Genomic DNA, 72089 nt, shown 5'->3' with positions numbered 1-72089 from the left:
AACTAGGACAGGCCAATGGCGACCCTTCGTCTCCCTGACAAATTAATAATTTTATTTTATTATTATATTGTGACGATAGAAAAATTATGTAAAAAATTACACACCGTTTCTGCTAAATTTATCTTACACTTTAAAAAGAAAAGTAAAAGTTGTGTTTTTCCGATCAACTTGTCACCAAATCGAAGCTCCTGTTTTCCCAGGGCCAGAGATTTATAAAGAAATAACTTAGCCACTGATACTAATTTCTTCTAAAATTCAATTAATAGCCATAAAATTCATTTTGATGGTTTAGATTTAGTACAGTTTTGAATGAAAAAAAGAAACGAGCCTTCAAAATCAGTGGACAAACTTAGCAACATTCTCATGATTTCTGAAATTTTATTTTTAACGAATAAAAAAATACTTGCCCACTTCCATTTTCATGTAGCGGATACAAGCTAAACAGTAAATATATAAGTTTGTTTCAAGTTTTAGGAAAGTTTCAAGAAGGGCTGATGAATTGAAACATGTCTTATTCTGTGTCTTTAAAATAAATAAAGCACTTGGATTGAACAGGAACATATGTACATTTGTTTCAGGAACTTCCAAAATCAACGAAAACATTGATAAATACAAATATAAAATATGGGATTGATGGGATGATATGGGATGAAAAATGATTGGGATGATAAATACAAATATATCCAAAAGTCGTCCCAAAACAATTTTTTCCAGTTTACAGTTCAGAATCAGCAAGCAGTGAGCCATGGAACCTCCGACTCACCATGCATGTTCCAGGTCTTTCCACTCCGCCACCACAGAAAAATCCTTCAAACAGGAAGAAATTTGGTCCAAGAACAGACTGCCGCAGCAACTGAGTGCACGTGTCCACGTCAACAATTGGGATGTTGATGCGTTTCTGAATTTCTACGAATTCGAATGTATCTGTAGGCCAGGAAAAATTTTAAGATGCATACCAGCACCAGCACTTACTGGGCAATAAGAGAATTCTGGCCAAAGGGAGAATTCTGGCCAAAGGAATGTTCGTAATAGCCACGCTAATTTCCACTCATCTGCATCATGTTACTTTACATTGTCTTCTATTAACAACCAATTTAAGCTGGTAAACTTTAGCTCATAATCCTAGAAATGATACCCAAGATACATGTTGTATAATTATCATTTATTATTCATTATAAGTCTGTAAATGAAGATGATAATGCGATCTGATAAAACCGGGAAAAACAACCACAATATAATACTCATAAAAGCCATAAGGCGACAAACGATCGTCACTTCAATTCGTGAAGTACAAAGCAACTGATCGTGGGAATTATGAGGCAATGAGCAGTGCAGCACCTTGGCTCGGTATGCCCCAGCCTCCCGAGATGCACTTGGTCCGGTCGACCTCCTCGAAGGTTTGTGCCAGGCAGATACTCTGCACGTTCGGGGCGTACACGGCCTCATCCTGCACAGCATTGCCAGGAATTTTAATGTCAGATTCATAAAATGATTCATCAAAAACCCGCTAACTGAGAGTCCGCTCGTCGTCTGCTAAACGGGTTTTGATCATTGTAGTGATTGAATAGAATATTGCTTGGTTTATTTGAATAATTTGTGTGATAGCCGAGTTGATTGCTTTAGTTATGAATTATTCAGCGAAAAAAAGCCAACAATTTACGTTTTGGGGTTTATATTAGCAAAGAACCCGAGTTTAACCACTCTGGAAACAGTGCTCCTTGTCTGAGGAGGAGCTTATAGGATCTATAACTCACTCTAAGTACAATAAGCGCCATGTCGTTCTCAAGACTGGAGGCGTTGAAGCCAGGGTGGATGACATACTCCTGCACCACGTGTATAGGATCTATAACTCACTCTAAGTACAATAAGCGCCATGTCGTTCTCAAGACTGGAGGCGTTGAAGCGAGGGTGGATGACATACTCCTGCACCACGTGGTCCTGACGCGGCAGTGGAGGAGTCAGCGAAGTCCTGTTCCACTCGCCCAGCACGGCCACCATGTCGCTTACTGGCAAGCTGCCAAGATACGAGGCATTACAACACGAACAGCTTAGATATTCCTGCAGCGAGTATTAATATGATTTTTCATACTAAGAAAATCGAAAGGTAATCTTAAATGTCTGAGAATAAATTAGTGCCTGATGTTTTATAATTATTTATTCAACTAAACCCAGTTTCTCTCCAGCTGGCTGCAGGAAAGTTCAAATCATGAAGCGAAACTTTATGTAAGTATTAATTGAATGAATTAAACTGTAACACACAAAACTATCGTCTTCTTATATAGTATTGATGTCGTTATTTTATGCGAACAGATACACTTAACGAGCCGCGGGATGCAAACCACTGATTACTGCAATTAATCAATGCGAGTGCGCAGTGCCGACTGGTCACCCTACCCTGCGGTGCTTGGGCTTCAATTTTTATTGAGGGTGATCCTCTGTTCCCGCCAGTGACTTCGTACAAAAATTTTAAGTGTACAAGACGCACAGAATACGACGGTAATGTCATGGTGAAAAGTAGGTACAAGAAAAGGAAGTGATGATCACCTGTTGACTCTAGTAGCAGTAGTGAGCACCACCTTGGGATGCACCAACGCACCACCACCAACCACCAGAGCACCGCCACCCGAGGTGTTAAGTAGCAACACAACCCACGGCAGCTCAGCCACCTGCGCCTGGTCGAACCGCAGCGGTGAATCTGTCGAGTGCTGTCGACAGAATGAGAATGGTCATCATAAAACCATTAATACTCGTGATATTTAACTTAAACATCATTGATAATGCCATTAAATATGCAAAATAATACCCATAAACACCCTTGATGATTATAGAGAATACGCCAAAAAAATTTTTAAATCTCATTGCGTCACTGATAAAAAAAAACAGGAACGGTCCGACTGACGTATTAATACACAGCTTTCAATTACACACTGAATGTAATAAAAAATGGTTTTCAACTTTGATATTGCATAAATACACTTTTCTGACAGTTTTGATCGTCGTTGACATTGATTCAACGAAACAACGTTTAGTTCAATGTTTATCTAGCGTCAAATGTCTGATAAATCTTTGAAATTTCTTTTCTCCCTTGATGAGCGCCACTGGACCACAAGCCAAGCATGCACACAGCCATATTAGAGTTAAGTAGAGTAACTGTTACACTGTAGACTGGAGTTAAGTAGAGTGACTAGTCCTCCACTTCCTCAGATCCCCCCAGGATACAAGCAGCACCCGCACGTAGCTGGGCTGGTACCCGTCTACAAGCAGCACCTAGCACCTGCACGTGGCTCAGCTGGTACCCGTCTACAAGCAGCACCTGCACGTGGCTGGGCTGGTACCCGTCTACAAGCAGCACCTGCACGTGGCTGGGCTGGTACCCGTCGCACCCGCCGTCGTCGTAGAAGAAGGACCCCGCCGTCAGCCCGGGGCCCGACGCCCCCACCACCGCGGCGGCTCCGCTGCTCGGCTCAGGCAGCGGCTCCTCCAGACGACCGAACCTGACGAGAACACGACTTTTTTTTTTTGTTCCAGGCTGGCCATATTTCAGAGGGAAGTCTCGGGGGCAAATGAGGCTAGAGAAACGGTAACTTTAGGGATTTTTTCAAAACCCTATGAGTAACGTAGGTACCTATACAACTTAATGCCGATCATTAAGATATTAATTAGCTTATAAAGATATTATTCTTGAAGTCTATGTTCTGAATTATCACGAATAATTCTTGCACGAGCCAAAGCTTCTAATTCCTCTTTGGATTCTACATTTATCCATCGGACATCCCAGTCGAGGCTAAGTATTTCCAGGCACTGACCTCTGGATGAGGATATCGTGAATCCACGTCATCGCGGTGCCCGTGTAGTCACTGAAAATATCAGGCATGCCCTCCGTGGCGCACTCAACGCCCCCCGACAGTGCCCCCACCAGAAGGTACTGTCCTGTCGCGAAGCTCGGGCATGTCAGCGGCCCTCCTTGGTCGCCCTGAAATGTCATCTTCAGTGAGTTGTAACAAATTTTATGAAAAACGGCTACACAAAAATATGCACAACCCTCCACCATACCCCTCAACCACACCCTTCCACCACACCCCTCCACCACACCCCTCCACCACACCCCTCCACCACACCCCTCCACCACACCCTTCCACCACACCCCTCCACCACACCCCTCCACCACACCCCTCCACCACACCCCTCCACCACACCCCTCCATCGCACCCCTCCACCACACCCCTCCACCACACTCCTCCACCATACCCCTCCGTCATGCCCCTCAACCATACCCCTCCACCACACCCCGCTATCATGCCCCTCCGTCATTCCCCTCATCATGTCCCCCCCTCCTATACTCACGATGCAGGTGCCGGGTTGCCCCGTGCCGCCGGCACAGAAGGCGCTGGGGTGGAGGTTGAAGTCCTCGCCGAGGTCTGTACGGCGCAGCGCCGCGACGCAGTCCGAGCGGTCCATGAACGGCACCCGGGCCCTCTTCTGGATGTTCGAGTACACCTGCTCGACTGCGCGTCATTTGCAGAAGATAAATTATGGGGAATAATTTATCTTGAGCCACTAAATTCAAGAGTAGGGAATACTTGATTTCTGAATATGAAATATATTAGACGAAACAGATCGAAATTACCTTTACTATGTCATTACCTTTTTTATTAAAGTCAAATTTAGTTGGAGAAATCTTGAAAAAGCCTAATTAAAGCCGCGAGGACAGGATATATCTTCACTAGGTATTTGATGACCGTCATAAATTGTCCAGTCATGGTGCCCAGCCACTCACTGGAGACCATGGTGCCCCAGCCACTCACTAGAGTCCATGGTGCCCCAGCCACTCACTGGAGTCCATGGTGCCCAGCCACTCACTCGAGTCCATGGTGCCCCAGCCACTCACTCGAGTCCATGGTGCCCCAGCCACTCACTAGAGTCCATGGTGCCCCAGCCACTCACTCGAGTCCATGGTGCCCCAGCCACTCACTCGAGTCCATGGTGCCCCAGCCACTCACTCGAGTCCATGGTGCCCCAGCCACTCACTCGAGTCCATGGTGCCCCAGCCACTCACTCGAGTCCATGGTGCCCCAGCCACTCACTCGAGTCCATGGTGCCCCAGCCACTCACTCGAGTCCATGGTGCCCCAGCCACTCACTCGAGTCCATGGTGCCCCAGCCACTCACTCGAGTCCATGGTGCCCCAGCCACTCACTCGAGTCCATGGTGCCCCAGCCACTCACTCGAGTCCATGGTGCCCCAGCCACTCACTCGAGTCCATGGTGCCCCAGCCACTCACTCGAGTCCATGGTGCCCCAGCCACTCACTCGAGTCCATGGTGCCCCAGCCACTCACTCGAGTCCATGGTGCCCCAGCCACTCACTCGAGTCCATGGTGCCCCAGCCACTCACTCGAGTCCATGGTGCCCCAGCCACTCACTCGAGTCCATGGTGCCCCAGCCACTCACTCGAGTCCATGGTGCCCCAGCCACTCACTCGAGTCCATGGTGCCCCAGCCACTCACTCGAGTCCATGGTGCCCCAGCCACTCACTCGAGTCCATGGTGCCCCAGCCACTCACTCGAGTCCATGGTGCCCCAGCCACTCACTCGAGTCCATGGTGCCCCAGCCACTCACTCGAGTCCATGGTGCCCCAGCCACTCACTCGAGTCCATGGTGCCCCAGCCACTCACTCGAGTCCATGGTGCCCCAGCCACTCACTCGAGTCCATGGTGCCCCAGCCACTCACTCGAGTCCATGGTGCCCCAGCCACTCACTCGAGTCCATGGTGCCCCAGCCACTCACTCGAGTCCATGGTGCCCCAGCCACTCACTCGAGTCCATGGTGCCCCAGCCACTCACTCGAGTCCATGGTGCCCCAGCCACTCACTCGAGTCCATGGTGCCCCAGCCACTCACTCGAGTCCATGGTGCCCCAGCCACTCACTCGAGTCCATGGTGCCCNTGCCACCGCCACCATAAGGCCAAGTAATGCCACCCCCACCATAAGGCCAAGTAATGCCACCGCCACCATAAGGCCAAGTAATGCCACCGCCACCATAAGGCCAAGTAATGCCACCCCCACCATAAGGCCAAGTAATGCCACCCCCACCATAAGGCCAAGTAATGCCACCCCCACCATAAGGCCAAGTAATGCCATCCCCACCATAAGGCCAAGTAATTCTACCCCCACCATAAGGCTAAGCCACTGACCGCCAGGATCAGGACGGCGATGTCGAAGGCCATGGGCTCCGGGGTGTGCTGGGGGTGGACGATGATGTCCCGCACGGCGATCTCTTGCGAGGGCAGCGGCTCGGTTTGCACGGAGCGATCCCACTCCCCCAGCACGGCGCTCACCCCTGCCACGCCTCCCAGGCTGGGCAAGGCATATTAATTTAGTGGGGTGAACATAAGACTGCGAATAACTTTTGTCTGGTTAATTTCTAGAGGAAACATTATTTGTGAATCAAACAAAATTTTCTTTGGTAACTCTCAGGCGTAATTGTTCACGCAAGCCATCGATGTCTCTTTTATTAAAGTCTCACTCTTGTCCAAATGGATGAGCCACGGTGAGCACGAGGCTGGGGTGGATGAGTGCCCCCGCCCCGCGTACCGACCCATCAGCGTTCACAAGAAGCACAGCCCAGGGCAGCTCCCCGAACTGGGCATGATAGACCTCCAGCCGCGACGAGTCGACACCCTGCAAGATATGGAGGACCTCTGAGCGAAAGCTGGCGAGCTGGTCTTCCTTAGGACGGCAGTCTCTACTGATCGAGAGATCTCTTGTACGTCATTCCGTCGAAGCAGGCGTGGCTTGTCACCTAATACGAGAAAGCTTAACCGCAAACAAAGTGACAAGTGAAATAATTCATTGAAAACATTTTTCAAACATTCTGTTTTAATCATAAATCTGGTAATGTCCTTCGCAAGTGACAGGAAAAGAAAGATAATCTTGCACATTTTTGCACCAGTAACCGCAGGTAGTCAGGCTTCCCGGACATTACTTATCTTTTATGGGACAATATTTTTATTTTTGTCATCTGACAAAATTATTACCAGGACATTAATTATCTTTTAAGCCCAACAATAAATTAGGAATTGGAGGACAGAAAATAAAAATGCACTATTAGTTGAAAGCTGCTACGTAGGTAGTAAAGGAGATCTGAAAGCACATGATAAACTCGAAAATATACCCAAAAATTCATCAGAGAAAATAATTACAAATAAATTATTCACTAATAAATAAATGAGCTCTACGTAGTTTTTCGTGGAAACAGGTTCTTAGCAATAGGTAATCCATATTTTACAACATGCCAATAGATGTGACGAAAACGTTAAAACCGATTTTATTGCTTCATTGCGCTACTAATTACAAGTTTTTTTGGTTAAAATCTCAATTAAAACGGCTATGAAAAACAGGATATACTTCAGTAAACCTCTGCAGCAGTGCTATCACATTACCCTGCAGATGAGCATTCTTACCGGTATTTTGCCAGTGTTGAAATAGCCGTAGCAAAGTCGCTCATCTTTGTAAGCAACCGCAGGGCTCTGCAACAAAAGACGTTGATGGGATGTTGGCAAGTCGGGGGGAATAGCGCAGCAAACGTGCGAGCTATTATCACAGTTTTGTTGCGGAGCGTTCGCTTCAGCATATGACAGGTACTCTTCACGTGTAATGCCCGTTAATTGCATCATAACATCACAGACAGATTGCTTTACGCAAACACAACTACTGTTACTAAGTATAGGGCTACTTGACTGGCCGAGTGTGATTGGCAGATCACTTAAGGAGCAGCAAACATCATTGTTGTTTGTGCAATTAAAATTATTATTTACAGATCGAGGATCATCGATTCTAAAACTAACGACTAGATCATCAGGACACAACTCGTGATGAAGACATTCGCACTCTGGCGTAATGTCAGGTAATGCAGCAGCCGATCTCTTGAAAGATTTGTTTTGGTGGACTTTGCATGGTTTGGGTGCGTCATCAACGGGGCAACATACGTCGCTTTCAAAAGGGCATTTCTCATAATTAACATCATAGTCATCTATGAAGGCGTTACTCATAGTGGGAATTCCTTGAGCACAAGTATATTCCGGCACACAAATGCAACAAACAAAAAATCTCAAAGCCGCTGCCCCGTCCGTTACATTTGTGGTCGGCCGCTGCAGGCGCGGTGAGTCTCCAAGAGCGACGGGGGGCGTGAGCGGCCTCCTTGACCGTTCTCGCTGTCGCTGCCGTCTTCTCTCGATGAGGCTGTTGATGCGCGACTCTTGTGTCGGCTTCTCGTATGGTGGCTCTTCTGGCTCCAGTGCAAGTGTTGCTTCGGAGATGTTCGTCCAGGCCCACCAAGGGAATACTTCCTTTCCACCATGTCTGAAGTTCCCCATCACACCCCATGTCCCCCACGTTACTAAAATGATAACCAAATGAGAAGAGATACGCATTTGCTGCTAGTTGAATTTTGTTTCTATAAAAAATTTAATCTGGAAGGAGAAGAAACGGTATAAGGATATTACGTGATTAGATCACAGGTGCAATTTAAATTATACATACACACGGAATTAATGAGCGAATATTTTGTCGGACCTGTCGGAGGAACTGCAATCAATTCGTCAAGGATGTGACGCGACTTTAGGACAAATTTATTCATCTACAACTTATATTTTTATGTAATTTATGTATCTTTTTATTGTTGGTTATATAATCTTCCAATCTTTGACTGTTATATAATCTTAGGTGGAACCACATGCTACATGTGTGCAGAGCGGAGCGAGCTCTTTTTAGACCTTGGAACTCGAGTTAGTTTCTCCACCAGAGTTCGCAGTTTATAAAAACTTGCCAGATAAATGCTGTGTCATTTCAGGAAATTACCTGGTCATGCGGAGTTTGGGCTACAGAGAATGTTGAATTAATTGCACTAGGATTTGGACGCAGCTTGAAGTGTACGAGACTATGCACAAAACTGCATTCAAAACGACGCTGATCGAATGGAGCACGAGAAAGAAAAAATCAGCGTAGAAATCCCTTACTAGAGCTGAATAAAAAGCTACAATCACTAAAACGAGTGACTGCATAACACGCTGAGTGAAATTCAGGATCGCTACTAGATAACGTACACTGTTAGAAAAAACGTTGAAAAAACGGTCCCACTGGCGTTCTAGTGGCCGGTCGCCCCGTGAAAATAAACTGTTTCGCCGCTTTTATCAGATGTTTTACGGATTTCTAGTGTTAAATTAGAATAAAAACGGCGACACGGTGTTTCTTTTCACGTGCCGACCGGCCACTGAAACGCCGGTAATACCGTTAACGGTAATTTTTCTAACAGTGTACGTACTTGTCCATACTCGACCAATAAATTAAATAACCGTTAAAGTTTAGACAAACATTTATTATATGTTTACCTAATTGACTAGACCACGCCCTGCACATAAATATTCTATGTACTTTGAACAACATGGTGACATTGAACTAAACTCGAGACATCAACTCTTCCAAGACAGTAAGCTTTTCTCCCCTTAACTCGATCGTACTGCCCTCGGTGACATTTAACGGTGCATCATGCAGCGGTAGGCATGAGGATGTTGTACGTGCAAACGGTAATATACCTAATGTCCGCGACTGCTTCACTCAGTTCAGCATAACATTATGCACTAATTTTATCCGTCTCCATCTTTTTGGCATACAATAGTACATAAAAAAATATAAATGTTCAGTCGACCACCATACGCATCTGCGTGCGTCATCGCTACGTTTCTTGACACGTTTAAGGCGGAATCAATTAGCAAAGGGATGATAAATGTATTGCTCGACTATCTTGTACCGCATTGCCTATACAAAGTTCAGCTCGGATTTCCAATCATTCCCTTCATTCCTAAATAGCGACAAATATTGCTTCGAGCCTCGATTTTCAATCACTGTTAAATTATTTTGCCAGCATTCTCTGAACTGAAGATAAGAAATTCCTTTATTTACAATTTTTATCCTTACGAATCATCTCTTTTGCAGTGGACTCTTTCTGCGGTTCGTGATGGGGCCGTTTTCATGGATAAATACACCTTATCGTATATTTCACTGTCAAGCAAGATATTATTGTTAGATAAATTAAAAAGAAAAAGCTTCAAAAAATCTCGTCATGTTTCAGTGAATTAATAAATTCTGCCAGTCACGCGTCTTTGACGGTGCAGATTCCATCTAGATGACCATTTTTGCTGCGGGGTTTTCAGGGTCAAAACTTATTTGTGATTCTTGAATCTGAACAATTTTTGAAGATTAAAATATACTGTATAATAGAAACAGTTGCATCTAAAGTATGATTGATGGATATTTTAGCGCGTGGCTTTTACTACGAATCTGATAATTCAATGTGTGACTTAAATTTTTAAAATATTTACTCAGTTATACTTAATTAATTGAGGAAAGAGATTAATATACAATATAATTATTTTCCGATATTTAGTAACGGCTTAAAAGCACGCAACTAATTGCTCCTTGAAGTTCCTCACCGAAATATCTCTAAAAACATTATTTCAGACGCTCACATGTCGAATGTTTGAATCTAACACTTGGAATATCTAAGTCTGGATCAGAAAAGTCAGGCGAGACGGTCTCAATTGGATGGGCTCATATTGAAGAGAGCCGCTCGCGCTCAGTTTTAGCTTTTTCTAAAGAGAGACATTCATTAAAGAAGCTACTCATTAAATTAGATACCAGCCGCTATTTCACTGAGTTTCCACAGAAATCGTTTACGAGATATATTTATGTCGTATTAACTTTTCCAATAATGTCAGTCACATAAAGCTTATTACTTTACTTAAGGGGAGCGTCTACCCTAAAATTTATCTCGGCTAATTACAGACGGATCACTCTGAAACTTGGTACACTCATGTGAAATGGAAAAAAACTCGCATTTTGTTCATGTGAATTTTTCGAAAAAAATGAAAGAAAATGAAATTCTTAGAAAACGGCCAAAAAGGGGGTACGTACCGTAGAAATCTATCTCCTCCTAGAATTTTCAAGCTACGACATCGAAACACATATCATTCAATGCGTAAGGACCATATCTACAAAACTGTGTAGGCGTTTTTTTTTTATTTTTATAACTTTCGTGGGCGGGATACCATTTATTTTAAATTTTTCGGAAATTTTTCGATTTTTCCGATTTTTTCCCCACTTTTTACTAAATAAAATCTAAACTATAACGAAATTGGAAAAACGCCTACATAACTTTGTAGATAAGTATTTAAAAGCAAAGAAAAGTCCACAAAAATTCATATCTTTATAGAAAACATTTCGGAGACAAGCTCCATCGTCAGTTCGTAGAATCTAGAATCACAAATCAGAAGTCACAAATTAATACATTGAAAGCACAGAACAAAATTAAAAACCTAAATTTAGAAGTAATGGACGGAGCAAAAAAAACTATCTATTAACAATTTCAAGGGGATAAGAGCTAGCAGCTGAATTCAAACTGGGCCTAAGTTTAAAGATGTACAGCGATTCTAAAATGCGCAAATCGGAATTCCCGGAGGTGGAAGCTAACACCCTAAAATCACTGTCAGAAACAGGGACATCACACTGCTCGGCGTGAGCGCGCACAGCCAAATGAGGTGGGCGCGATAGCAACTGCCCGGTTCTACAACTCCTGCCCTTATGCTCAGAGACCCTGGAATAAAGATTACGTGACGTCATCCCGACGTACGCAGATGCACATCGTGCACAACAATATTGATAAACCAGGGACGATCGCACATGAACAGGGAGCATATCTTTATATCTAAAGAAAGAACCGATTGTGAAATTGTTTACCAGCACAATATGAAGATTGACATTTGGGAAGTATCTATTGAACAAGACTTTTAATTCTCTTGACATAGCTTCGGACGCAGGGCCGAACTATGGAAAAGAAAAATAAATAACTTTCCAACTATCGCGCTCAGGAGCAACCTCACTGTATCGCTTCGACATGAATTTCTTGATATGGGTAAACACCAAACTTGCCTGAAATCCATTAAGCGAGAAAATATTATTGCGTAAAAATTCAAATTCAGCGTGCATAGCATCTGCATGCACACCTCCTCATACGACGCCAGGCGGGTAACTAAGATGCACCTCAATCAGACACTCTATTTAGAGTGCTCGCAGCGAATTTCCTCCCATTCTATTCGTTAAAGAACTCCCCCTTACATGATCTGTCGTGAACGCATAAATAAACGTACAGAGATTGTTTTGGTACCGTTGGATAGGTCAGAATGTCAGCTTTAAGATGAGACTAAAAACCGGAAAAACTAAAATGCAAAATTTTAGGGTAGACGCTCCCCTTAATTAGATCTCTTGATATTCACTTAATAATTCTCATGAATAGAACTTTTAATTATATATACTTCGTATTATCTGTTCGCCTTAGATTTTTTTCAAATTATTTTCATCATAACACATTAAATGGGGAGTCCAACAATTTTTTTGATGGAAAGTCATAATGCAATTATTGTAATTCGAAACCACCTGAGATGAAATTAAACGATAAACAGCAGACTTGCACGCTATTAACAGGAGATAAAAATTTGGCAGCCGCAGTAAACTGTACGCCAGCATTATGCGGCAAATCATCGCATGTTTGGAATAAGAAACAAGTCAAATTTTACGATGTGTTACGATGTTCTCATTTCAAAATTTGCCACCATCGATGCCTTTATTTGGGCGCCGAGCTCTCTTCTTGTGTGAGACATCATGCCAATTAATTTTAATGCTATGAGTACATTAAGTTTTCCTGAGTGAAATGAAGAACCAAGTTCATAACCAGCGCTTTTCAATTCAATATTTGAGTCCTCGCAGTGAGCAGTTCAGGATTCCGCTCACCGCAAAAGGAGCCGTTTAAGAAATAAACGGCCTTGATATGAAGCGCAGTAGTTAAGTTACCGCAAAAGTCGCTTATTTTTACGCAGATATTTTTGTTCAGCGGTTAGACGAGGCGACTATTAGTTCAAATGAGTCGAGTCCGTTGCAAGCATTTGTCAGGTCGATAAAACCAGCGATAAATTAAAAGCCGGGCTTGAATTTGTACTCGAGCAGTTCATTTATTAAGGACATCTATATTTCACGATAAAGAATTTCATGCAATATATTTTTTTACTGCAATAATAAATTCATTCCAAAAAACCGCGTTGTTCAGAAAATTCTAAAAACTGATTTCACCATTGCAACAAAGAAATGAGCCTTACTCAATTAAAAATTTTCAACAATGAACACAGTTTTTGATCATAACTTGATAATTTCTCAAATTCAAAGCCATAAAATAACTCCTGCATCATTGCAATGAAAAAAGTTCATAAAAGTTTCTAAGCAAGCTCGTTGTCCTCCGCCAGGGAGATGAGTGATGGGGTTTATATTCTAATTATCACGTTCAATAAAGACGTCATAATTACGTCTCGAGTTCGTTCACAGTCCAGGGTAACAATTTTTTTGTATTTTTTTTAGTTTTACGAGTAAGACTGGAGTTTTGATTTGGAATATCATAGATGAGGCTAACATGCAAGGGGCAGTTTATTGTATTGTTTCAAAAACAAACTCGGAACCTGTAAACAAATCTTGGTAAGCAAAGCAAACAGAACAATGAACTCCTAAATTTCAAATTATTGATTGAGACGAAACCGAGCGAACAACAAACCTCAGCAAACGGAACCATCACGACCATCACGACCATCTATCAAACGGAACCATCACCATCACAACCATCACGACCATCTATAACCTAAGTCAGATGAGCAGCGGTTGCAAAGCACATGTGAACTGGCCTTGCATTGGACATGTAAACACGGAAGCTTTACATAAAACGACAAAACCAAACTTCTTATCTACTACAAAAACCCGACATTAAATACCTTGTTATGAATAACTATCTTTGTAAAAAAATCACGAGTATAGTAAGCCAATAATGCCGTTGATGAATTTTTTCAAAGAAAGATATCAAGAAAGCCGCCTCCTCGCCTGCCACCTCCAGTCAGAACGACCAGGCAATCAAGAGAAACCCACAGGGAGACCATCACTCGCGCGGCACTGCAAGCCTGCACCAGCATCGTGGTGCGGTGCCCAGCATCGTCGTGCGGTGCCCAGCATCGTCGTGCGGTGCCCAGCATCGTCGTGCGGTGCCCAGCATCGTCGTGCGGTGCCAGCATCGTCGTGCATTGCCCAGCATCGTCGTGCGGTGCCCAGCATCGTCGTGCGGTGCCCAGCATCGTCGTGCGGTGCCCAGCATCGTCGTGCGGTGCCCAGCATCGTGGTGCGGTGCCCAGCATCGTCGTGCGGTGCCCAACATCGTGGTGCGGTGCCCAGCATCGTGGTGCGGTGCCCAGCATCGTGGTGCGGTGCCCAGCATCGTCGTGCGGTGCCCAACATCGTCGTGCGGTGCCCAGCATCGTGCTGCGGTGCCCAGCATCGTCGTGCGGTGCCCAACATCGTCGTGCGGTGCCCAGCATAGTCGTGCGATGCCCAGCATCGTGGTGCGGTGCCCAGCATCGTCGTGCGGTGCCCAGCATCGTCGTGCGGTGCCCAACATCGTCGTGCGGTGCCCAGCATCGTCGTGCGGTGCCCAGCATCGTCGTGCAGTGCCCCGACGCTTCAAGACTGCCGATAGCTGAGGCTCTCATCATCACAAGCGAGTCTCCAGCTATCAACTTACACACCTCCGGATTTATCACAACAATGAAATCTTTTTCAGAATAGTTTCGTATTTTGACTATCGAGATGGATCGACGATATTAATCGATCCATGATGTTTGGATTAACTTATGTTTAACCAAAATCGTAATTTTAAGTTTTGAATAACGTTCATATTACTTGAGAATGAAAAATTATTGTGCAAAAAGTTGTATATAAATGAAATAAAATGTCCCTTCAGAACCCTATCTTCGGCCTATTGAATCAAATAAAAGTCTGCTTCGAAAAGTTGTACAAAGAAATGATAATTACTAATAAAATTTCTCTGGTTTTCAGCGAAATTATGCATTAAACATCTCTTACATAACAAATACACTAATAATATAGTTAAATACATATATAGACTGCATGCACAACCATGAATCATGAATTTTATATCCAATAAAGGTGAGGCGAAAAATATTCACCAGACTCTGAGAGTAGTTGAAATTTACTACTAAGGGACAAGCGAACCGTTACTCCATGGATATGAACAGTAGCTGTCTTCATGCTCAGCCAATATGGCGGACGTTGGCAGGTATGAACAGGAGCTGTCTTTAATTACTCGTGGAATTAGGATTTTAAAAATATAAGAATGCTCATCACTAACGCAACGCAAGAATTAACTTAGGTGTAACATTGACTTCGTAAAACAGCTAACGGGTGCTTCCGCATGCGTACAATGTACATGTACGTCTTTACCTCGTATGAGTTCAGAGGGCGGCAAAATGTAATCACGTCCTACTCACATAAAGAAGAAAACGCGCTACAACACTATTTAATGATTGCGATGATATTGACCGTATGCCTGTAGGTCATAACTAAATGATATTGTCTACATATATTAATCCAAATTACTTTATTCCTTCCCGAGCGACTGCTGCATTAACACAGATAAGTGTCAACATCTCTACATGAGGTATGAGACCGTAAGCTAGCTCCTCGAAGGTAATCACAATTCTTCAATGTCTCAAGCACTTATATAAATCATAATAACCATAAATCCGCAATATAACATGACTATACAGACGCAATTACGGCAAGGAATTTGCAAGATACAATCCACTATATGTTTTGATAAATGACGATCTTGGAAAATGCAGAACGACCGCATCCACAGTCATTATAAATTGTCCCGAGCTGGAGTACATTTTGCTAGATCTCTTCCGAGTCCGAGTGCTCGGACTTCTACTAACCTCGGTCCTTGACTTCCTGGATACCTTGCATAAAAACTTGAATTATTTCAACCTTAAAAAATACTGTTTATGCCCGTGGCAACAGCTCATTCAGAAATAAGCTACCAATCCCTCAAGCATTTGGTAACATAAATTAGTATAATTGAAGAAAAGGTAAAATTTTGAAACAACTGTAGCCCATATACCCTACCCAACCAACCAGCTGTATTTATCCAACAATATAGTGACCGAATTTGGCCAAGAGAAAGGTGTTATCTCGTCAAGGTGAGGCTCGTCGTCTAACTGTATATACGGCTGATTATCGTTAAAGAATTTTTTCTTTTTGACTTGTGAGAATTGACTTGTATAAGTACAGGAAATACTAGGTATTTCATTATGACTTGGTAATTTTTTACATCAGAAATCCATTCCCCGTTTACACATAACGAATAACTATAGTAGAACTTGAAGCATTCAATTGTAATAGTTGCAGTTGCAGGCATTGCGTTCAAGGTATTAAAGAAGTTCGTCAACTTAAACATCCTTTAATTATTTCCGAAAAGAGCGAACCATCTAAAAAACCTTCCAAAAAGTATTTTAATTATTCAAAATTGTCCTAACAGAATGATTTGAGCGGTTATGTTTGCGGTTAGTGAGTTTTGATGCTGGGTAAGCTGCTGTAGAAAACAGGTTCGCTCGCTGTAGAAATCGAAAGTGGGAGCGAAAGTGTCGAAAGAAATCTGTGGAACTTACGCTGCCCGGGGCAAAATTATTCTATTCTCAATGCGTGGCAGGTAACTAACATTACTTCAAGAATCACTTCTTCTCCTATTTAATTGAGAATAAAAAACGAGGTCGGGTGCCACAGCAGTATTTAGTCCGATTGATAGTATCTCAACGCCCAATGATGGCAATGTTCTTTTGTTCAAACATCTCGACAATCTAGAACGCAAAGCTAACGAAGAATCAGCAAATGAACAATTCACTCTAATGACGTCCCGCGATTTTATACGCCATCTTGTGTAAATTTTATGGCAGTTACATCAAAGTACGCATATTTTTTCCTTCAAGATTATATCAAAATTACATAGCAAATGTAACTTAAATGCGGTTTATGCATAGACGTCAGAAAATGTACATTAGCTGACATCTATGCAAGAAAACACCGCACAATAACAAATCTCCTTGTTCAAAATTTAATACAAAAGCTCTAAGAACATAAAATTCAGGCATGTGCACTCATTTATATTTAACCAAAGGTGATTCACTGTAATTCAAAATTTTAAAGCAATGCTGAGCTTGATAGCGTGGTAAAACTGCCATAATTTTAAAATGATATAAGGTCATTAGTAATGTCCGGAAAGGCTGTGCGTGAGTTGGCCTTCGCTCGGACCTACAACTCCCATCCATTATAATACTGAACTGAACGTCTGCAAGCCGCAACACTTCCAGTGCTTACGGCGATCCAACGCCATGCTTCAATGCTTGTCAAGGTTGATGTGTGCGGACTCCGGCTTATTCAATCCAATTCGTAGTTCTTCACCGTACGTACGTACGTACATAAATAGGTGCAGGCATCTCACTACATTTCTTGGACTCTGACAATTTTTATGGCATTGTAATGCCATCTAAGCGCTTTATACTCAGAAAGACCATAAGAATCTAACGCAAGCATAAAACAATTATTCGAAAAGTTTGCTTTAACAATTCAATATTAACCGCTTTGGCCAAGACTGATTTCAATTAAATTCAACAAGGGACGCCATTAGCAGGCATTACGAACTAAGAGTTTCTATTCCTCAACAGTATATACCACATGAAAGGTGCAACATGGATCATACAACTCAGTCTCATACCTAATATTACAATTAATCACACTTAAAACGAGTCGACTATAAAATATTATGCTACATTTTTAAATTTATGCTATTAGAGGATTCTGGTGTTTTTTATCAGTTGTAATTCTAATTTAATCGTTTACACCTGTTCAATCGGTTAATAGCTATATAAAGCTGCAATATGTAAACGCGATAATAGCAACCGGGAAGATGTAGCACCTTGGGTTGAGTTCAGGGAATATATGAAAAATGTATGAACTATGAAGTTACTCTGGAAATTGTGGCGTGCTTTTGGTTGGAATGATTAGATATTTGAAGATGTTCCGTCAAAATCAACCCAACGAAAAGAGGGGCGCTAATAGGTTCTGTTTAAAACAGCTTTGTAAAATGAGTTAACTTAGGAATACCCCTGATGGCATGGTTAACTTAGTTGTGTTTCTATACTTGTGTATTTAAATGTATGCTTGTACATAGGAGCAAGAAGTCCGTCCACCAATGAACTTTACTCCTCTGGTTTTGAACTCTACTTGAATGAATCTACGATCTCGACCAATTCTCAGAACCTACAAACTGAAACGATCTGAAGTTGCCGTCAACATGCTGAAATGATACGTGAACTCATAAAAGTCACTACATTAATCATAGATCAATCGTATTATTGTAACGACAAAACAGCAAAAAATTTTTATCACGTTTCCAGTAAATCCTTTAGAGTTTAAAAGAAAGGGCGAATGACATAGGCAACTAATACTAATACGAAACATACTATCTCATTTAAGAAGCTGAATTACCCACTTACTCATTGGTACGAGAGAGCGACAAACCATCAACGATAAATGCATTACTAGGAGCCATTACTTGCTATCAGATAATGCTACCAACGGTCACGTGAACCACTAGTACATATTAACACTCTGCACAGAGTAGCATTGGCTGAATGAGAGCAGCGGGGCACTCAGGTGTGCGCTCTAGAGCCCTGAATGCGTACACAGGAAATAAAAATGCCGAGGAATACAACTCAACTGAGGAATAAATGCGCATTTCAACTGAGGAATAGAAATGCGTTCCGTCAGATTAGCCCTCAGCCACGCAGTTCCGTCAGATTAGCCCTCAGCCACGCAGTTCCGTCAGATTAGCCTTCAGCCACGCACATCGCATGACTTGTTGTTATAAAAACACCAAATCTTTTGTCTTGCTTTCATTAGCATATATAGAAAGAAAATCATAATAATTAGAATATAGGCATACTTTGGTAGAGATAAGATTAAAACAATAGTTTTTGCTTTCGATAAATTCAATTTTTTAATCTTCACCACGTAAATAAGGGCATAAAATATTTATCAATATAGTAGTGGAACGAGCTAAAAATTAGTTTATTCATTCATGTCATGTGATAGCCATGAAAAGTTTTGTTGCTATATTTTTGAATTTGGAATCTAGCGCATAAACGAAAATCTTTAACACAATATCTCTCCTCCTTAATTAATTTAATGGGAATTTGTTTCGTTGATTGCCCCAATATCTTAAACTTATGTTGCATAAAAAAACTGCTAAGTCATGAATTTGTGTGGAAAGAGCTTAGTGTACGATTATTTTTTGACAAGTAGATCTTATTTATTAAATTTTGAAATACATGGATGTCTGAAAATTTAAGCGACGCTGAACGGGAAAATTGTAAAAATCCCTCACTTTGGTAAATGAAAGCTGGCAATCCGAATAGTGACGGTAAAAACGAGTCCGCTCAGTAGTTTAGTGCTCCTTATTAATGGCAATACATTAATCGATTCATAAATGAGAAATGAACTATTAATAATTATCTTCAGAACATTAAAATCAGGTCCTTGTTCCATTCAGAAGATAAAAAAACAATAATTTTAGGCATCCATGAAAAATTTTATTGAACAAAAAAAAGTTCCTGAATAGTTATAAATAATTGTTATGTGAATCTATTTAATGCATTGTTCGTATTCCAGCGTTTGAGATTAAATGTACTGTGATAAAGTGAAACCAACATGCGAATATAATCAGGAAAATACCTTTGAACAAGTTTATCAAAACCTTACCCGTACTTATAAGGTTCGCTGTCGCCAAATGATTCAAGATTAGAATTTTCAGCACGTTGGCAACCAGCAGCTGAATAGGCAAGTCATCGCTCTCAGGATTCTTCGATTTAATACAACCTGCCCAGCAAGCCGAAAACCCTGCAGGGCTTCCGGGTAAACAAGTTCATACCGGCCTGGGGGCCATCCCGAGACTGCAGGACGATCCGATCGACGGTGAACAAACCAGTGATTCAGCATAACATAACAAATTCGTGTAAAATCCCCGGATCCGTCGGCGGTTTCGTGATAACAATAAAATAAATGCAATACCCACTTCGCCGATGATATTTATTAAGTCATCAGTGTGCAGAATTCGTTCATTTAACAACACTGACACCGTTCACTCGTGTCCTCGGAGAGGATTTCTGGTGGCAGAAAAACTAGTCAAACTGGTCCCTGAAAAGGCTCTTCGCTGAGTTGTCTAGCGGTACCCTAACAAATGTACGCAATGTAATGAAAACTCAAGACATTCATGTAGTCTCTTTAAATCGGTGACCAAATAAGGATCAACATATCTCTCTATATCGAGCGTCACCTGCCGCAGCTTCACTAAATCACGGATTTTCAAGAAATAATAATGTGAAAATTTTTTGTTTATCTTATCTGTTTAGCGGGTTCCTAACGAAATCCGTCGTTCAGCGTTACAGATTTTTCAAACGAATAATTCTGAAATCTTTTAACATGAAACATAGATATTGAGAAAAATAATTTAATTGATTTATAAACACTTATATTAAGGAAAACTTAAACTGCAAAAAAAATACGTACTATCCCTCGATAAATTTCACATCGCGGATTTCACCTAACGTGGTCGGATCTAGAACGAAACACCAGCGATTGGATTTGGTGAGCGATTACTGTAGTCTGTAGTGTATAGTCTCAATGCATATCTTGATTTCGAGCATTTTGGTTGTTTCATTTCTCCTATTACCATCTCGGTTGACTGCAAGAAAATTAATTGGACTGAAGTGTAGGTACTTCAGTGAAGAGGAAATATATTATGATATAATATTCTATGGAGTGAATCCACAATTAAAAATGAATGCATTTCTTAGAATGAGTTAGGTATAACACTCAGCCTGGAAACTTGCGCGAAATCAATTCATCCTGCAAACTTTATCAATTCAAAATATCAACTAGTTACAGAGGAGAGTCTAGATTTGGGCTTTTCGATCCAATATATTTCACCCTGATGTCTTCATGCGGCATGCCTACTTCTACAGAATTCCTGCCTGCAGGGTTCGAACGTTGAAGATACCTAGAATTCTCAAATGCTGTTCTCACAAAAAATCTTTCCATTTTCAAAATATTCAAAAAGTATCATACGATTTACCCGATTCTGATGAGTTAACGCTTCAGAGAACCTTCTAAGGTCAAGTTCGTCTAATCGAGCGTGATGGAGTTTCAGCAGTCAGTCGCCCGGGCGTCTGTGATGCCAACTGCCTAGCGTGGACCAGCATCCTAACTACGTGACTATCGTAACTGAAAAGCGTATGAATGCCATTTCCTGCTCAATATGACAAACTTTGAATGCCACATCAAATGATGGATTTTTCTCCAAACTTTAAACGCATTATTAAAAGTTTGTGAGATTTTACTTTCGATAGTTCATTAAACTTTCTTCGTATTCATGTTTCAGCTTTCCATATATTAGGACGCGTTAGCATTATTATGAAGAGCTAAAGTTTACGAAAACTTGTTTTCCTTCTTTCCTGTAACTTCCATGACGCTCAACGAGGCTACTTTCAAAAATGTTTCTTATTCACTGTCAGTCCTTCACATAATAAACTAATTGTAACATGAATTATCACAAATGTATAGTTTTTTCAAGCGTTCGCACAACCACTGCATCCTAAACACATCGCATTTAGAGCTAACACGAAAATATTCCATCTCCTTGCCAGCGACATGCTGGAAAGAGTTGGAGTAAAGTAACAAAGCCGTAAATCAAGCTATGAGAAGTATATTTATCAATTCATTTGCATTTGACTCCGTCTTCGTCCGTCACGGATTATTTTAAGACCACGATTATCGATCACCCAACCACCACACACGCTGGCTGCTGCAACAGCACTGACGGTAAGCACGTACCGTCACCTCAAGCGGTGCCTGACTGCTGCATTCAGGCAACTTTTGATCTTGGCCAGTGCGGGGCATCACCAGGCCCATGTACACCGACCCAACACTCTCTGCAAACACGGTTTCCGAATTTTCGCTAGCCAAATAAGAGCCAGCGCCAAACAAAATTATCAAACCCTATTTGTGAACGTTGACGACATTTTATGAGAGAATTCCGGCCGTTGTTGCAGAAGTATAAACTTTTGTTTTTTCAACCTAGATTTTCAATTGAGCTCTTCACGTCATGAAAGTCGACCACATAAATTGCTATTAAATAGAGTATAACCATTCATCGGTTTAGAAAATTTTGATGATGCACGTGGCATGCTTGAAACTTCACCGCGCTCAGGCAACGTTGGCGGTAGTTCCTCCTGCATGTTTGCGAGTGCGTATTAATGAACTAACAGAACAGACGTGAACATGTGTGAACGTTCTCAAACGACTGTAGGCAACGGGCCTTAATTTACACCATCCTCCATGAATCTTGAAATAACTGCCTATATAGCAGTTTTTATTGACAAAACTACTAAAATATTGGCTACGTTCTAGACTATTGGTTTATAATGCAGTGTAAATGTGGCTCGCAATTTTTTTACCGCCTGAAATTTCAATGATCAATATTTTATGCCTATGTAAGATAATATTTGGAAATAGTAGCAATTAGCCACTATTTCCACACGCCATCCATATAGTGCCAGCAGCCCACCATTTAATGCAAACATTAAATATAGATTATTCGCTAAATTTGTGTCAAATAATACGCAGCTGATATTAATAAGTAATAACATAAAATGCAAGGGCCTCTGCATTGTATTGGTTGAACGCAACGTGTACCTAGTGTTGCACCGCGACCATAGAAGGCCTCCAAGGGATAATTAATAGAAAAAGTTTGGGAACCACTGTCGGAGACTTCAAACCTACTTATAGATGTCAATTTCATTCGACCATTCTCAAACATAGGGCAATTCGCAGACAAACACTGCTACAACAGGCAAAGCAAATGCGGTATGACGATGACCGGACGTTTCTTCAAAGTCCCGACGTGAACCGGAGGCAAGGCCGTAATGAGGTGGCTGGCAGACCAGTCATGACTACGAACGACTAACCTGATGACTCCGTCGAACGTTTGCCGCAAGACTCAGGCGTCGTCCCGGAACTGCGTCACTCCAGTGGGTTTAACGCGCAATGTACGAGTGTAGTGCGGCTGCGTTTATGCTCTCACACTTTCACAACTGATCTTAAAAACGTTGGAGACAGGGTAGAATTATGTCCCTTGTCCACCGCAAAATCTGCCTTTCTCTAATTGTTATTACAGAACAAAAGATTACTGTCATGACTCAGTGCCTTTGACAAGTTATTCTCAAGAACGTTCTCCTGCAATCGTTTACGATCATATGTGTGATAAAATATTGCACAAATACACTAAGTGTTCCTTTCCGTCCTAAATACTTATAAGTTAATATATTCGGGAGAAGTGGCATGATAGATGATGTCTACTGATGAGAGCCTTCGGCGTCTGGGCGTCTCATGACGATGCTGGTGTAGGTCTAAATCGTCGCTCGAGTGAGGGTCTCATTCTTCGGTCCTCCGGTCTGGAGGTGACATGTTGAGTGACGGCTCAAAATTGTGCTTGTCAAACCGATTGACCAGCACATAAATTAGTACTTGCAGCATTACTAGGATGTTATACTTCCTGTTACAAGATGATGAGTCATGAGGTACATGATCGGGAGTCATGAGGTACATGATCCTACGGAATAACTCGTTGCGGATTAAATCAAAGAGAAGCAATTCGTGCGCATTATATTTATTATGTCCATTATGCTTGAAATATCACACAGCTATAAATATGAAAGTATTATGGTGTCCCTTGAATCGATGCTACGAGATCTTTAAGTAGCGAAGGACAGTTTCCACTGCGAAGTCTGAACCAGCTTCGTTGTTTGTCTGCTCACTATTAATATCAACGAGTAGAGACCGGCTGCTTCCTCCCTTCTTCCGATCGTATCATTAATTTGAAATCAAATCGGTGAAAAATATTACGGTGGATAGTTCATAGTATTAATTCAGTTGAACTTGAAGGAAATTTTTCATATATTTCACTTTTGAATTCTTCCTCCAATTTAGCGATATTTAGCTATTTGATAGAAAACCACATTCACCAAGCTATAAATGAGCTGCCACAAAAATTCGGAGGAACAAAAGCTAAGCAAAAATAACAAATTCGTGGGATTACAGCCATTTGACAGATATGTCAACTTTAACGTACTATGCTCACAAATAAATTAGAAGTTTCCATATTTTCTTCACTATGAGATTCGTTCAAGTTTTCATTTCTTCTTGTAAGAAGCTAATGATTTTCCTTGGAATATTATTCACAAGTTTAGTTAGTCATTGGATTTCCAGGGACTTGAAGACAATCATTGGATTTCCAGGTCTATTGTCTAACTCCGTCAAATAATCGCAGTACCTATTTTAACCACCTAAAGGGCGACAATTAATCAAAGTTTCTGTATCAAGGTCCAGCAGCGGGTAATATCCAAATGGATTACACTCTAGTGAGAGTGGATTCCACTCAAGTGATAGTGGATTCCATCCATGTGTGAGATAAATTAAATTCTTACGTTACTAGGAGACTAGATTATTCTCCAGCGAAGGGATTCGTTTCACATCCGATTCCTTTTCGCTCCTCTATCATTCTCGCTTCATAATATTTATCCTAGTGATCTTTCCATCCCGGCATTGGCTCAATTTTCTTAAAACATTACGCAGAATCTTGATTTTAATTAAATACTCGCCTTTTTTACTAGTAATGGGAATTATATGAACTGACTCAATCTAAAACACCACCCCACACCTCATATCACTATAATGTTCATCGCGAGCGCATAAAGCTCACCATTAGGAATTTTCATTTAGTCATAATCATACAGACCTAAAAAGGGAGCTGAAAATTAATTGAAATGAAAATAATTGTTCTTACTCTCTTGGGCGATTGACTGGACCGCCTTCGTCAGGCCAGACTAGGCTGTGTAAACAAGACAAATTTGAAGGGGAATTCCGAGCAGAGCCCCACATCCCGTGGAGCAGGTTCAAGGAAAATGAACACGGTCCAGTCGAGCGAGACTGGTAGGCTTCCATTGCAAGCTAAATTTTCAAGATACGTGGCTCGTTTTAAAATGTTCAATAAATAAGGTATTACAGTCATAAAAATGCAATCCCATTTCCCGAGTTTAAATTGAGAATAAAATTTAGGTACATGTCAGATAAAAGCAGAATTTTTGTATTTGTAGGTGTGAGTTCACGGAAACTTTTTCTGAATGGTGTGAAGATTTTAGAGCTCTCTTCAATCGTCCTTACAGGTTTAAGGTAGCAAGTCATCTACAAACTCTCAAAAAACAGATTGGGATTCGTGTCGAGAAATGTTTTAGTCAGTTGCTAAGAAAATATGTCAAGAATTTACCGATCAACTACACAAATATTCAAGTGAGATTAAATCGATTATGAGTCTTTTAATTAATTGTTCAATTTATTCAATCTATCTTAGTAACCCGATTGAACGCATATTAATGATGGCAATCGTGCATTCATGCCAAGAACTCTCAGGCTCAACGGAAGGGCTTACTGAGCCCCTAAACGGCACATTCCTCGGGTTTTCTTTTTCAAGATTTCTTGTTCCAACTGCTGCTGGTGCCAGCTGACCGGACTAAATTGTACTGAAAAAAAAAATAAATCCGTATTACAATTAAATACACACTCATATTTTTGCCATCCAAAAAAAGGTATTATATGCATTATTCGTTAATGAGTCGACCAGAAATGTTGTGGGACCTTTTTTGAGATCTTTATTTGGCTTATTCTCATCTGGCTCAAAATAAATTTATATATGTTTATACATTTTTATTCACTTCATGTCAGATCTTTCAGGCCATACCTCTAATACTTCTAGCTGACACCTATCCTTGAGGCTCTCTTCAGTGGAATGAATTTGAAGTGTCTTTTTATAATCCTATATCTGCTCTTAATTCTATGCCTGCTTGGAATCATATCCCAGCTGCGCATATTATTTTTTGGTGAGCTCGTAATCGTAATTAATACCTACATAATAACTAAACAAGGCACTTTAATTGTTTTCACGCTCATAATTACTAGGTTAAACTTAATTGGGAAGGCAATATTCACGATGCTTCATACCTGCTTAGGGTACTGGACGCTGGCGTAGGGCGGCACGGCGGTGGCCGCGTGTAGCACCAGCGTCGCCTCCGACACAGCGCCTGAGTTCCCTGACTGCGACTGCAAGAAGAGGAAACAAATGGTGAACGCCTAGTGTCTGAGACGCTATTGGCTAAGTCAAGCATGTTTTATAGCCATGCATTCAACATTGATACAGACGACCCGGCTTCTTCTTAGCCTCGTATTGAATTGATTTACCTATAATCAGGGCACATTTCCAGAATCATGGAATATCTAAAATGTTACGCTTCCTAAGTTAATGAACCGTTTGCCATTAGGATTGTTTAAATAACTTTCTTAACTGAACCTTGACAATTCATCGTGACAACATAGTTTGATGCATCCTCAGCTGAATTTAATTTTCCAGCCTTTTCAAAATTTTGTGCAGTAACTTATTTAAACTTCTTCTATCATCGATATACACTCAAGTCTCTTACCCCGATTTTCTCACTAGTCTTTCGTTAATTATATCTTGTTTATTGCTTGTAAATTAATATAGCTATTTTCGTGAAACCAGATAACTTAACATTGAACATTGACAGTTCGCATTAGATAACTTTTTATTGGTGATTACATCGACTCGAATACTCGCTTGACGGCTTCGATGATCTCAACCTACCAAATTTATCTCTGTGCGCCTTTAAAACATTTATATTATATGCTGTAAAAGCCTCTATGAATTTTTTCCGAATATCAAGCTTGCATGCATATAGTAGGAAGAATACAATCAAAAGTACGTGATCTTCTGCTGATGCGATGTCGAGTAATTTAGCATAGCCATACTAGTCAGTTATACTAGCCCGCCTTGCCCGCGGTCGATATATATAATCCATGCAATCCTAGAATGCAGTGAACGCTATTACAAGAAAGAGACGTTCACACTCACGTTTTACATAGAACGCTGATCTCTCATTTGATTCCTGCTTATTAATACTTTAAATTTATACTCTATTTAGTGTGGGATGTATTTTCCTCGTGAAAATTTATTGTCATAATAAAGAACTGTAGTTTTACTACGTCACATCATGACGTACTGTCGCGCGACTCCAACGCTCGTTCGCAGTCTCTTTGTTGTATCCAGTATATATGAACGGATCTCTCCCTTCTTGTAGCTACAATGTAAGTTTACTTGCATTGTAGTCTCTTAAATGTTACTTTTGTTATATATTATATTGTTTTGTTGTGTTGTATTGATAAGTATTTTACATCGATTATTATTCTTGCAGGTAACAACATTTGTTGAATAAAGATTGGATTACTAAGTTTATTTCCTCCCTGATTCCGCAACATTTATCAAAGACTCCATTTATGTGCCTCTGAGAGATGATTTGAAAGCTAAACTACGGTAGTGTAGTTACAAACTCCTGCAAGACTTGCTGACTATATCGCAGGTAGAATTTTAAAATTATTTTCTGAGGGAGGGCAGATCGTACATCTCTGTGAAAGTCAGAAGAATATTTGTGCAGCTTCCCTTTTACTCTAAAAATAAGTCATTGTACAGTTTTAATAGTGCTCGAAATTTGGACTTGTCAAATCGAATTAGTCTTTTGGATACGGCATTATTTATAGTTATGGTGTAAAGGATAGAAATAAAAACGGACGGCTAAATATGACCTATTATACGTATAAATATGACCTAATATCATCCTGTGGCAATAGTGTTGTATTAGTGTGTGTAGACCATTTTTCTAAATTTTTGTATGCCAAGCCACTTAGAGATAAAAAATCATCTTCTGTTTGTAATGCCTTGAACAATTCTGTATTTCCATGTATGCCTAGGTCACCGTCGAGAATGTTGAGCGATAATGGTCCTGAATTTCGGTCTAGTGAATTTGAAAGTACCTTATCTGCCTACAATATTAGTCATGTGTACTCGACTAGATACAGAGCGCAAGGGAATGGGGCTGTTGAGCGATCGAACCGAACGATCATAGAATTTGTCAAAGGTGTAGTATTCTGTTGTGGAAAGCCGGAGCGGAGGTATGTGCTGCGTTAGGATGTGGACATGTAAATATATATGTACGTGAATAGATTGATGTGAACAAATTGTGTAAATACTTAGGTTATATATGTATGAATACTTTAATGTTTAGGTAACTATTATTTATCTGTTTTATTTGTTTCTTTTGTAGGAAAGTCTTAAATCTCAAATCTCAGAGTCAAGAGTTAGTCTCGAAAGCCATGCATCCAAGATGAAGTGTTGAAGTGTTAATGTGCCGAAGTTATTATATATTATTTATTGTGTTCATTGAAAGTGTAATAAACTGTTTTAATAAGTACTCGTTAATATCCAGAACCTATACGATCCTGTAGGCTAGTTGGGTGTTCTGAGAGCCCCAACAATGGACAATCTGGAAACTGGAAGCATTCAAGTAATAGAATGATAGTGATATTCTTTTGGTCTACCAAGGTACGATTTTGAACGCTGTGCTCAACTGCACAACTTCAAGTTTATCAACCAACAAATTATCATCGCTATATCCGGTAAACAAACTCTTGAAATACGGGAAAAAATATTTCATTAGCCTAACTTTAAACGACTACCTCTAATTACACGAATTAGAATTTGTTAAAATTTCACCGAATGCATAAGGCAACTTCTCTGTGTTTTAACCAAACAAATACTAACTGGCAATTTATTATAGTAAATACTGGAAAATGTAACCCTATTGTATAGATCTACTGCGGTTGTAGATACGTACTACCGACCCTCAGTAAAAAAGTTTCCAGTAGATGAGTATCTAGATATACAGTATACATGCCTATACCGACTCGCGAGAAACTAATTGCCAGTGGATAAGTGCTGTCAACACTTGCCAGCCGATGCACTCTATTTGCTGCCAGGAAATAACTTGCCAGTAGATACATCCTACCGACACATGGGAAACAACTTGCCAGTAGATACGTACTATCGACTCTCGGGAAACAACTTGCCTGTCGACAAGTACTACCGACTCATGGGAACAATGTTCACCCCAACGTAAAGAACAAAATAACAAATAAACGTTCTGTGAGCATCACATTACTTGTTATTTCTAGATACTTCGAAGCGAGTGTCGGCCGCGTCAAAGTTCAGGGATAATTGCGGTCGCGAAGCCTGTTTGTGTCTAAATCTTTCCCGGCGAGACCCGCTGCACCAAAAATGGTAAATTGAAGGTCAATATAAGTCCGCTGCTTCTTCTGGTAATAAATTCCTCAGAGTTTTGTTGACCGAAAGAAGAGAGCCGACATCTGATGCTCTTAAACTTCACGCGAGTTGCGTTCAGCAGAAAATTTGTATGAAACATTTTCCAGATTGCGTCGAATTTTCAACTCCTAAATATGTACTTAAAACTCGTACCGCGGATAAATATAGTAGAAATATTTATAAATTTAATTTCAGATCCATTTTTTTAATTATGTGCCGGATGCAGATTCACCCTCGACGGCAGCAAACGGAGCAAACACTTAATTGCTTCGCCTCTCCACCCCCCATAAGAGCCCCCCTCCCAAAGGCTGTGCAAGACGGTGCGCTTTACTGCGTCATCTCCCAACCTCGCAGTCTGAACAGCTTGCAGCCCCCCTCACTCGCCCCCAATTTCAGAGCAAGTCAGAAAGTTTTAAAGCGTTCAACCACCCCTACCTCCCCTCCCTTATTCTGATCTGCTTGAAGCCCCCTACCCTCGCCCCAATATCATTCCAGAGTATTTTATGCCAGCCAGAGAGTACCCAGAGTATGCAAGCCAGAGTATTTTATGCCAGCCAGAGAGTACCCAGAGTATGCAAGCCAGAGTATTTTAAACTAGCTAAGTGTTTGACCACCCCCTTCCTTCCCCCCTCGTTCTGAGCTGCTTGCAGCCCACCCCTCCCCCTCCCATGCAGTTCAAGGAGGAAAGTTTTAGGGAATTCGCCCTTCCCGCGGAGGGAGCGCAAGGCGGAAAGTTATGTCGCGTGGGTCGATCCCTGTCTGCGAGGAGACTATATATAAGAATATTCATCACGCCACACTCAAGGTCTGGCAATTCTTTGGTTGCGAATAAATCTTGTTTCTTATCATTAGCTCCATATGATTACTATGCTTCAGGAAATAAATGCTTTAACTGAATATTCTTTATGATAAATAATTTCGATAGGCATCACGACTGACTGTCAATGTCCATAAATCTCCTCATTACATCTATCAATTTAAAATGATAATGATGAAATCTCGATAACTCGTAACGTATTTGCTACATAACGTATTTAAATTGAATGCTCTGCATTCAATTAAATTCAATTCAGTTGAATCATGATGATTCAAAATAATGAAGATTATGTTGAATATGAAGATTTACTATACAATTAGAGTAGATTCTATTAATAATAACCAATCATACAAGTAGCATCAGCACTTGGCTTGTCAAGTTTTATCAGTAGGCTTCAGTTATCAGCAGTTAATACACGAAATGTTTTGTTTGCAAGAGCAACATAGGAAGAAAGCTTCTTCTGTTTTGCAGTTGCAAGCAAAACAAAAAATTTCCGCTTCATTCCAACTAGCAGTTTTCAGAAATTCATAAAACTTCTCAGTAGAGCTAAAAGTGCCAGTTCATTTTTCTACTCTTAATAAATTATGTGCAACAATTTCAATAGTATATAAATTTGATAAATTGACTATTATATGATTGCCATGAATGAATTTACATGCATTCATGTTGTTTGCATCCCTGCGTATGTTGCGTATGTAAACAGGGGCCTTGATGGCAATGCTTCCTCGTGGATCACCGAGATACGCGAGTTCTGCGGCTGGACGCACTTATAAACTTCTGAACTTATTGAAATATTCTTAATATTTTAACCAATAAGTATAAGACAACCCATTAGTATAGGAAAGCACATAAGTATAGGACAACCCATAAGTATTGGACAACACACAAGTACGCATAAGACAACCCATACGTAGACAACCAATAAGTATAGGACAACCCATAGGTATAGGACAACCCATAGGTATAGGGCAACCCATAAGTAAAGGACAACCCATAAGTATAGGGCAACCCATAAGTAAAGGACAACCCATATGTATAGGACAACACATAGGTATAGGACACTTATTGTGATCGTTGAGCCCAAAAAAATAAAAAAGTAGTTGTTAAAGACCCATGAAAAATACGATCCAAGCAATGAATATAAACATAGTTAGAAACAATTCAAGACTCACGTTATCAACGATGGTTAGTACCCAGGTGCCCCGGGGGTCCTCCCCCCACGTGTGGACAGACATGAAGGGCCACGACAGGAAGCCTGCGCTGGACGTGTCCTTGTCGCGGGGTGTCAGGAGCGTCGTCCTCGTGCCTGGTGGCGGCAAGATGTGACCAGCATTAGACCAGCATTAGACCAGCATTAGACCAGCATTAGACCAGCATTAAACCAGCAATAGATCAGCATTAGACCAGCATTAGACCAGCATTAGACCAGCATTAGACCAGCATTAGACCAGCATTAGACCAGCATTAGACCAGCATTAGACCAGCATTAGACCAGCATTAGACCTGTCTCTTATACACATCTAGATGTGTATAAGAGACAGCATTAGACCAGCATTAGACCAGCATTAGACCAGCATTAGACCAGCATTAAACCAGCAATAGAGTCGCCGGGGATGAATGCATGTGCAACGAAACATAGGTAGAGGGACGGTTCAAATTCGAACTGATGTTCTGGCAATCTTTCTCGTAGCAATTGGAAGGTATAAATTGAATAACTTGGAAAACTGGCGATATCTCACGAGAGAAGAATCTTAATCGACTCAGAGCAAATACATTATGCCAGGCGTAGGCTCACCTTGCGATATATGATAAGGCAAATGCTTATTCTTTACCGCATCTCATCTCGTCTTAGCTAAAAAAATGAGTGATTAAATTTTAGGCTAGAGAGTAAGCTGGTTAGTATTAAAAAATTCAATGAACTGGCATGTTAGAATAATAATAAATCAATTTAATTTGATGTGCCAGTAATTTAATAATAATTCAATTATTTGCGCAGTTTTTTGGAACATTAAAAAAATTCAGGAACATTAAGATAGAAACGTAGCTCCGGCCATCAACTGTATCAGCGATGTTGTCAGTCCGACATCAATAGAAGTAAAATTATTTGATATCAATAACTTGAAACATGACATAGCTGACTTTGGTTAGTCAGTTCTTCCCGGTTAAGCTTAATAAAACGTTTGGCGATGCTCGAGCTAGAGCCTGTTGTTAAAATTTCTTACAGGTCAGGCAGTCGCTATATAAAATGTAAGGTTAAACGGACGTCTTGACTTTCCTGATCATTCTGGTAGAATGAAGCAGCTTCACGTCTCCAGTGAGTAACCTAAAGTCACTACATATTTAAGATACGTATATCATTTGAGATACGTATATCATTTGAGATACGTATATCATTTGAGATACGTATATCATTTGAGATGCGTGTATCATTTGAGATATCTAGATGTGTATAAGAGACAGACCTAAAGTCACTACATATTTAAGATACTTTGAGATGCGTGTATCATTTGAGATACGTATATCATTTGAGATACGTATATCATTTGAGATACGTATATCATTTGAGATACGTATATCATTTGAAATACGTATATCATTAGAGATGCGTGTATCATTTGAAATACGTATATCATTTGAAATACGCATATCAGTTGAGATACGTGTATCATTTTGAAATACGAACATCATATAATTTTATTCCCTTTTATCATTATAGGGTTCCGAGACATGGTGGTTTTTGCCAAACCTCTTCTCGCCCTTAGGAAACGACCACAAAAACTGAAATTATCGGAAATGAATATGGGAGCCTAACGATCCATGTAATTGAATAAATTAATATTAAACATATTTAAGTTAATCTTCTTGCGTGGACGACGCATTTATCACAATATTTATAACATCATTCAGACGCTCAAACAATTTCCACGATCCAAATTAATTAATAAATTTAATGGAGAATTCATCGCTATTCTCCATGGTTGTAATAAGGCAAATGCGAAATATCACGTTTTTTATCTTGTATTGAAACTGATCGAACCATCGTAACTATACATTGTTAGCAAACCCTATACACCAATCAATACCATGCATCAATACCATGCATCAATACCATGCATCAATACCACGCATCAATACCATGCATCAATACCATGCATCAATACCATGCATCAATACCATGTATCAATACCATGCATCAATACCATGCATCAATACCATGCATCCATACCATGCATTGATACCATGCATCGATACCATACATCAATATCATGCATCAATACCATGCGCGGCATGAACAAATGAGACCAGTAAGAGAATCAATAAATTTGTTAAATACGAGAATTAAGGTTCATAATTGTTAACTAATAAATTCCCTTTAAAAGCAACCCGGCGAGGTCAATAATTGTCTTCACCAGTTCAGCGCCGATACGAAGAGCAGAGAACCTGTTTACCGCACGACTACTCAGACTAAAAACGTTCCGTGTGCGAGCTCATACAGAACGTACTTGACAGCAAGCCAAAAATCAGCATGATACTCGAACGAACTTGAACTGGAAACGTATTTTGAAGGAGTCAGTGTTACACACGACTCCAAAGAATTACTTGAACAAAGAAGCAAGGAATTACTTGATGTAACTGAATTTTATTATGATAAGTGACGTAAGTTGATGCAATACTTTAGAATGTGGAAGAACCGAGGTGCACACGAAAATTATTGATGATAACGATTCAAGGTCACGATGAAGGCAACTCTCTTCCTGTAATCTTCAGTATCAAATCAAATTAAAATAATCTAGGTACACACGACATTTTCTCCAGGTTTAAGAATATATTCATAATAAGTAACAAATATCCACATAAATTTGAAGTAAAGGCAGGAGCAACGAGTCTTATTGGAGGTTTTTAATCTGGAAGTTTAGTTGCTAAACGTATCTTTCAAGCTGAGATTGAAATATTAGACAGCGATAATTTGAAGTAATTAATGAGCTCAGATGAATCTTACTGTGGTTTCTTATGTACCAAAAAACAGTCAAATCTGATGAGATCATTTTAATGACATATTTTTGATTAAGGGTAATTTGTCTGCTGAGCTTTCGTATTTTCAATTAAGCATTTTATGTTCATTTAACAAAATAAAATTACGATCCAAAATTACCTACGAAAATTACCTATATTACTTCAAAATTACCTATATGTATCAAAAATGCAATGTGTAATAAGGAATAAGTTGAGTTAGTACCTCGGGGGCTCTGGAGCTGTATGTTGAGGGCGCCCCTGACGGGCGCGCTGATGGTCACCACGGCCTCCACGTGCTCCAGGAAGACGCCGCCGTCCATCGCGTCGTCCGTCACCTCGAACTCCAGACGCGCCTCAGTGGCCGCACTCAGTGGCAGCGGCCACGGACTTCGCCTACTCTTACAAAAATATATGGGTCAAATTTCCTAAATAGTGACATACTAGCAGCGTGTAGCACTGATACGATCTTTTCCAGAATAAAAATGAGCCAGATATGGGCAAAAGTGCATGGGCAGAGGTCTCAATACTTTTCCTAAGTGTAGGTTGAATTTGAGAAGAAATGACATATTGGAGATGCGGAATAATTTCCCAAAAATCTATTGCAGGAATTCGGTAATTGAGTACACGCAATGTTTCGTATTCTATGTATCATGTTAACGTAAAAATATTTTTCGAATTCAAAGTCTTCATTCGAAGGTGCCATGCACTATAAGAGCTCCACATATTTGTTCTATTGCATATCGTGTCAACAATAGTAGAGTATCATTCAATCTGTTACAATTTTCATATTATTTGTTTCATGGTCATATCTTTTCATATACATATTTTATTTTCGTCATTTTTTCATCTATGTAAAATTTCACTGTCAATCAAAGCTGTAAATAAAATTCGTAGTCGATTTTTTCTCCAAACATCCAAAAATAGAAACCGTCTCCTAAACAAGCAAACAAGCAATGATTAGATGAAGCAGAGGCAGGACCCTTGGAAGATTTTTCCTATCATGCACTTATGGGATGTTTGTTCTATGTGATGATTGTGAGATCAACCGACGGTCGCAGGAAAAATTTTCAGAAATTTTCAGCATTTCTACGGTTCTTGTTTGACTGTTTGTAACGTTAAATCCCTTCCTGCTTTACATTACCAGAAGCTATCATAAATGCCCATAACCTTGCATACTTGGCATTTGAAATCAATTTTCCTAATTTTCTTAAGTGATCCTCCTATAATACGATGAGATATTTGTAAGAAGAATCACTCACAGCTGCTGGGTGGCATTAACAGAGCGCACTACTTTCTCAGGCACAGTGGTCCAGTTGAGCGCGTATGTAACCATCTTCTCCGCGTCCAACAAGCCGAAGCCAAAGCGCAAGTTGAAGAAGAAACCCAGCGCGTTTTGCTGCCATCCTTCGTTGTCGCTCAGGGTGTCGTAGTTGCTGCTTAGCACCGTCAGGTGCTGCACGTCTCGCCACGTCAAATTTCCACTGCAAAAAATAATGTGCCAAATTAATTACATTAAATTTATTTCCTGTGTCTGTTTCTATCTGAAATTCCTTTGAAGCAAGATTTCAAACTTTGAATAAGTTTGTTAACAGCCATCATTTATTAAGTATTAAAATGGATGGTTTGAGAGTAATTTCAGAATCAAGAGATTGTTTTTTTTCGCAGAAACCAACTACTGCAATAAAATTATGAGAATTTAAGTATTTTAACTTATTAATGAGTGCAATCCGGAGATTTGCATCAGTTCGGGGTTAGCATGAAGTCAGTCTGTTCGTCAGTGAAGAAGTTTATGACAAATCAACTTTTAATAACATAATTTTAAACTAACTAAGGATTTGTTAACGAAGATAGCGCTCAATCATCTCATTAAATTTTCTCATCATTTTATTTGATATTAAATTCTATTAAATTCTCCTGCTTGAAAATTACTAAAGGCAGCAAGCAAAGTGTCATGAGAATAGTAATATTCGTATCAAGAATTCTTTGCGGCAGAACAAGTCACCGACATTTAATTCTGTTCATGTTAGAGACATCCCACTGGTGTCACACCTAATTAATTCAATTGTCATAATTACATTTATTTAATAGTATAATATTGATTAAAATTATATTATAATTTTCCAATAGAGCGCAGATTAGCACAGAACTCTGAAAACGAATTCTTGTAGTGAATTCGTCTAAAAGGAAATGAGCAAATGCCTAGCAGTTGATATAAAATGCGTTCAGCTGATGCAATATATGTTTTAGCCGCCCAGCCGTACATGATAGACGTTGATTGGTTTTTCAAAGGCAGCGATTTTCACCGAATTGGTCAGTGAAGTTGGTAGTCAGTGCTGAGAATTGGACATGGCCCGCATCAATCGATAAAGGCCTGTTTTGACTGGAGTCGAAAACATTATTCCGCTCTAATGGAAAGATTCAAATCATCAAGCGAATCAAGAGCACGTTTTATGTTTCATTCATGATGACCTCGAACTGGGCGCATGCTCTCTTCGAATACCCGTATTATCGTATCTACGGCCATTAAATTATTATGTAAGTTAATAGTAAGTAAACTAATATTGTATTTACTTCGCCTCCAGAGCGAGGGCCACTATACCGGCCGCCAGAGGTGCCGCGGCCGAGGTGCCGGAGAACGTCGTGGTGCAAGTGTTGTTCAAATCCGTCGATATCTGCAACAATATCGTCCCATACAATCACGTTGACAAATTATTATCATAGAACTTCTGATTGTGTGCACAAGTTTCAGCAACGAAATAAATGTTACTATCATTAATTTCAAAAGCCAATCTCTAAACTTAAACGTTTAAAATCCGATTTCCTCAATTTGTGCCAGAAAATGCTTGAACTCTGAACAACTTGCTTCTAATTGTCACAAATGTTTGCGGATAAGAATAAAAGTGTATTTCAAATAACGGAACCAATTGAAGCATTGAATTATTGAGTAGAGAATCAATTTTTTCAATTATTTCAATTAGAATAGAAGAATAGAATAGAAGTGTCGGCACTGAAGAAATAGGCCCATGGCCTGTTGCCGATTGAATGCAATTGACAGAAATATGTGCCAGAAGCAAAATTTGACATGTGTCTATTTTAAAATGACTATTTTCCTGACATAAACTTGTACATGAAGTAGAACTCACGATCTTCTGGTCCATGTAGGCCCCTGATGAGTATACGGAGGTGAGGGTGGAGGCGCAGCGTTCGCCGTACCAGGGGAACTTGTTGCTCTGGGAGGCGCTCGTTACGGCGGCCGTGTAGACGCTGCTGGCGTAGCCGTCAGCGTTGCAGTTGTCGTCCGTCATGCCGCCGTTGCCGCTCGCCCAAATGAAGATGGTTCCTTTGCCCCCGCGCCCCTGCATTAAGGAACATAACTTGGAAAGTGTCCTGCGATATTGCGGGGGTTGGTTTATTAGTATGGACTTTATTTATGTACGGTATTTCAGCTATATGCTTGATGGCTTCGAGATAATAGAATATCGTCTATTGTCAAATTAAAAAATCTTGATGTAGACAGCGGTTGGCAAAGTAAATATTTGCTGATCTTTGTGACTGCGGGATAAAGGATTGTTGGAGCCGAATAATCTTTGTGCTCGTTCAAAATGACAATTTTTATTTAATGTGCATTACTTCTTGTACTCCTTTCATTAAGGCTGCGGTGGCCAGCCTGCCGGGCCCCTCGACGGTGAGGCCGTCGTCGGAGGGCCCCCATGAGCACGACACGACGTCCACGGCGTCACGGGCGAATGACAGCGACTCGCCCTCCACGCGATCACTGATGTGACCGTCCAGCATGCGGATGCCTGGGCACGCATGATGAGTCACTGCGTCATGCTGAGATTATCATTTTTTATGCAGCGGCTTCTACTATAGCTTTACTAATAGCGGTTTCAGGGTTTAGTAGGCCATAGGCTTGTCACCGATTTTAACATCGCAGAACATTCACAGCAGTTTGCGGTCTCGAACTCGCAACTCACTGCCACAATAATTCTGCTGTGCTTAACCGCCCGGCCTCCTCGCCGATTCTGACCAGAAACTGGCGCACAGAGCTGGGGTCGAACCCGCGCCTCTCTGCGCCAATCTTGGTACTCTGAACTGTAACCACTGGGCCACCCTGCCTAGGTAATGTACTAGGTGAACGAAACAAATTTATCTGTAATCGTCAGGACGAATCATTACCAAACGACTAGTGTGTTTGATCAGCTATTTGTATTATTTAGTTCACTTTACCTCCTATCCTCGCCCTGAATGCCACTCCCACGCCACACTTGGCGTTGTTGGCTGCCATGGCGACCTCGCCGGCACACTTGGTGCCGTGCGAGTTGACCACGTCGGCGGCGAACCGCGGGTACGGGTCTGCATCGTCGTCGTTGAAGTCGTAGCTGATGGTCGGGTCCTGAAACGCCGTTGATAAATTTGAGATATTCGCGAATACCGTGGAACTGATGAAGTTGTGAAGCATATATAATACATATTTATTCAGACAGGAAAATTGCGAATAATTTTGATTTAAAATTTTTAAAAAAAGGCCGAAAGAAGGTTAAAGTTTAACAATAGTTTAATTGTTAAATTTTTACAATTGAACATTATCCCTTTTCTGTTCAGCGGATTAAAACGGCAAGCAATGAAGGTTTATCTTTTGTCTGCATTACATGCAGAGCCTCCTTTCTAAACCAAGAGAATGAATAAATTATTTTACAGTATATTATCTTCATTATTGAAGATGAAGCATATAATGAAGCTTAGGCTTAGAAACACTGAAGTGTCCCACTCAGTAGCCCAGGACAGGTGAGTGCGGGCGTTTCACTCACGTCTATAGTTGTCCCGCAGTTCCTGGTGCTGGTGCAGGTACTCACGTAGTTGTCCCGCAGGTCCTGGTGCTGGTGCTGGTGCAGCTACTCACGTAGTTGTCCCGCAGGTCCTGGTGCTGGTGCAGGTACTCACGTAGTTGTCCCGCAGGTCCTGGTGCTGGTGGTCAAGGCCGTCATCCAGGATCATGACCCTCACCCCCTCTCCGGTAAAGCCCCGCTGCCAGGCCTCGACCACCCCCAGGTCCAGGCGCGGCAAGGACGCCTTCACCCTCGAGTCGTACTGACGTTTTTAGGGTTACGTTAACCGTTGATTTGTTACAAGCATTTGGAGGTTTTGATGGACATTTCCAACACAGACAATATAGCTTAAAAACACTCACTCTAATTCAACGAAGTGAGAAGCATTATCAATCAAAGTCGAAACGACTTGATTAAATATTCCCGCTCTGAAGCGTCTGTGTCACGAGCAAAATGAATTAGCATCTTCAGTTATTCTGATTAATTTATAGATGTGATGTCTGTTTGGAATAAGAAGCCATTAGACCAACGAGGATTTTCCAGACTAAGAACGAGATCGTTTTATAAACATCCAACTCGTGTCGCGCATATTGGGTTGTAAGTAAAACGCAGGGCGTTTAACAGTAGTGGAATAGAACCGAATGGCAGAAATACAAAGAGTTCGATTAATATGCAAAGCAGTTGTCAGAAAGTTAAAGCGTTTTATAGAAATTGGGAGCACCTGATAATATACGAAGGTTTTAATATAAATACGAAGCATTTAATATATGGGCGAACTTTTAATAGAAATACGAAACATTTAAAAGAAATGTGAAATATTTGATATAAATTGGACTAAACGTGCAAAGCGTTGAGAAAGATGCAACGCGCTTGATGGATAGAGTAACATGGGGCAGCGAGCCCACTGCGGGTCATGGGCCCATAGCGGGTTTCCCGCTAAGTATGGCAGATATTGGCCCGTGTTCTCTACCGCCGGTCGACAGTTTCACTGGGACGAAGTGTACGGATTTACGTTTTGCTAAGAGTTTGCGATGTTGAGTTATTTGTGAATAACTGTTTTAGCCCAGATAAAAGCTTTTTTTACTGCTAAATAAAACTGTTTTCAATTACTGTAGATGGAGCTTTTGAAATTATTTTGAATTATATTTTGAAAGTAATATTTATAAGAATAATTTAGAGATCAAGTTTAGACTATTAGCTTTTAAAATAAAATGTTGACACGATATAAATTGAAATTATGCTTGGTGGGGCAACGGGCCCACGCGTGTCACGGGGCAAAGCGCCCATGGTGAAGTGTTGTGTTATACATCATTAGATTTGTCTCAACGACCTTTTCAAAACTATGACCAGCTTTTTGAATTACAAATTACACTTCATATTGCCTGATTTTTGATTTGCCGCCTCAATGCAGCAGGTTTAGTTTCCAGTTATGCGTATTTATGACCCCTTATCGAGTTATTGACTCTTGCCTTCCAAAAGTTGATTTCAGTCAACACCAATGAGCCAAAAGTTGATGAGTTCTTACGGTGTTGGCTGAAATCACGATTAGGTACGAATTCTCTGCACATAATATCTGGATTATGGACGAAACTGGAACGAAGTTTTTTCTGATCAAGTAAATATATTTTTTCTAGTCAAGGATACATTTTTTCATGTCAAGGACGATTTTCTTATCGCAAGGATATATTTTTCAAGTCAATGATATATATTTTAATGTCAATGAAATATTTTTCTTCACGTCAGTGATAGATTTTTTAAGCAAGGAGTATATTTTTTTCAAGTTAAGGATATGATTTTTTGATTTGGTAATAAATGAATGAATGTCATATTTTTTATTGCAATTTTCTTATTTTTAACTGTAAAGTGTTGTTTTATCATTTGTGAACGAAAAATATGCAATTGTGGTAAAGGGACGAAGGGTGGGTGCCTTGCCCCAAGCCCATGGGCCCATTGCCCCAGGGGTGGGGCAATGGGCCCATTTTGACACTTTTTACAAAATAGTGTTTCAATTAAAATTGAATGACTCTATAGGCGTCTAATTCACATCATACATTCCTCATTAGTTGTACATTTAAACAAAGCAAAGAACCACCTCGTATCGATTAAAACTTCATCAAAAATTGAGTTTAAAAAACGGAGGGCGCGCTGCCCCATGTTGCCCTATACGAATCGTTCAGTAGCAATAGAATATGAGGCGTGTTTCAGAGTAATGAAGGGCCGTTTTCAAATTACGCCACAGCATCGCTGGGTGCATACTGTTTAGCGCGTGTGCACACGTGTAGCTAAATTTGTTGTGAAGCCACAGATGCCATTACGGAACCATACGTTTGAGCATCCCTCTGTTTACGTCATTTTTAAAATGTCTCTCCTTATGAGAACACTGCCAATTACGAAGTGAGTGCACAAGGCCACAAATTAATTGATATTCATTGCCGAATCAGTCATGTGTATGGGGAAAATATAATGAGTGATAGAATGGTGTATAAATGGGATTGAGCTCATAATAAATATAGCTCAGTACTCCCTGCAGTGAGTGACAGAGAGCGCATTTTCTCGTCGACGAAAACGTGAAGTCACGGACGGACAGACAGACAGACGGACAGACGGACGGACGGACATGGCGAGCCCAATAGTGCATTTTTTCTATAAATGAGAAAATGCGGTAAAAATGGAATGCTTCACCAGCGACTGATGTGAGATCGTAGCAATGCATGGCCTTCCAACTAGCTTTTCCCAAGACAATCGTTGAATTGTATCGCACAATGCCTTATCATGTTCACTACATCTCGCTTAGGTGTACCATAATAGTACACAATTTGTAATCCTAAAAATTATGCTACTACCGAATGGTTGTCCATTTGCTACTCAATAAATGTAAAAGAAGTACATATAAAATATATTGCTTAAGATAAATATGTTTCGGAAACGATTTCCTTCATTCGTTGCCGCCAAGTGAAGCCCACATGTGTGGCTTCATCTAAAATAAAAATCAAAGGTATAAATGAAAACAAATATTTCAATATTGTACTCACCAAATACCATTGGTTCTCAACAAGCTCGTCGTTGAAAACATCGGACAACTCTCCTCTCATGTTCTTTGATCGGCTCGTGGATGGGAAGCGAGCGATACGCTCCAGCAGCTGCTTCTTCTCTCTGCCATCTTCTTGATCTGCACGACTCGGGGCAGGATAATGTACCTTTTCAGGGTATTCTAGAAGCGTCCTCTCAAGCGACGCGATTTCATTCATAAAATGAACGTTGTTTCCATCCGCGACGCGCCTCTTCACCCGTCGTAGTGGACGATCGCTGTCGGGGTCCATGAAGTCCAAGTAACTCTTCTTCTCCCTTATCTTCGATTGCTGCTGCTCCGCCCAAACAACCTGGAATACGCCAGCAATTATAATATATTATTATCTCAAAAATTATCTGAAGGAATTGAATTTCGTCGGCCGATAGGTTCATATCCTAACTTCCATGTTTTATTATAAGAAATAATCAGGGATTAACGTGAACATTATTTCCATTTAAAATATCCCAAAATTATCCCTTCTACTATTATGAATAATCAGGGATGAACGTGTACATTATTTCCATTTAAAATATCCCAAAACACTCATAATGCTCGAAACGCAAATTAATTGCCCTGTAAAATGAAGTAGTAAAACACGTTTGACTTATCGAGCTAATTTTAAAACTAAAGTAGCTAATTAGCCATGTTGTAGCCACTAACTTTAAACTCGTTTAAAAAATAGATGTTACATTCAATATGTTAATATTAGATGAAAATAATCTATATAAGAATAAAATAATAAATAAATTATGCCTGAGGTGCAAGTGCTAAGCTAAGCTGGGTCACCTGGCTGTGGCTCTGCAGCTGCCACGTGAGCTCCTCGGCCTCTCGCTTGTGCAGGCGAGGGTGGCCGTTGCGGGCCACTCTGTAGAGGTCTTTGAAGCCCCGGACCTGCGAAACAATTACTTCTGAAAACTCATCAAATTATTTTCTTTTCGTAAATTCCGGTAGCAATTAATGCATTTGCATTAATTGCAGGAGTCTTTTTTTCCATTCTTTCATTATTATTGGTAGGCAATTAAAATTTTTTTAAATGCCTCCGGTTTGAACAGTCTTGATGAGAATATGAACGAAGCACATATTTCATCTTCGTGAAAAGAGCTGGTAACATAAATAGTGCCTACAACAGGAATAATCTATTTAACCTGTCATTAACTTATAATATATGCTTGCGTCAAATGGTAGCACTGCGTCAAATGGTAGCACTGCGTCAAATGGTAGCACTGCGTCAAATGGTAGCATTGCGTCAAACAATAGCATTGCGTCAAATTTACTACCATTTTATTATTAAAACACTTCTCTTTAACTTCACTTCTTGTTGTTTGTCTGTCTGTCTGCTACAAATCTTATAATCGATATTTAACACACTTTAACCTCTCCAATCGATCTGAAATTTTGCACACTTGCGTAAAGTTGGAGACAATGCATGAATCAATTGACAGAATAAATAATTTTAAAAATTTAATTTCTTTTTTTTTGTATTAAAATGCTTAAAAAAATATTTTTTTAATATCCGAAATTGCAATTAGAAATTCATTGTACATGTTTTACATTGGAGACACTGGATTTTTTAGAAGTTTTGTCTTTAAAAGTAATTTTTAACCGTATATTATTTCCTTCACTCCCTAACTGAGGCGCTTTACCAGCCCGTGCGTGTGGTAGCCAAGATCCTGGAGGACCTGCGCGGCGAGCTCCGGCCCGCCCTCGAGATGCACCACCCACTCGTTCAGATACCCGTACCTTCATTACAAATAAGATATTTGACAATTTATACTAGTAGAATATGATATATTATATATATTTGTGACTTCAAGAGTCACATTTATTGAGCAATTAAACGGAGTAAACTGTGAAGTAATTCATCGATAGTAAATGTTAGAATTAAATGTTGAACTGAATAAACCCGGTGGAAATGGCAACCAACTTCCTCAGCGATATCCTGAACAGGGTTTACGGACTGCAAGGTGTCTAAGCCCCTGGGGATGAACGTTTAATTTAACGTTTAATTTAACAACGAATGTTTAATTTAACAACGAACGATTAATTTAACAAAAAGTTAGCAAGATCTTTAGGACAGCAAAAAAATAAACCCCGGAATTACTGTATGTATACAGCATTAACAATATATTCAGGCTGTATTGTCTTGAAGTTCTCCGTATTCTTCCTCACAAATAATAATATGCTAAATTACAAAAAAGGAACATAAAATTCTTTAAAAAAGGCCTGAATCGCCCTTTTAATAGGCTTAATGACACCACAGTTTCAGAAGATTTTAGTTTATCAGAACAGGTTTAATTGATCCTAAAACTAATCACCAAATATATGGATCAAGATTTCTAATAAATTCAATTATTGATAGTAATAACTAATAATAAATAATAATAAAAAATTCGACTCAAATACGAAGCATTTAATCAAAAGTTATTCAGGCAAATACAGCCTTCGAATGTTAAAATAGTGAAAATTGAACCAGATAAATTATACGACAGTTTACTCCGTTTAATTGTTCAATAAATGGAGTCACATATATGTATAATATAATAAATATAATATATAATATATGTGACTCTTGGAGTCACAAATAAATATAATAAATTGGAGTCACAAATAAATATAATATAATAAATATAATACATAATGAATGTGATTCTCCGAGCCACAAATTGCCTTATAACTGTTCAGGTTTTGACATTGAAGGCAAATCTGCGCCCAATATCGTGGATTTGTTGTCATTGAAAAATCTTTTTAATTCCCTTACATCGAATTTTGCAAAATGACCTCCTAATTAGAATTAAGCTCGTTTTATTCATTGGTTGTATATAGCTTTACCTACATCAGTCTCGTATGTTCATTAGATGTGCTTTTTGTAATTAAATACGAAAAGAGATAATCAAGAATACAAGAAAGGACAAGCACGCATGGGGATAATGTATTAATGATTTGATTGTAGGGCTAATAATTCAAGTGTGTTGAGCGTTTCAAAAATGTTTTCAGTATAAAAACATTTATAATTTGCAGAGTTAATTTGAGACATTACTTGTGCAGTGGAAGATTAAAATCATTTCATTATTTATTGAATGGACATTTACCTGTTTATTGACTGGAAGGCCTATTCTACTTGTTTAAATAGTAGCTATTCCGAATGAGCAGAGAGGCTGATGAGCAAAGCCGATAGTACTCATATTAACTTGGTATTATGATCATTTTTACTGCCAGCTTACCTGCCGTCGACTGGAGCGGGGAAATTTTCGACGACCAGATCTTCCTCGTTAGTACCGTAACTATTTTCACCAGCCACATGTTTGGAATTGACAGGAGAATAAAATTGCTGCAAATCTTTCTTGTACAACCCAGACCGTTGACTGCCCGTAACAGCAGGTTGAACTGCCTGCTCAGTTTCTCGCGCCTCCTCCAACACGTCCTTCAGAAAGGCCAAGTTCTCCTTCACGACGTGTAATTCATCGTCTTTTATGTATGGCTGTTCAGCTTGAAAAATAGAACGTAACTGTTCTTCAATAAGCCGTGCATTTTCTTCACTTTCCTTCTGTGAACTTGATGCGGCTGTTTTCTCCTGAACTTCACCGCTGTTCTTGCTATTTTTGACGGATGTCGTGTATTCCTTTCCGTGCACTAAAGCTTGTCCGACTATTGCTGCTAAAATAATGATTGTGATATTATAATTTTTGCTTGACTGGAAGGCCATTGCGGAACTTATGTATTATATTTCTCTGTGAAAACACAATAATATAATAATTATGTGGATTCGTATCGTCAATGACGATGTCTAATCTTACAGGAATGCAGGGACAATTTTTTTAACTTGTCAACTAATTCTGCATTCAAAAATGTTCAAATTATGTCATATGACATTAGTATTTTCACATGATATGATGCATATAAGGGTTTCTAAGCACAACCTCTCATAAGATGTTATGTTCACTACATAAAAAACAATAGCAACGCACGTCAATGCACGCTTCTCGAGAGCCACCACGCGAAAGGCACTCCCAACACCACCACCTTCTGCGCCGTGCAGCTTCCGAGAGGCACTAGCTGTCACCTGTCACTGTCACCATCAAGATAAGCCTTATCTCTTGACCAAATCAGCTCGGGAGTTGACGCACACTCAAAGATATCTATAGTGTAAACTTAATAATCCGATTATCCATATAAGGCGATAATAGCAATATGAAATGTATAGTTTTAGCACGAGAAGCAGCGTATGCCACCAACGTTCCAGCTCAAGCAGCTGATACACTGACACGCAACAAGTGTTCGGTCAGCCAATGTTCAGAGTGGCTCAGGTGTTCCCTTAAACTCCACAAGTTAGAGCATGAAACAGGTGTCAAAATCGTGACGTCAGTTTAACTTGACGTTTACATCATCGTCATATCGAAAAAGGATATACAGTATATAAAAGAATACTGTTAATTTGAATTTCATTAACCACTATCTAGAATCAAGATATGTTAAGTAATGGAAAATATTTTTCAATTTCTTTTGCAAAAAATATAGATAAATTTTAATGTCGTTTTTACACCTATATTTAAATATTATTTTATTCTACTTAGGAGGATGCTGGGTATAGATGATATATGACAAATGATTGACGATTTATAGGTGTGAATGCGAAATCATGGTTAAACTTAATAATTCAAGCATTAAATGTCAAGTCAAATCATAAGACATGACGGACGGAAGACGGTGAGAAATTCTGAGCTCGTTAATTGTACACTGGTACACTGGTACACTGGCCGGACACTGGTACACTGGCCGGATACTGGTACAATGGCCGGACACTGGTACACTGGTCAGACACCGGTACACTGGNCAGACACTGGTTCACTGGTCAGACACTGGTTCACTGGTCAGACACTGGTACACTGGTCAGACAAAAATGCGACAAACGTGCGTGCGCATTAGCGTGGGTGCGCTCAGGGAGGGCACACTGCTTACGCCATCTCGATGCGGCACGCCACAGATAAAAATTTGCAGTTTTAGTGCGCAGTGGCGGGGATGTTTTTATATTTTACAAGCTCCCGTTTTCAATTATAACTGTAAAAAAATGGAAACTAACATAACCTAACCGAGCCTAATTGAAAACTTGATTAGACAAAATTCTATAAAAAAAACTTAAAATATCCTCACCACATTAGAATGAATATTGAAAACTGTGTATTTAACTTCATAATTATTGGTTACGAATTGAGGGAAAGAAGCGTGCCTAAGCGGCTGAATTCACCAATTTTACCGTTTAAATAGAAAACGGGAAGAAGTAAAAGGGCAAATAAAATCCTAGACATAGCGTAGTAAGCCTTGCATGTGGATATTTCGAGTCATAATTATTGTCCAAACCAAGATATCATAAGGAGTACCTAGCCCACGCTAACGCTCTCGCACACGTGTCGAATTGGAAAATGAACAATGTTGATAATTTGCTTAAAAGTAACAGATAAGGTACGATTTCGGTTGTGTAATTCACTAATTGCAATTATTTCTAGAATCTTTGACAAATCTATATATACATTAAGCTATTTAATATTTTTTTATACATTTTTTGAGACTGTAAACATACAGAAAATATTTGGATTAATTTATCTGTCAGAATCGATTACAATTTTGGCTCTTATGCAACCTTAATAAATGATCATGATGGAATAACCGAACGCAAAATTTCTTTACAGAGGTCACGATCAACTAATACAATGAAACGCTTGAAATATATTGATAGTTTTTCTTTAGATTACGCACTAAGAACGCGCACTTAAAACCGTAACCGCCACGCAAAAGTTGTTGGAAAGCAGACATTCAAGCTGTTACAGTGTTGCTCTCGGTCTGTGGGGTGTGAACCTGAAAGCAGTGAGGCCATTTCACTAGCGGTTCCGAAAAATAAAACGGATTGTGCGTTCGTTTCATCATTTTCCGCGAATGTGATCGGGTGACCTCGCAGTTGCCTTCTATGACTAACATCTTCCACTTGCACCGTCATTCGTGGATCGTGATCCTGTAAATTTAAAAGGGTATCGATTCAATGAGATTTTGTGGTATTATTGTAAATTTTCCAAAAATTTGACTAGAGGAAACTCGTCAGACTTGAGAAAATGGGACTAGACAGAATTCGTTTTGAAGGAGAAGTGGACGAGGAATTGCTGTGTCCTGTGTGTTCTGACGTCCTTGAAGACCCTCTTCAGGTAGGTATATACATTTGTTTGATTACGTTCGTTAATTGGTGTTTTGCACATTTACCACTGCCTACATTGTAGATTGAAATTCAAGAGGGATGATTATTGAAATTAAAGTGCTAAGGTCAACTTGTCAAGGAGTAATGATCACATCCACAACCACATGTAATACCTAGTCAAATCACTCAAATGGAGTAAGACAGGATTGCAGCCTTCATGGGGTAAGAAAGGACCAGCCCATGGCATGCATTCTAATTGCACTGAATTCAATTTCACAAGAAAATATGTTAGTAGGTGCAATCATTGCCTCGCAGTGTGGAATTCTGTATAGGTAATATATTCTCATGTCAATTTAAGAAAACGTATCGAAATACCAACCCTACCACCGCGTTACACCACCTTCCACTGCAATGAAAATTTATAAACTGAGCTCATTGGAAACTACGTAGCGTGCTTCCGAAATCGTGCGGGGTTTGAAATCCAATCCCGTGTTGCCAACGACTAATCAAGTTAACTAGTCGTTTATCTGTAGGCTTGCGGACACATTTTTGCAATGAATACGTTCTTAGATCAGCGTTAGCGGGAAAGAAGCAATTCAATCCAGTAGCACGTTAGCTCTCGTGTTATGAAGTTCGTCTCGTCTGAACTCTGAATTGCGTGTTTAGTGTGCATGATGAAAAACTCTGCCTAATGATTACTTAATGAAGTTTAGTTCATTGCGGTCAACTTAAGAGATAAATTTTCAACTAACTAATACTTTTTTATAAGTCTAATTTTAATTGTTGAGTGATAGGTGCAGGTTTACAACTTCCAAGTGATTAGGTACTTTATAGAAACTGAGCAAGTTAGCGTGCGTGTTTTAAGCCTTTAAGAAGTTCATTTTTGCCTCAAATAACGATGTTGGATAGAAGAAGTGGTCTTGGTGGATCGAAATAATATATGAACCTCTGAAATTAGAATTCCATCCTGAATTTGCCTGTCATTTCAGTGTTTGAGGCAACCCTCATCTGCAAATAATGAATTTCTGGCTAATTTTTAAAGAAAACTTATGTAAAGAAGGGTCACAAAATAGTTAAGGGGGAGGTATCCCTAAATTTTTTGGATTTTGGCTTTTCTGGTACCGTAAAATGGGGTTAGGGTAAACGCGGTATATTCCGTCACATTAAGGACGCATCAAGAAATGAAAAACTGTTAAAAAATAACCGTATGCGTTACTCAAGTTCTGTTTGCTTTATGTGACTCTCAAAGCACCGCACTACGCATCAGCAATGACAAAATGTCACAAAATGTTGCCATATTTATTTAAAAGCCTTTAGAATGCAAACCTACCAAATCCCTATGTTCCGTCACTGTGTGTGGCTATATTTGGCACGTGGTAAGGCGTATTCCATCCGCGCTTCAAATTCTACTGATATGTAATGCCGTCATCCACGTGTTCGAATTCCGTTTGCTGTGTGAGCTGTATTGGAATACAACACCGCTTTGAATTAGAACACTAATGAATATTGAACACTACTTAATTACGCTCTTAATTAACAACTATTAAGCTTTTAATTAAGCAAATTTTAATTTTTGTACACAGCTTGGAACAATCTGTGTGTCCAATTCAAGTTGTGGCGGAATTAGATTTCATGTGTCTAAATCCATTTCTAAACTCAATCATCTATTAATTTATTTACCACTTGAAATCAGCAAATACAAGTATACTTAAAGGATTCCTAATATATTCACAGACGTATTTAAAAGTTTCAAACCATAATATTCTTCTTATACAAACAGTTATTCACTATTTGGTAGAGCAAGGTCAACTGTCAAATTTGACACATTTTTCGATGATCTCACTGGGTAGCGTGCATTGTCTCTCTTTGGATCTCAATATTTTCCGCTAGATGGCCAAGACCTAGTGTTTTGGCAGTATTTTGATGCGCAAATGTATGACGTCACCATTTCAACCATCAACAAACGCATGGAACTAAAACAAAGCTTAATATAAAGGAAAAACTAGAGAGGTGACGGAATTACCCGCGATGTCGGAATATACCACGCTTACCCTACTTTGACCGGTGGGGTAACTTTGACCACTTTTCATTTTTTAACAAAAACCGCCAAAACTCAAAAATGATTCAACATAGAAAAATTTTGTCAATGGCCATCAAAGGCCTAATACTGAGGCTACGTAACACAATAGAAAGATTTAAAAAGTTTGCATATCTAATAGGTTAAAAAATTAAAAATGTAACCCATGAAAAAGAGCTATTATTCAAAGCCTGTCAGAGTACCCCCTCCAATTTTTTTATTTTTAGGTAAAATAACTCCAGGTTTTGATGCATTGTAGTAGAACTCTTCTAGTTACATATGCAAAAGACAAACTTGAGGAAAGTGTCATAGTTTGAAAATGGGGGGCGCCGCCCCCAAATGGGGTAACTTAGACCACCTAATGTCAGCCCTGACGGGGTAACATAGACCGGCTTGGAAGTTAATATAAAACTACCATATATAACATATTTTATGTTTGACAGCCTATTTATGTTTTTTCTTTATGTTTCAGACTCTACAGAGTCTTATATATGGTAATTTTAAATTAATTTCCAAGCCAGTCAATATTTACTAGAAGAGTTCTACTACAATGCACCAAAACCTGGAGTTATTTGGAGTTATTTTACCAAAAAATATAATTGATTTTACCACCTGGTCTAAGTTACCCCAAGAGCTGGGGTAACAAAGACCATCACTTTTTTTGAAATTACATAAAGACTATGAGAGACAGGAGCCAGCAATTTATGGTGAGTGAAGCTAGAGTATAGACCCGTATTTTGCATGTTCAATTCAAGTTTAATTTAGCTAGTAAAAATATGGCATCATTTATAAAAAAAGTGGTCTAAGTTACCCCATTTTACGGTTCTACTGTAAATTTGTTTGTGGGGGTGTCCCGAATAGCCCCGGGGGGGTGGCCCAAGTAGCCCCGCCGTGCGGAAATGGCCGCCATTTTTTTTTTGGAATGAGATAGGCAAAATCTGTCAATTTCCGTTTTCAAGCCGACACCTGGGTGCAACTTTTATGTAAGTAAAATTTTTTAATACAGTGAATATTTTTTTTTGCTACAGACCTTAGCAGAAGTAACTTTTCAAAATAGCGTTTTTCACCATTTTATTCAGGAATTTTTTAAAGCTAGTAAATGTAGGATTTTTTACCTTCCTTTATACTACATAGATAGGAAAAATGTTGATGTTTACGCCACTATATTTAGTTTTGCAATGTTCCAATTAGTTTTGCTACTATAACAGTTTTACGCCATGTCAGAGGTGCGTCCCGAGTAGCCCCGCCAGTCCCGAGTAGCCCCGGTTGCCGGTATGGGTTTTCAAGCCCAAAGCGTCACCAACCATTTTCAAGATGCGTTGCTGGGTAATTTTTAATGAAAAGCCATTTACGCTGAGTAATGAAAAACTATTTACGAGCCACAAACTCATTTATAAGGTTGCATGCACATGTTACCCCAAATAACTAATTTTACCATAAAAACAGTCCGATTGTACAGCAAGTGTCAACTGAACATGTGATGATGCAGTCTGACCGCTCTTATGTGACCGCAACTACATTTTGTTTACATTTTCATAGCGGGAACTCATCACAACCAATTTCCAGACAAGATTTACTGCATCCTGATCTGCCCAACATACCGGAAACCTTACTTTTTTTAAATAGTTGGCCGAAAACTGACAAATATATTAAATGCAAGAATTTCAATCTAAATGTGTTGGCAAGATCTTCTGAAGGCATAAATTTTGCTACTGAAGCGTCGCAAAAGATCTTGCAATATTCATCCACTCTCTGCACAATGGACATATTACAGTTCTTAACTCGTAACCTTTATTAGGTATATGACCTAAGTCAGTAAGTGGAGACTGGAGAGATTAGGCAGATGCATCCTGTTAATTAGACAAAATTATCTGTAAATCTGGCCAATTTTACCTGGTCCTAATAATAAAATTCATAGTGACAAACCAGAGATTTTTTAGAATCAGGTCATTTTTAATTTCCTCATTTACCTAAGATATAAACCAATTTCTTATGTATGATAATGCTGGTTTCTAGGATACTTTACTGGTCTACTTATAGGCAGGGCTGGAGAAGTCCTATTTTTTTCTGAAATATTGCAGCTGTAGTGTCATGTACTTTTGTCAGCTTGAAAAATAGAGGTTTGCACTCTGCAAATGTCTATTCATAAAATTTCCAACCTCTGCAATCCGCACTTTTTCAACTATCCCACCAAAATATCTTGCAAAACAAAACAACATGTCAACCAAAAACGTTTCTTTATAGATAGCATAGTTGCAGTCATGTCAGAGTAATCAGACTGCATTATCACGTGATCAGTTGCAACTCAATTGAAGACAAATGTTAGTGTTGACTGTTTTTAGGGTAAAATTAGCTATTTTTGGTAATACGTGCAGGGGACTTAGTAAAAAGTTCGCAGCTGTCAGCTCATAAATGTCTTTTATTAGCTGAGATATGGAATTCACGGCTCAAAGAAATGAAATCATGGCAGGCAAATCCATAAAACCACGGCTCCAAAAATTCAGTTGCGGCTTGCCAAGTAGATATATTCCATGCCTGCTTATAGGACTCAAAAATGAACTTGAGGGAGAGTCTAAAGAACTCTCTGCTTTGCCACTATGAATTTAGACAAACTACCATGCCATATGATAGTATCATATGGCATCTCTAAAAAATTCCATATGCTATTTGTAAGGTGCCAAAATGAAAAGAAAAGCTTTTCAAATTACCCTGGGAATGTGGTAATTTGAGACACTTGAAATAAAACTTAATTTTAAAATATTTGAAGCAGTCAGAGTGTACTACTCATCCATTACTAACAGTACTCCAAAGTCCTCTTCTTCATTTATAGATAATGGTGATGAATAAATTATATTTTCTGTTATTTGTACTTGTTTTTCTTTCATTGATATATTACTACCATTTCTATACATTACTGTATTATTGATGTGATATTACCCTGTACAGGGACATGCCATTGAGCATTGTCAACAACCTTGTGTACTGCAAGCTTCATATCAGCAGCTGCATAGCATTTCTTCTGTATCTGTAAGCTTAAAGGACTGGGCTTGTAATTCCACATCATTTTAATTGGGTCAAGTGAATTCACTATAACAAAAAATTTTTAAAACATACTGCCAAACAGGGTAATAAGGGACAGGGGGGGTAACTTGGTACAGTTGTCCCACATTTCATTGAAATGTTGTTCTATGGAATTTTTTGGAGATGCCATGCAATTGCCCTTGCAAAGACCTTTAAAATAAGCCCAAACTTGTTTGTGAAATGTTTTGTGGTAAGAAGTTATTAACAAAAAAGGCTCAAAACCATCCCTTATTACCTTGTGTGACGGTACCGTCAACTGGGGCTACTTGGGACAGATTTGATCTTTTTTTTGTTAATAACTGTTGATAACTTCTTACGATGAAACATTTGATAAACAAATTTAGGCTCATTTTATAGCTCTTTGCGAGAACTATCGAATGGCATTGTCAAAAAAATTCCATGTGCTATCCATAAGGTGCCAAACGCAAAATAAAGATTGTCCCGAGTAGCCCCGTCGGTCAGGGCTACTCGGGACAATGGGAATAAAACTTCATTTCAAAACATTTGAATCATGCAGAGCGTACTCATCCATTACTAACAGTACTCTGAAGTCCTCCTCTTTCATTGTACGTAGATGATGTAGAGGTAGAATAAATGACATTTTCTGTGATTTTTACTTGTTTTTCCTTTATTGATATGATATTGCCATATACATTAATTACCGTATTATTGATGTGCAATTATCGTATTATTGATGCGATATTACCGTATCCATGAACATGCCATTGAGCATTTACAACAACCTTGTCCACTGCAAGCTTCATATCAGCAGCCTTATAGCATTTTTTTGTATCTGTAAGCTTACAGGATGGCTCGTAATTTCACATTTTAATTGGGTTAAGTGAATTTACTATAGTAAAAAAGATCATGAAAAACATACCTGAAACAGTAAGGAATGTTTCAGTGACAACCAACGTGTATATCTTTTGGAGAAATAAATCATAGTTTAGGTCAATTACTTTTCATTCTGTGATGCCTGGTGCACAATTCTATACATGACATGCTATGCACAATTTTGTGATGACTGATGATGCACTAATTTTTCGATAAGTGAAATTTTTTTAATGAGCAAGGAAAATGTTATCAATATTCTTTGTTTTTAATCAATTTTTTTCGTAATTGGAGCCTTTGCTAACTGAGGTTCTACCGTAAATGCGTTTTGGGGGGTATCCCGAATAGCCCCGGGGGTGGTGTCCTGAGTAGCCCCGCTGTGCAGAAATGGCTGCCATTTCTTTTTGGAATGAGATAGGCAAATTCTGTCAATTACGTTTTCAAGCCAACACCTGGGTGCAACGTTTACTTAAGTAAAATTTTTTAATACGGCGAATATTTTTTTTGCTACATACAGTGGGGGGAAATAAATATTCGTACACTTGAAAAATCGTATTTTAATGTATGTAAGTACACAAACTTAACAGGAAAAGTGATTTAAATTATGTATAGAGACGCATAGTATTCAAAAATACTATCAAAAGAAATTAAATCTCAATGCAACAAAAAACAATGCAACATGTTCGCTTTTCGGGGTGAAAAAAGTATTCGTACAAAACAATAAATCCGCATTATTTTAATTTAATACTTGGTTGAATACTAGCAAGTAAATGTAGTATTTTTCAACTTCCTTTATACTACATAGATAGGAAAAATGTTGACGTTTACGCCACTATTTTTAGTTTTGAAAAAATAGGCCTTTTCCAACTAGCCCAGAATGAAGCCAGTGATAGAAATGCACCAACAATATAGAATTGAGTGCTTTAGAGGACTTATGTTCATGCTTGGACCAAAATGATCAATTATTTTTGCATGTAAATATTAACAAACAGACAACTGGATACCATTATTATAAAATGAGAAGTATACTTGCTGGCACTCTTCAAATTAGATTTGTACCAACACCCTGACGTTGCTGCTGGCAGTGCACCATCTCAACCTCAACTGAATGATGTCAATCCACAATGCTTAATTATCAAGCTTAGAGAGTCTTTATTTGGTCTGTTATTCATGCCATTAAATGTCTTTGTTTGAAGCCTTCCTATGTGACTGGCATACAATTGCCTTATTTTATACTCTTTCCTCTGTCTTCACTCCATCATCAGTTTGGCCTAACTCTGGCTTAACTCTGGATTATATTCCTCTGTCTTCACTCCATCATCAGTTTGGCCTAACTCTGGCTTAACTCTGGATTTATCCTTGCTTTACTTCAAGTTCACTCGAGTTTCTCTTTTAGTTTTTAAATTTAATATACTTATGAGATTTTCTTTCTGCTTATGTGCCAATCAAGTGTTGTGCCAATTTTGTTAATGGGCTGATTATGTCTTTTGCATGAATAGTGTCTTGTGCGCTGATTGTATCTTGTGCTCCGCTGGCATCTTCTGCCAGCGGAGCAAGGATGTGGTGCTCTGAGCACCAAGGATGTGGTGATCAGACTTTTGAATGTTTAAATTAACCATAAACCTACAGAAGCAGCAATTCAATTGTTCAAGTACTATCAAATGAGTTAATAAGGGATGGGCAGGGTAATAAGGGACAGTAGTCCAACATTTTGTAGAAATGTAGCTGCTAAACTAATTGAAATATTTCAAAACTAAAAATAGTGGTGCAAAGTTCAACATTTTTCATATTGACCTGTATGTAGCATAAAGCAAATTGACAAATCATACATTTACTATCTCTAAAAAATCCCTGAAAAAAGTTTGAAAAGTGAGATTTTGGAAAAGTATCTACCTCTACTAAGAGGTAGATACTTTCAAAGCTACAACTCAGACTTTTTGCATACAACACAGTTTTCTGTACAAGATGGGATCAGGCTGGGGTAAGAAAGGGCCAACAGGTAATTCTTATGTTACAAGGTTTTTAGTAAAAATATAAATCTGATATTCAATATTATCCATCTAGAAACACATTATTTGATTAAACAACCACTTGTTAGTACTGTTTTGTGTTACAGGAAGTCAACTCTAATATCAGTCACATTGGAGTTTTTGCCACGAGAAAACTTTGTTAAGCATAGAAATAGTAGGTTGGCTTTGATTCATTGTAGAGCACTGCCAAATGCTACATGTATATTCCATTAGTGTCCTTGTCTGAAAATTTAAGTTAAGAGTCGGACGTCATGCATTTTCTTGCTAACTGCATTTGTGGTGCACTTCTTCAAACATAGCCCATGCCCTCTCACAAAATTGAAATAATTATTTTTTATGTTTCACACAATGATTTTTCCCCTAACCACTCTTGCACATTGTTCTGCAGCTCACTATAATGGGAAGAGACATCCCTATTTTCTCCATCCCCATGATGCAATTCACAATAGTATGCTAAATTTATCTAATAAAAAAAGCTAACAAGTTAGAATGGTTATTTTAAGCAAAAGATGAAAATTTTGACCAAAATACTCTATGTATACTTATGCACAATAATATATTAATTTAAAGGCTATATTTTGATAAACTATGGGATAAAAGAGGACTGCTTGTGGCAATTGTGGGGTAGGACAGGACCATTTGTGGGGTAAGATAGGACCACTTGTGGGGTAAAACAGGATCATTTAGTGGTCCTGTCTTACCCCATGTCCGGTCTTTTTTTACCCCATTTTAGAATAGTTGTCAGGTAGTGATGGTAGCAGGTAGGAATGGCTAGTATGTCTCGAAAGTTGCTTGTTACTTGAGGTTACTTGCCTACATCCACAAACCTGGCCAAAAAATTTTTTGTAATCAGACACAGCTTATTTCCCAAACAGGGTTAACTATTTTGTGACCCTTCTTTACTTAGGTTTTCTTTGAAAATTAACCAAAAATTAATTATTTGCAGAAGAGGGTTGAAACAAACACTGAAATGACAGGCAATGATTGCTCTAACATATTCTTTTGTCAAATTAAATTCAGTAGGTACCGTACCGTACAATTAGAATGCATGCAGTGGGTCGGTCCTTTCTTACCCCATGAAGGCTGCGATCCTGTCTTACCTCATTTGACTATAAAGTTATTCAAGGGTGGACACATCATGGCATAAGCAAGCAAAATGAAGATAGTAATGATGAAAAACCAGACAAACATGGGATCAGGTAACAAATACCTAGCATTATTTATAAACATGCATGAATGACAAGAATCATTTATTAAGATCTCAACAACATAAAAAAAACACACAAATGGTGACATAGGTAATAAAATAAGATGAACTGCACTCACCAAAATGGAGCACAGGGATGGGATTAGCAAGCAGAGCTGTAGATGGAAGCAGGCATTAATATATTTGAAGCAGGCCTGTGAAGAGTTGGCAAATAATCAGGTGAAACCATTGAATCTCTATATTGCTTAACATTGAGACTTGCAAGATTTAGGTATCATTTATTCTGACTCAACATAAACATTACACCAAGAGAAACAAGGACGATTAATTGTATGCATAGGATTATTATGCACTTGACAGGCAACTAAATGAAGTGACACTAAACTAAATGATGCACTTAAAATGCAACTAAATAAAGTGCATCTATAGAAGTTCAATTGCAGCTAATTCAAAGTGCAGCTTCATATAGTTGGTACTGAATAATTATACTGTAAAATGTAGCTAATTCTCTGCAGCCCTCTTCAGCATTATAAAGGCAAGATTTCCATCTGAAATATGCAGCAATTACATACCTAATTCTTCATCATTGAAACTCAGGCGCCAGATTGAGCGACCATTAATGCACACAACACAGAAGTATGGGTGAGCAAGTGGAAATTCAGAACTTTCCATTCCTGTTGCGGTGTTTCTTAACCCTGATGTAAAAGCTATGAGACAATTTCCAACATACTCTGATGCACATCAAGCACAACTGCATTTATAAACCATGTACGATTGCATGAGGGCAGGAATAACATTCTTATGCCTGAAGATGGAATCATTTTTGAAAGTTTTACCAGTGAACATGCAAGTCGAGTTTATATTCAGAAAATATTTTTTAAGCAAGGTTTGAAATTCTCTGCACATTTTTTCAAACTAGCTCTGAAATTAGGGTCAAGCACTAAATTAGTTTTTCCTACCATCAACAGCAGCAACAGAATCGGAATATCTCTTAAACAAAAACTTTTGTACTAAACACTCATTCCTATGTAAATCCATTCAGATGAATTATATTATGAATGAATTAAAATTCGAAATTCATGTCGTAGGAGGGGAAACAAATTTTATAATCACTGTGTGAGTATTAACCCTTTGTTTGCTGAGGGCCATTCGTGTAAACAAACAACTCGAGTCCAGGCCATTAGATATGAGTAGCATTGATGACGGTTAATGCATCAATAGATAAAGTGTTAAAAGTTTGAACATCATTCAATTTAGTATGAAATGTACCGTACAATTAGTTAATTTTCTTGATTGTATTTGTGTAGTACTGTAAATTCTTGAACTCATGATTGAGCTGCGGCGCCTCGGTCTCCGAAACATTGTTGGAGTAAGTTCGCCATATCAGAAGAAATGGTAAATTTTACATGACTTTTTTGGGGGGCTTTCCATCTTTTACCATATGTTTTTCATAGAAAATTACCAGAAACTAGAATAACAGGCAAATCTTTTTCATTATTCCCCAGTAACCTGAAACGCTGTTGTAATATTGCAGGCACCCGCGTGCGAGCACGCGTTCTGCAGCGGCTGCATCAACGAGTGGCTCGGACGCCAGCAAACTTGCCCTGTGGACCGCCAGTCTATCACCACCTCGCAGCTCAAGCCTGTGCCACGCATCCTCCGCACTCTCCTTGCCAAGTGGGTCGCACCTGCGCTCATGTGTCCAGTTTACTTGTATAACATTTGAGTATTATTATCACATGTAGATGCAGCTTCTCTAAATTGTGTCCTTTGAAAGTACCTACCTATAGTAAGACTTAAGCTTCGGAGTATCTACAATGTCGGCACATTACCGCAATTCAGGCTATGCATAGGCATTTTCTTAGTACTGATTCTTCTTCTTAATAGTAAGGATCAAGAACTTATACTTCTTAGCTAAAAAATTCAGTATGCAATTAGTTTCAGAGCGATTTGAATGTAGTCTCGTCCTGCCTAGTGTTTCGATTATATTTTTTCGGTAGTTTCACTGTTAGCGTTGACGTTTGCAGACTGCAGATCGCTTGCAGCAACAGGGAGCATGGCTGCAACGCTGTCGTCAAGCTCGAGATGCTGGGTCCGCATCTGGAGGAGTGTGAGCACAACCCTAAGAGGCCCATCCCTTGTGAAGCTGGCTGTGGTCTTGTCGTGCCCAAGGATGAACTCAAGGTATGTAGTATTATCTTGAAATTAAACTTCATGTCTTCATTTTCATCCTTTCGTCTACTTAAATTTTTATTCGTTTAGACGAGTGTTCAATGATTAACTGTAATACCCAACGCCTATAGAAAGCCATTTGTTCATGAACCACACAGCCATTTGTTCATGAATGACAGGCCACACCAGGCCTACTCTTCAGCGCCGATAAACTATGCTGTGCTATGAGCCTATAATTTATGTATTAATGTAGTTCTTATTAGTTTCTTCAAAAGTTCGAGCGATTCTAGTCGTTTTTTAGACATCTCCGGCTTCAGGAAACTAACCTAAAAATACCTGAGTTTCATTGAGTTTATTTTTATTTTCTCGTTATCAATTTAATGTCATTCTCCCGTCATTGAGTTAGAGCCAATGTCAAGTTATGATATGTGCCCCTTGTATATATATATAGCCCGTATCTCCAGAAAACAAGACAATTATTACGCCCCTTGTACAGCTCATACCTCCAGTAAACAAGACAATTATTGCGCCCCTTGTATAGCCCGTACCTCCAGTAAACAAGACAATTATTGCGCCCCTTGTATAGCCCGTACCTCCAGTAAACAAAACAATTATTGCGCCCCTTGTACAGCTCATATCTCCAGTAAACAAGACAATTATTGCGCTCCTTGTATAGCTCGTGCCTCCAGTAAACAAGACAATTATTGCGCCCCTTGTATAGCCCGTATCTCCAGTAAACAAGACAATTATTGCGCCCCTTGTATAGCCCGTACCTCCAGTAAACAAGACAATTATTGCGCTCCTTGTATAGCCCGTATCTCCAGTAAACAAAACAATTATTGCGCCCCTTGTACAGCCCGTACCTCCAGTAAACAAGACAATTATTGCGCCCCTTGTACAGCTCATATCTCCAGTAAACAAGACAATTATTGCGCCCCTTGTATAGCCCGTATCTCCAGTAAACAAGACAATTATTGCGCTCCTTGTATAGCTCATACCTCCAGTAAACAAGACAATTATTGCGCCCCTTGTATAGCCCGTATCTCCAGTAAACAAAACAATTATTGCGCCCCTTGTACAGCTCATATCTCCAGTAAACAAGACAATTATTGCGCTCCTTGTATAGCTCATACCTCCAGTAAACAAGACAATTATTGCGCCCCTTGTATAGCTCATACCTCCAGTAAACAAAACAATTATTGCGCCCCTTGTACAGCTCGTATCTCCAGTAAACAAGACAATTATTGCTTGGGTTGTTGCAGGAGCACAACTGCGTGCGCGAGCTGCGCGTGCTCATCCAGAACCAGAGCGGCAAGATCGTCGAGCTGCAGCAGGAGTTGGCAGAGAGCAAGTTCTCCCTCACTGAACAGAAGAGGGAAATTCAGCTACTCAAGGTAGAGCCGCTACATCAATTTGGGAACTCGTGTATGATTTTTACACTAAATGGTCTTGGGACAAATATGTTTTGATTTGTTGGCATTGTATTCATGCCAGACTGGCAGCCACATATACGGTAGTTCTATAACTGTTATAAAGTGAATCAATTACAGCGCTACTTGCTTCTATTTCTGTAACGCAGATTCATTAACTAATAGGTGAATTTCACGAGAGTTTGTCAGGAATGAGTGTGGCTGTTGTGCAGGACTTCATGCGCGCGATGCGCATCAGCAACCCTGCGATGCGGGCCATCGCGGACCAGATGGAGGAGGACGAGGTGGCGCGGTGGTCGGCCTCCCTCGCCAGGGCGCGCGTCACACGCTGGGGTGGCATGATCTCGACGCCCGACGCTGTGCTGCAGGTGGGGCCATCGGTGCTTAAAACCTTGCATATTTACGGTAGAAAACTCTTCTAATGCGTTGAAAAATTGTGTATCGTCGTGAATAATAAATTCGATCCGCGACTGAAGTTATGGCAAACTGTAAGACTCATGTAGATTGGTCAGGAATGAGGCGGGCAGGCATCGCAAATTAAGTCCCTGGAAAGTTGTTCAGTTTTCGTTGTAGAGTCTGAAATGTATCTTTCTTAATCAATAAATTTTTATTAATTTAATAATTTTAATCAATGATAATCATTCAAGGCCGTGATACGGCGCTCGCTGAGCGAGAGTGGCGCGCCTCCCCACATCATCGACCAACTCATGGACAACGCGCACGAGCGGCGGTGGCCTCCTGGCCTCTCCACCCTCGAGACCAGACAAGTGAGTGATGCCTCCTGGCCTCTCCACCCTCGAGACNACGCTACTAGCCACATTCGTCCACCTGTTCAATGCATTACACAGCGCACTAACTGTCCTTTCTGTCAACAGATCAACAGACGCTACTAGCCACATTCGTCCACCTGTTCAATGCATTACACAGCGCACTAACTGTCCTTTCTGTCAACAGATCAACAGACGCTACTAGCCACATTCGTCCACCTGTTCAATGCATTACACAGCGCACTAACTGTCCTTTCTGTCAACAGATCAACAGACGCTACTAGCCACATTCGTCCACCTGTTCAATGCATTACACAGCGCACTAACTGTCCTTTCTGTCAACAGATCAACAGACGCTACCAGCCACATTCTTCCACCTGTTCTCTGCACTACCCACACTAATTTTCTTCTCTGTCAACAGATCAACAGACGCCGCTAGCCACATTCGTCCACTTTTTCACTGCACTACACACACTAATTGTTCTCTCTGTCAACAGATCAACAGACGGCAGTACGAAAGCTACGTGTGTCGTCGTGTGCCCGGCAAGCAAGCAGTTGTGGTGATGGCGTGTGATAACCGTCACATGAACGACGACATGCTCCTCGAGCCCGGCCTCGTCATGATATTTGCGCACGGAATAGATTGAAGAAAACTTAGCCTAAGCGTCCAGTCTTCTCTAGTTGTCTCTCATTACTGATAGATGTTATCTATAGGCAAGTGGTAGCTATTTCATAAGCTAGGGAGCGTGTAGTACTATAATGATGGTAGAAAACCTGCACAAGTACCTTCAGTTAGTAGAGGAAAATGGGAGTGGTCGTATGGACAAAAATAAGGAAATTTTGCCTTACTGTGCTTTTCCGATGACTTGGTAGCATTTCGATTGGACTGCAATGATGCGATTCCTCGATTTTATCCCGTTGAAAGTTGTACTTCGGATTGATAAATTATTTTAATGCACGGTAGGATTACCATGTAGATTCCTTTAAACAGCGATCTGTGCTTTGAGCTTGAATTAGTTTTTTGTTTTCTAGTTGAATTTGCAATTTATCTGCGCACACTGACTGTTTTTTTCTAGAGTAATTGTCCATTATTTGAGTTAGATCTGTATATACATTTAAGTCGCCATTTAAATGGTAATTATTCTGTTCTGAAAATGACTGGGGTTGAATTTATTTCATTAATACTTGTAGCGCGGCACCTTAGTCCTGATAGAAATGCATGAACCTGCGTTTAGTTCTATACGATGGCCACGGACCTGATGACAATCACTCCTCAATAAAAATTTCCAGCAGTGCCCTCGTTACGAACGGAGAGTCCACTTTATCCTGGCAATTTTAAATTTGCCAGTCGGACCTAAGTGTTCATCGCCAGAGCAGCATTAAATGAAGAAAAGTTATGAGCATTTAAATTTTGTCGCGTTTCTTAGGTCAGTCTTTTGAAATTAAATAATATACCGGTATGACTTTTTGCATCTCCTGAGACTTTAATGCACAAGGATAGGTTATTTTTGTTATCGAAAACTATTACCACTTTTGACTTCAAGTTCGGAATTGTTCCATCTCTCTTCGTGGTGAAATTGAAATGAATATCCGGCCGTTTCCAAGTGAATTGGCGTCTTGCAGTTTTCGTGATGATTATGTGATATTTGATGGTCAGGTGATATATGAGGATAATGTGATCATTATTTGCATCAACTTTGAAATTTTATTCCTGAGTAACTTTTATGCAGTTTAAATGTTTCGTTAAATGAGTTGCATTTTGAATAACTTATTATAAAAATAACTTTATCATTAGGTTAGTGTTAGCTAACATTAGTATGGATAATTGCGTTGGAGGCTAAAACGTGCCTCGTTGTTCCGTGTTTTGAAGGAAATGCTTCCGCAAGGATTGAATGTGACCAAAAACCAGCTAGTGAATTAACTGGATGCTGAATGAGGATTCGAGTTAACTAATTGAATGCTACGTATTTTACTAAATAAAGTTCATATTGGCTTGCCATGCAAGTTATTGTTTTTAGTTTATTGCGCTAAATAGTTGTACAAGCTTTACATGTTTTTTGTTTAATCTCAAATGCAGGATCCTTGAAAACTATTTTATGTCTATATCTTTTTGTAACCAATAATTAGAAGCGGCCACTCGCAAGGAAGCGCTCTCGATTGCTGCATTAAATGTTGATTGCTGAAATATATTTAAACCTTTGTAATTTTTCTGTATATGACAATAGCTTTGGGTTGAGTATGTGTGTTTAGAGATATTTCTTACAATTTTCAATTATTAAGCTAATTAATGTACTAGAACGTTTATACATATACAAATAACTTCTTGAAACATGTCACTGGCCTAGATAACCTGAATACGAGAACTGTACGGTGCCTGTGTAAATGGCGTGCTGTAAATGCTCTTAGAAAAACCATCTCTTAATGACATTGGAAGCATCCTTGAATTTACATACACTTTTTGATACTTGGCCGATTTTCTCATCACAATTTAATAAATTCCTTTAATTTTCTTGACTTAAATTAAGTCCTGAAGAAGTCTCATTTATTAGGTAAATAAACTTGATTGAGGAATTTCTTGCTCACTTCAAGATCCCACTTGTTACTGTGTCCTGAGATATGGAAGCTCACTTTAGAGTCTCAAATTATTATGTCTTCTTATTGCTGTATTTCTTCTTTTGATTTCTGGGTGTTTGAGAAGACTATTTAGTTTGCCTCCTCGCTACATTTGCAGGTTTTACGTCGTAGGTTACTATTTAGCTAAGCGTTATTTGTTGAATTTGCTATATTTTCTTTTGTATTTAAGATGCTTCTTTCAGTGTCTTATTATACTCTCTAACTCGCCAGGCTTTAAATCTGTTAATTAAGTGGAGCGAGAGACGCCGTTTCTGCTTATGGAAGTTGCAGGAAGAGATCGCAGAGCGGAGCATCCCTGCGCGCTCCTCTTCACTCGCTAAGCAATAGCTAGCAAACTTTGAAGATAAGCTACGATATTTGCGCGTTAGAAGTATTTTTAAGCGATTACAGGACGGCTAGCTGAGTTGATCCTAACTTAATAGGTCATGTAATGAAAATAATTGCCGCATGTATTGTTTCCGGTAATTGTATGTTTTATGATCACTAATGTTATATCATGTATATTTCCTACAACTATATTAAGGATTGACGATCTCTCTTACATGTGTCCATTTACACAGTTTATTTTACCCCCACCCAGGTTTCAACTACAGCTCATATGTTTTATCACTAGTTTTTCTCTGCCATCACCAATTGTTCTTATCGCCATCTCATGATTATCAAGTTGCTAGTCGAGCAAACTTTCTCCCTTAGAGCGAAGGAAGGTCGTAATTCCTCGCCGCTTTTGAGGCGCACCTTCATGCTTCTTAATGAAATTGTAGGAGTCCAGCGGATGTTCGTCAATTCGTTTTTAACAGATAAAAATCTCAGTTAGTAATATTTTTTGTTCAATTGCATAAAAACCTAGTCTCTTGGACGAATTGATATTATCTTAATGAAATAAAAGGTCGGCAGGTAATAACAAAAATTTTAATGTGAAAATTTTCCCGTTAAGCCTTGAGTTACTGACTGAATAGTTTTGAAGATAATATCCACTTTACTATAGATAATAAGTCGGACACTTCCTTATCAAATAAGACTCCTTGAATTATGTGCGAGAGATGTCCACTGTGCAGCGAAATCTATTTAAATGTAGCGCCATAAACAAATCGTTTCTGAACAAATGGAATAAAATTCTTTCCTGGAGGATTGTTCCCGTGTGGTCGAAGCGTAATGTCGGCTGGTGTTGCCGTGCTTCTTCTAAGCTTCGATTTTTATGGAAGCCATTATACTTCGTTCGCTAATTGTATCATCTTTTGATTTTCTATAGGAAGTGCAATGTTGCAGGGAATAATGTATGTGGTCGCGCTTACGCCTTCCTTCGTCTATAGTCGAATATGATAAGCCTTCTTTGAAGAGTATTTAAGATTATTTAGTTATATCAACTTCGATATTTCTTAATTTTTTATTTTCTTTACTCTATTTTCATTTTTTATTGTTCACAATCATTTATGGATCTCCGTTTTTATAGAAGAAAAATGCAAGTTATTTCAACAGTTTTCATTGCCTTGCCTTTGATTTGGACTTTTTTTGATGTTGAGTTGAGCTAGCGTTGTAGATGTTAGTGTAAGATGAACATCGTCATCATCAATGAGTGGCTCATGATAACATCGAGTGCCTCAATCCTTACCATAACTCGGAGAACAAATCTATAATTAACATATACTGACATGATGTTGGCCGCCTGAAAGGTGTCCTCGGATCGATCGCTCGTCAAAAGAATTCTATTATTGTTTGTGAACTCTTCGCGAATATTTCCATGAACCGGTGCGCTATTGAACGAAACCCTGGGCTTAGTTTTCACTCCTGCCAGCCTACGTGACTATAACTGTCAGCATCAGCATTGATGAACTCGATTTTCTGTCCGCATTTCGCGAGACAGGTTTTTAGATTTTCCTACGCCTGGCCCATTCATCATACTTTGATCTCGTGAAAGAGCCTGAAGCCTCTTCAAATGAAACTAATTAGGTAGAATTTTCGGATCATCTCAGTTTCTCATTAGACTAACTAACTAAGATCCGAAGATCGTTTTATGTATAGTATCTGTTTGCTCAGCCAAAAAATGAACATGAAAAATTCCTGTTCGTCAATGAATGAAATTTTAGATTCAGCCCATACGTACTCCCGATTTCAGTTTGTCTGATCATATTTTAGCTGTGTTTATGCCAGTTTAGCTGTGCGCATACTGGCATAAATATATCTTGAAATTCCGGGAAGAAATGATATGCTGTTGTCTGTGCTGTATTTTATTGGATGTGTAGACATCATTGAGACCGATATATTAGCAATAAGAGAAGTCGTCGAGTAGGCCGTTCATGTCTTATGATTCCTTCAATCCACGTGACAGTGATGGCATTTACAAGAATGAAGATTTGATATCATAAGAACAACGTAGTTCGTTGCCGTTTATCCGAAGAACCAGAAGAAGGTGACGGTTGTACCAGTGGGGATGGTGAGGGTGGTAGTATAGCAAGTGTAGTAAAAGAAGCACCTCAGGATGAAGCACTTGGTGAAGGTGTAAGTGACTTGCCTGTTCTCCTGTTCGAAAGGAGCCACGCGTGTCTCTTCGTTGTCAGTACCAACTTTGTAGACTGGGTAGTTGCCGCAGAAATTGGCAATGCGTTTGCCGAATTCAGACTCGGGCTCATCCTCGGGGACCTTGATGAGGCTGACATTACCGGTTGTCTTGACATTCTGCTTGGACTGCTTTGCTAATTCAGCAGCTTGTTCCTTCAGGGACGACACAGTCAGCTTCTGCACCAAACACTCCTCCTTCTCAGCGTCACGGGTCGCACCGTAACCCTGAGGATGCAGGCGATGAGGTTATTTGCCTTCACAGGCGGGATGTGAGTGCAAATGAAGCTGCGATTTTATTGTCTTAAGGTTTACGTGTTAGTCATGGTGGTTTCTGAATTTCCCATACGAAATACCAAGCCCAAACTAAGTTTAGTAAGCAAGAAATTAAATTTTCAAATCCACACCCTGGATATTGTTTGGAATTGTTGTTTGTATTTGGAGATGAATGAAAAACAAATATTTGTTGTATCATATAGGCTACATTTTCAGATATATTTTTCATGTCTGCAAAATGACTGTAAACATCCATGATATGTCAGACTTACTTAAATGTGTAGGACTAGATAACTTAATAGCTTTAAATATCTAGATTTGGCTCCATACACCAAATAAATGGACTTTGGATTTTCCTAGGCCTTTGATTGCTGGCAAGCGAGACCGATACGAGGTACTCACCGTATCGTAGTCCTCGTACGAGGTCGCGCCCTGGAAGTATTCGTTGCCGACCACCTGAGAGGTGATGACGTTCGCCTCGGGGCAGACGGAATAGTTGATGGTCGTGTTGGCATCAGACCCGGGCAAGCCGAGTGTCACCTTCAGATCCTGCGCAGTTAAATCCAGCCTTTATGTCATGTTGAACAATACGTTGGTAATGGTAGATGATAGACACACCGAAAAATTCCTTAGACCTGCTGCAACTATGAAACGACCTTAATGTTCCTATAGCATTCAACCTTGAAATTTAATTTGCTGAACTTTTTAAAAGATAATTTGGAATAATGTTTCGTCAGTTCATGTGGCCCTGAAAACCGTAAAAATTTAAAATTGTCGCTCTGGAAACAATTTTAACTTCTCGAATGAGGGTTTTCTGCAATATTTATTCTAATTTGATAATTCAAAATTATGTAACAAATTTCGTTCAAAAATCCTTTACATCCAAAAAATACAGTCTTTTGATTGCCTATATAATTGTTGAAGTGGAACAGCCATAACTAATAATTTAACATAACATAGTATGATAGTGATCTCGGCGCTGAAGTGGAGGCCTGATGTGGCCTGTCGCCGATTCTTTTCCTTTTCGTGCCTTGTTCATAGAAGATCTAAAATCGTGTCATTTGACCGGACCTTTTCATGACTGACGATAGTTTGAAATAGCTACTAGACTTCTACCGGGTTCGATATGGTGCTAGGCATTTCAAGTCTGAACATATATTCTAATGGCTCACCTTGCATTTGCCAGCAGCCGAGGCTGCAGCGACCAAGGCAGCGATGATGAAAACACGAAACATGACTGCGACTCGCTGCAAGGAAATGATAGTTGTCACTCATACATATCGGGGCTGAGACGACTGCCATTCAATGTCCAAAAATTTCCATGCTTTATAATTTACCTAGCATTTTACCCAATTTAATGACCCATAGAGATAATATAACATTCTCACCTATGAAAATAAACTATGTTTTCGGACGATCAAGACACGCGAACAGAAATTTTAGTTCCCAACGCTATACTTTCCATCTTATCAAATATTGAAATATATGTTTTTTTTAATTACTATCCATATTCCATGTCATCGCAAATATGTTATCTCATTTTTTACCATGAAGTCAGGTGGTATCGTTCTTTCATTTAATTAATGAATTTACGTTACTGAGTGACTGGACTACTAAAATCTCGAGCAGGGAGCTGGGACGGTTCTTACCTGGGTATCTTGCCTGCACCGAATGAGTGTGGCTGGAAGTTCTGCCGTAGTCGTTTTATAGACGCTGCCTCATGTGTACACCGGCCTGTGCTGCACCTGGTCTTTTCATTACTATCCGAATCTCATTGATCATCTTATATTCGACAGCTGTAAAATCTATTCATGGTTTGAGCTTACGATGCAGAAACGATGCAATGCCGAGCTTCAGTATTACACAAAAGTTTTTTTTATGTCGTCGCTTTCTCTCTTCATTGGATAATGGACAGAGCATTGCCACAGTTTAGGCCTTAACTCAAACTGCCACTGCATTGTGTTATCATCACTACTGGGCTATCTTAGGTGTCAATAATTCATGAGTCAGCATTTTATAGACTTCTATTCCTTGACAAACTGATTGAACTTCGTTTCCAAAGGTTTTTTAGGTCATGATCAAAAAGGGGCTATACTCCTTTATACTGGAAGTATGAAACTGGAATAGTTTTGGTTACCAAACTGGCACATTGCACCTATAAGGTTAATTCTTAAGTTGTATTGTGAACCGAAAATAACTTATTATCTGTGATCTAAGAAACTCGACACGTATCAGTATATAGAATGAAACTTTGAACAACAATCTGCCTGATATTCTATTGAAAAAATTCGAGCTCTTTATGCCTAATTAACAAGTCTCAATGCAGTGATGAAATAATCTTATTCGCCTCGGTAAATGTATCAGACTATGTGAAAATGTATTCCGATAGTCGTAAAACATATATATCTATTCAAAATATTTTTCGCGTTTTACAGAGCAAGATTGTTGAATTCCTATACATATATTATTAAATTTAATACGAAATATTTTAACACGAACCTAAAATGCGGACAATTAACTGCCAATCCGTCGTTCATATTAATTCTGGAACAGGAGGCAATATTTACAAGTTTCAGCTACTCTCCATCTGTGAGTTTTTGTTTAATTCTTGTTTACATGTTTAAAATATGGATAAATTGCACGTAAAGAAGAAAAAGTGGTTTACAAGCAATGAAAAAATATTGCTTCAAGAACTTGTACGACTAAATTCTTCGGTTATCAATACTGGACGAAGAAAAGGAGTTTCTGTACAAGCCAAGAAAAAAGCATGGCAAAACATAACTGAAATCTACAATGATCATCCCAGCACTGTAACTCAGCGGACTGTCATAGAACTGCGCCGGTGCTGGGACTGCATGAAATTCTATGCAAAGAAGAGAGCAGGGCCAGGAAGCAATGATGCTATAATGAAGTATGCACCAATTTTATAATATTTTATAAGAAACTGTAGGGTAAACGCGGTATATTCCGACACATTAAGGACACATCGAGAAATGAAAAACTATAAAAAAAACTGTATTCATTACGTAAGTTCTGTTGCCTTCACATGACTCTCAAAACACTTTACTACGCGTCAGCAACGATCATACGATGAAACGTCACAAAATGTTGCCATATTTATTAAAAAGCCTTTAGAATGGAAACCTACCAAATCCCTATATTCCGTCACTTTGTGTGGCAATTTCCCACTAGATGGCCAAGACCTAGTGTTTTTGCAGTATTTCGACACGCAAATGTATGATGTCACCATTTCAACCATCAATGAACGCATGGAACTTAAACAAAGCTTAATATAAAGGAAAAGCTGGAGAGGTGACAGAATTACCTACGATGTCGGAATATACCGCGTTTACCCTATAGTGACAAAGCAGAGAGTTTTTTTTTTACTCTCCCTCAAGTTCATTTTTGAGTCCTATAAGTAGACCAGTAAAGTATCATGTTTACCATATTATCATACATTTAAGAAATTGGTTTAAATCTTAAAAAATTAGGATAATAAAAATGAACTGATTCTAAAAAAATCTCTGGTTTGTCACAATGTTAAAGAAACAGCACATGGGCCTATTTCTTCAGTGCTAACACTTCTATTCTCTATTCTATTTTCTATAAAGCAATTGCAATTTAAGTATAAAAAAATTCTCTGATAAATACATCAGAAGCAAATATTAATAAATTATTGCTGTAATATGCCATGAATTGCTTCTAATCTTGTTCAGCTCAAAATGGACAGTCAGCCAGAAGCCTCCTGAATATAAATAAGAAATAATCACCCATGCTAAATTGATAATTTGCAATGGTTCTGCTCCTCCTTCTGAAGTTCAGACCTCCTGGACCCTGGTCTATCCAGCTAAATTTTACCTGTGAAAACACTGAAATATGGAAAAATATTATATAAAATATAATATAAACATAATGAAAATAATATATAAATGTAAAAAATATTCAATTTTTAACTTATAATATTAATAATCTTTGTGTCTAAAAAATTATTTCAATTTTAAATTATTACAAAAATTAGCTTGCCACTGAAAATTTACAATTTGGTAATCCTTTGAAAAAATTTCTTGCATGATTCAATTTCATTAATAGTGACTAATTATCATTTTAGTTACAGTCATTGAAGTAGTATAACATGTCACTTAGCAGCTGCTCCTGTTGAGCTGGCTAACTCTTGTCTGTGAATTAAAAATACAATACTATAACTTAGAAGTTTTTTATTCTGCTGAATTTTAACTGGGAGTTTAAACCCCATTTAAATTCAGCTGTTAGCTCATATCCCCCTGAAATTGTGAATAGATAGGTTTTTTGCCCTGTTACTTGTAAATTTAGGTTTTGGTAATTGTACTAATTTGTGACTTTTTATGTAATTGCTAGATTCAATTCCAGCTCCATCATCACGGAGTGATGTGATGATGGAGCTGGACTCCAAAACGTTTTCTATAGAGATATGAATTTTTGTGGGCTATTTTTTGCTTTAAATTTTTATATGTCTGATGTCAAGGAAGCATAATGATTATGTTTTTTGTCTCAAATCTCATTTATAATTAATCTGATTTATGTTCTACAACTGTGACATACCCCAAACATTGAGTATGGTATAATTCAGGCCACAAACTTCTAAGGATCAAGTTTTGCCTTGGTTCTTTACCATTGAATTTCATAACTGATACTGCGCAAATTTTTGCTTTGTAAAGCAAACCTAGTTACCTTCATTACAAACTTAAATTAGTCTATTTTCAATTTTTTCATTTCTATGACCCATTTCAGTTTGTTTCCTGATAGAGTTATCAAT

General features: G+C 39.2%; 5 protein-coding genes across 5 annotated transcripts in view; 1 reads left to right on the top strand and 4 right to left on the bottom strand.

Annotated features, from left to right (window-relative positions):
- LOC108664923 (transmembrane protease serine 9) overlaps positions 1-3985 on the bottom strand; it is a gene marked incomplete at its 3' end in the record, with an annotated part of 9181 nt that extends 5196 nt beyond the window's left edge. Inside the window, exons 1-7 of the mRNA XM_047880116.1 lie at positions 3807-3985; positions 3353-3494; positions 2545-2705; positions 1855-2014; positions 1339-1447; positions 764-924; positions 1-34 (exon numbers count right to left, since the gene is read on the bottom strand). The exon at positions 1-34 is cut by the window's left edge and continues 515 nt beyond it. Of these exons, the coding sequence (XP_047736072.1) occupies positions 1-34; positions 764-924; positions 1339-1447; positions 1855-2014; positions 2545-2705; positions 3353-3494; positions 3807-3985 (946 nt within the window). The remainder of the gene's footprint in view (positions 35-763; positions 925-1338; positions 1448-1854; positions 2015-2544; positions 2706-3352; positions 3495-3806) is intronic.
- A 2175-nt stretch (positions 3986-6160) lies between these two features.
- Positions 6161-8462, bottom strand: LOC125177761. Its single transcript, XM_047880114.1, has 4 exons — positions 8132-8462; positions 7460-7525; positions 6523-6677; positions 6161-6353 (listed from the first exon to the last, which is right to left on the bottom strand). The coding sequence occupies exons 1-4, from the start codon at positions 8426-8428 to the stop codon at positions 6161-6163; spliced, it is 711 nt and encodes a 236-aa protein (XP_047736070.1). The 5' UTR covers positions 8429-8462.
- A 15237-nt stretch (positions 8463-23699) lies between these two features.
- LOC108664938 (neuroendocrine convertase 1) lies at positions 23700-45810 on the bottom strand. The gene is made up of 14 exons (XM_018151635.2): positions 45280-45810; positions 43702-43798; positions 42845-42949; positions 42021-42368; positions 39104-39250; positions 38390-38555; positions 37790-37962; positions 37303-37515; positions 36731-36831; positions 35419-35640; positions 34383-34552; positions 31318-31451; positions 26103-26201; positions 23700-25624 (listed from the first exon to the last, which is right to left on the bottom strand). Exons 1-14 carry the CDS (start codon positions 45759-45761, stop codon positions 25571-25573), a joined length of 2511 nt encoding a protein of 836 aa, XP_018007124.1. The 5' UTR covers positions 45762-45810; the 3' UTR covers positions 23700-25570.
- A 2098-nt stretch (positions 45811-47908) lies between these two features.
- LOC108664931 (E3 ubiquitin-protein ligase NRDP1) lies at positions 47909-65941 on the top strand. The gene is made up of 7 exons (XM_018151630.2): positions 47909-48249; positions 59000-59142; positions 59493-59649; positions 60900-61031; positions 61280-61435; positions 61715-61834; positions 62332-65941. The coding sequence occupies exons 1-7, from the start codon at positions 48160-48162 to the stop codon at positions 62479-62481; spliced, it is 948 nt and encodes a 315-aa protein (XP_018007119.1). The 5' UTR covers positions 47909-48159; the 3' UTR covers positions 62482-65941.
- A 736-nt stretch (positions 65942-66677) lies between these two features.
- LOC108664932 lies at positions 66678-69027 on the bottom strand. Its single transcript, XM_018151631.2, has 4 exons — positions 68947-69027; positions 68470-68544; positions 67700-67846; positions 66678-67249 (listed from the first exon to the last, which is right to left on the bottom strand). Exons 2-4 carry the CDS (start codon positions 68530-68532, stop codon positions 66854-66856), a joined length of 606 nt encoding a protein of 201 aa, XP_018007120.1. The 5' UTR covers positions 68533-68544; positions 68947-69027; the 3' UTR covers positions 66678-66853.
- Between the last annotated feature and the right edge of the window lie 3062 nt (positions 69028-72089).

Source organism: Hyalella azteca, unplaced genomic scaffold (genome assembly GCF_000764305.2).
Source record: "Hyalella azteca isolate HAZT.00-mixed unplaced genomic scaffold, Hazt_2.0.2 contig4664, whole genome shotgun sequence".
Classification (NCBI taxonomy): domain Eukaryota; kingdom Metazoa; phylum Arthropoda; class Malacostraca; order Amphipoda; family Hyalellidae; genus Hyalella; species Hyalella azteca.
Note: the sequence above shows the minus strand (reverse complement) of the source record. Positions and strands in the feature narration are given on the sequence as shown.

Coding starts and splice junctions, on each gene's coding strand:
- LOC125177761 (XM_047880114.1), bottom strand. CDS start 8,428: ATGCGTATCTCTTCTCATTTGGTTATCATTTTAGTAACGTGGGGGACA. Junction 6,678..7,459: donor TCAACACTGGCAAAATACCG/GTAAGAATGCTC, acceptor CATATCTTGCAG/GGTGTCGACTCGTCGCGGCT. Junction 6,354..6,522: donor GCTCATCCATTTGGACAAGA/GTGAGACTTTAA, acceptor TGCCTTGCCCAG/CCTGGGAGGCGTGGCAGGGG.
- LOC108664938 (XM_018151635.2), bottom strand. CDS start 45,761: ATGGCCTTCCAGTCAAGCAAAAATTATAATATCACAATCATTATTTTA. Junction 42,950..43,701: donor GCTACCACACGCACGGGCTG/GTAAAGCGCCTC, acceptor ATTGTTTCGCAG/GTCCGGGGCTTCAAAGACCT. Junction 35,641..36,730: donor GCCCTCGCTCTGGAGGCGAA/GTAAATACAATA, acceptor TATTTTTTGCAG/TGGAAATTTGACGTGGCGAG.
- LOC108664931 (XM_018151630.2), top strand. CDS start 48,160: ATGGGACTAGACAGAATTCGTTTTGAAGGAGAAGTGGACGAGGAATTG. Junction 61,032..61,279: donor GGGAAATTCAGCTACTCAAG/GTAGAGCCGCTA, acceptor GCTGTTGTGCAG/GACTTCATGCGCGCGATGCG. Junction 61,436..61,714: donor CGCCCGACGCTGTGCTGCAG/GTGGGGCCATCG, acceptor TAATCATTCAAG/GCCGTGATACGGCGCTCGCT.
- LOC108664932 (XM_018151631.2), bottom strand. CDS start 68,532: ATGTTTCGTGTTTTCATCATCGCTGCCTTGGTCGCTGCAGCCTCGGCT. Junction 67,847..68,469: donor CGGCTGCTGGCAAATGCAAG/GTGAGCCATTAG, acceptor TTAACTGCGCAG/GATCTGAAGGTGACACTCGG. Junction 67,250..67,699: donor CGTACGAGGACTACGATACG/GTGAGTACCTCG, acceptor CTGCATCCTCAG/GGTTACGGTGCGACCCGTGA.